The 72089-nt window shown below is 31.5% G+C and overlaps 3 protein-coding genes across 3 annotated transcripts; 2 read left to right on the top strand and 1 right to left on the bottom strand.

The window, feature by feature from the left end:
- Window positions 1–652: 652 nt before the first annotated feature.
- Window positions 653–19888, top strand: LOC134711117 (amiloride-sensitive sodium channel subunit alpha-like). Its single transcript, XM_063571561.1, has 5 exons — window positions 653–819; window positions 1196–1423; window positions 1721–1745; window positions 1963–2035; window positions 19716–19888. The coding sequence occupies exons 1-5, from the start codon at window positions 653–655 to the stop codon at window positions 19886–19888; spliced, it is 666 nt and encodes a 221-aa protein (XP_063427631.1).
- A 10100-nt stretch (window positions 19889–29988) lies between these two features.
- LOC134711116 (acid-sensing ion channel 5-like) lies at window positions 29989–47241 on the top strand. The gene is made up of 6 exons (XM_063571560.1): window positions 29989–30131; window positions 30708–31257; window positions 31493–31595; window positions 38573–38729; window positions 42732–42826; window positions 46970–47241. Exons 1-6 carry the CDS (start codon window positions 29989–29991, stop codon window positions 47140–47142), a joined length of 1221 nt encoding a protein of 406 aa, XP_063427630.1. The 3' UTR covers window positions 47143–47241.
- Window positions 47242–61431: 14190 nt separating this feature from the next.
- Window positions 61432–68092, bottom strand: LOC134711114 (monocarboxylate transporter 12-like). Its single transcript, XM_063571559.1, has 5 exons — window positions 67957–68092; window positions 65705–65848; window positions 63982–64764; window positions 62847–62972; window positions 61432–61577 (listed from the first exon to the last, which is right to left on the bottom strand). The coding sequence occupies exons 1-5, from the start codon at window positions 68090–68092 to the stop codon at window positions 61432–61434; spliced, it is 1335 nt and encodes a 444-aa protein (XP_063427629.1).
- Window positions 68093–72089: the final 3997 nt, after the last annotated feature.

Genomic DNA, 72089 nt, shown 5'->3' with positions numbered 1-72089 from the left:
TTATAACACTTAATCTGTAACAAATTATTCAACCTATGCCAACATTTTTTCACACAATATTACACCTAAATTTTAAAATGTTGGCATAGGTTGAATGAACCCATAGTTTATAGACAAACAAATTGAAATAGGTTGGTGCAGTATTTTGTATCATTGTCCCAAAATAGATAGAACTATTTACATGAAGAGTATCAACTATTGCTAAAGAGAGGGTTTAAAGTTCTGAGAAAAGATATTTCAAGTGTAAGATATATATGATAAATTAATTAAATATGTTATACTTATTATGATGAAGACGTATTTCATTTTGGGAAACACATTTATTTTATTTTTGAGTATTTACATTATCGATTAGGTAAATTACTTATTGTATCACTATACAGATAGAAGCTTTTGTTAGAACAATTATGTCATCTTATAGTGTTAATTCTTTTCTTCGAAATCGTCTCAATTAATGAATAAAACGTAAAATTTCTATTATAATCAATTGTTTTTCTAAATGGTATTTACCCATTTCGACACCTTTCGATTTCGTCATTAGTCGGAATACTATAAATTAGTTTGTCATTAAGGGAAACTTTAAATTTTAAAATGTAAAACAATAGTGCATTTCCCTTATTATTTGATAGGTACATTTTGATTTAAAGATAGAATGAATGAAACGGGTGAAAATATGGTGGACAAAAAGGACAAAAGTCTCACTGAAGATGACTCTTATTCAGAAATAGAAATATGGACAAACTTTACACAGACAACCGGATTTCACGGATTGAATAAGATAACTTTCATGAAAAATAACCCACGACAGATGATCAGAAGGTAAAATATTGTCGTGAATAAGATTTGTTTTTGAGAAAATAACCATAAAGAGTTGAATGCAAAGTAAAATGTTATCTGAAAGGAAATACAATACAAGTATTATTTTTTTTATTTATTTCTAACGCTTTGAATCTATTGTCAAGTTAAGCATTTTAAAATTTTTGAACAGTTTTATTTTTTATAAAGTGCAAGCGAAAGGAATTCAAAACATTTTTGGAGGTTTATTTTTAAAATCTGACACATATATTCTTTTATATATAAAGACGAAATAATTCGAAATTGAAAAACATTTCAAAATTATTTTTCTGAATAGCAAGTCATTAATAAAGGCTTTCAATGCATTTGATTGCAAACTCGGTGTTGTTATTATTTACAGTATTTGTTGGATAATAGTTTGGCTCATATGCGCTGTATTCCTGATTTACACAGTTGTTGTGGAACTGAAGAATTATTACAGCTACCCAACGATATCAAATACCTTCATTCAACTTGAAGAAAAATTATCCTTCCCGGCGGTCACCATTTGCAATATGAGTCCGCGTTCAAGTCAAGGAATGAAAAAGGATGCCAAAACTAATAACCTTCATATGACTACAAGTGCTTTGTACATGTATAGCCAAAATATCAACTGGAGCGATCCATTCTATAAAGAGGAAGGATATTTAAAAGCAACAACAAAAGAAGACCTTTACAATCGCTCAAAAAATTTATGGCACTCGGTTTACTCTTCATTTTTTTACAACAATAAACTTCAAATGAAGGACTGGTTTTCTCCGGTGTACACTGACATGGGTTTATGTTTGAGATTTAACTCGAATGGTTCCCAACACACAACCATGTATGGAGCTATGTTTAACCTACAAATGAGGATTAATGTTATGTCATTCTTTGACTATTTCAGCCATTCCTTGTCATCTGGAGTGAAAGTAAGTAATTTTAAGTAATAGTGCCTAAAAATTTAAATAAAATTATACCATGAGTTTATTAAATGAAATGCAAAAAATGATTGAAAATTTACCCAATATAAGAATATCAATGATTCCAATAAGGATTTTTCGGCGTAAAAACAATTGATAAAACAATATAATTGATACTAGTTATCCAATTTTGTATCGTGTATTTAACATATTTTCATTTATTAAGGTAGCTGTTCATGACCACCTAGTAGAACCAATCATGACAAATGAAGGACTTGTTATTAAACCTGCTTCAGAAGGTTTCATAGAAATACAAAGGAAAGATGTGTGTTATATTTAAGTATAAGACGTACATACAGCAGAAATGCAATTTGAAAGTAACATAGTTTTTTTATATTTTACACCTGGAAGTTGTATATAACTGTAATAAACTGGCTGTACAATTAAGTTGCTTTACAAACGATTAGCTTGTATTTTTGAAACGGATTTTGACAGCTTAAAGTAGATATTTCAGTAGTTCTTGGCTTAATATTTTAGGATCGAAAACCAAATAATTGGTAAGCGTTTAAAAAGAATTTTGAACTAAATGGCAGTATGTTTAATTGATTGTTCTTAAATCGGTATTCTGTGTATTATATTTTTTATTTTTTTTTATATATGGTTCAATTTAAGCTTAAACCGGACCGTTTGATTATTTTTTACCTGAAACAAAATATAAGACTCTATGTTCTTTCTCAGGAAATCGGGTCCAATACGTAATATATTGTCCCTGTAGAAAAGTAAAGACTTGTCTGCTTTGAAATGTCAAAACAGTATGGCAATTTAAGTATTTTTAAAATTAGAACGAACACAATGAATATAGGCCATGGGTATTATATAATGACAGATAAGGGGCACTAGCTACGAGATATAAAAAAAATCTAAAGTTTGCTTTTTTTTGTTCAATCAATAATGAGAGTGAAATAGTGAAATAACAATTCGCTTTTTGCAGTCAAAAAGGTTCAATTTTGTCAAATTACGCTAAGAAACATTAAAAATTAGTAATTCACTTGCAAGTGAATGAGTCGACCTCTTTAAATCCGTATTCATGTGAACTTAAATTTAACCCCTAGCTAGAGATTGACAACGCATGCATTGTACGTGTAATATTTATTTAAAGAAAAAGAATGTCAATAATGAAAGTGAAACTACGGTAAATCATTTGATTACTAATTCGATGCACATAAAATCATTCTTATACGGTTAAAAACAATGAGAAACATCTTTTGTTAATCTATAAGATCAAACAGACTTATAAAAGTCCAATTGCACGTGTTGGTTTAATCCATTCATATCTTTATTTATGTTTACATCGCTTATATGGTCATCTGAGGTCAAATAGATAGTTAATTAGATGGCGTCTGGACTAAAATACACACGCAACGAACCTATATATTATCTACCCCATGCTCTGTAAACTGTTCATTTTAGACTTTTGATAGTTTAGATAAATGTTTTACATTGTTATAAATTAAATATGAGAATTTGAGTAAAATCGGTGACCATTAATTTGACATCTAGTGCCCCTTTTAGATCTAACTAGAGCGTATTAATTTGTCCTTGTTTGAATACTATGCCGACTCTGAATGAAGCTTACTTTTTATTAATTATCCTGCGTAGTGCCTCAAATAGTTTTACGTGGGAAGGGAATTAACCTATATCTAAGAAAAATCTAACAAAGCGCTGATTTCATTGTTTATAATCTTATCTGAATCCACGAAGAAAAATATTTCATGTGCTTGTTTGTCATGCGTGAACATTCACGACTAATTTTTTTTCATCGTTTTTTTAACGAAACATACCATATTTACCTGACTTGCGACTTGCTAATTCAGATCAAGCTATAAAATGCACAGATATGACAAAAGTAAAACAATTCAAACGATAAACCAAAGTAAGACAAACCAAACAACCAACAAAACTGCCACTACTTTGGTAATTATAATGAAAGTTTGCACTTTTAGGTGATTATTTTGAATAATATTCAAGATGAAGGTAAGCTGTAAAATGCATAAATGTCCAACAAAGTAAGCTCTACAAAAAATGTTTAATGAAACAAATTCTCAATTGACTCTTAATGTGTTTTTGAACAGCGACATACTACTGTTGTCTTTATTTATACATTGGACTTTATAGACAATTTTCGCATTTGATCCATCTAGTGTGCTTGCATTACTTCTGCTATGATTCTGCTGACGTGTTGAGCCAAAGATGGGCTGAATAAATCTCGGAGTATCTAGTTTAAATTCATATTTCATTTCCTTGCATCCCACATATAGATCAGGGTCTGCTTACCTTTCCGGAGCACCTGAGATCACTGCTAGTTTTTGGCGGGGTTCGTGTTGTTTATTCTTTAGTTTGCTATGTTGTGTCATGTGTACTAATGTTTGTCTGTTTGTCCTTTTCATTTTAAGCCATGGCTAAAGAAGAAACATAGCCACTATCACTATAAATGAACATGTATGGGAGTAAAATGATTTTTTTGGTTTTGAAGAAAATATGAAAGATACAAAGAATATTTAAATTGCATTTTTATGTCACTCATTTATTTATATTGAAAAGCAAAATTATTTATTGAAGAAAATTTGTCAGCAAGAAGTTAAAGTTGAGCGATTCAGGCTTTAAATGGAACGTATGTGTTTCATACGTTTGACAACTACGTTACATACTATATCCATTTTTTGGCATTCAGGTTTGAAGCGTTACGCTCATTTCTTTGATTCCAAATATTATATATTTAAAATTGATTTATAATTAATATTTCTAAAACCGATATAACACAGTTTTCAATTTCAAAATAGTATTTACAGTTGATCTGTTTATTTTCAATTTGAAAAAAATATTTTGATTAATATCTTGATACATATTTTATCATGAACAAACACAAACGATGCAAATATCTAAGCGCGCACATGTTTTGATCATTTGTTTCTAACATGCGTTTGCACTATGCACTCGCTAACAATGCGTCTACATCACCCTTGTTAAACGATGTATTTGTTTCTACGTTTGTAAAAAGTATGTTTACAAACAACATGTGCATGCGTTATTGAAAGTTCAAACAGGGTCAGTAAACACTGATTAAACGATGTATTTGTTTCTACTTATGTAGCGGTTAGAAAACAACAACAAACGCCACACAACGTTAAAAACAAAATTTTGGTCAGAAGGAAATGCACTCTTTGTATGCAATTTTTTAATAAATTCTAAGAAAAAGACGGTAAAGTATTTGTTTTGTGGAAAACAGGGACCGACAGTCTTGAACACGATATTAGTTTTCCAGTAACAGCTCAGATCAACCACTTTGAACCTTTCACATCATATCAATTATATATACAAATCATTTGAGAATTATCAAAATTTGGTTTACACACCTGCGATTTCCTTAGAAACAGTGTTATGACGGAATAAAGAAATTGAATAGTTAAAGCATATTGAATGAAAATTTGATCTCATGAATTCATGTAAAAAGATGTGAGGCAAATTATCTAACATACATTGGGGAATCGCATGAACTACAATAAAAACATAATCGGATATCAATGGAGGTATGCATACGTCATTATAAAGGGGAAGAGAGCAGACAGTTGACAATTTGAAATCATTACGTTTATATAGTTGGCAATCGATCTTTCAGATGTGTCAATATTTAAAAGAGGATCAAGAAATAGTCCTGGTGTCTTCTGTGATGATGAGCAAATACACTTTGACAATACCAATTGTATTTTTTGTTCTAAATTTAACGTGTTCCCGAAAATAATACATGAAGTGATTTTAAATAATTTTCTTTATTTCAAGTATAAGTTTTTACCTGCCCCATATACGGCTTTTGGAAACAAGACCTGCGTGAACAAACCCGATTACAGCTCCTCTAGATGTTATCAGGCGTGTTGGAATGAAATAATTCAGCATAAATGTGACTGCACAGATTTTCTTTCAAAAGGTATGAATAACCCTCCATAAGTTTATTGTAAATTACCGAATTGAAGTTGTAATATATTTATTTCTTAAGAATGTAAGCTGTCAGTTTCAAAATAAATCACTTTTCTCATAAATAGTATATATTGATCGGGAATAAATTGAGGAATCAAAAAAGCAAAAATCAAATGGGGGTCAAAGTGCTTGTTTTCGAGATATTAGCCAATGGAATTTTGGCGGGAAAATGTTCTCTTTGATTTTTCATAGCTTTATCATTGGCAATTATGTTTAAAGCATTCATTTCGGTCTTTTGTGGATAGTTGTCTCATTGGCAATCATAACACATCTTCTTTTTTATAAAACAAAGGGTTTCCAAAAATATGACAAAATTTCAAAACATGACAAACAGACATCCTTAAAACATATTTTTTAGAACGTACCTTGTGTTTTTTTTTCTTCTGCAGTATTGTTTGTCTGTTTGTAAGTTGTTTTTCTATCTATGAGTTTGACTGTCCCGCTTGTATCTTTTGTCTCTCTTTTACAGATTAAATGAACGAAAATTCGTCTGTTTTTGAAAGATTGGTCTTATAAAACTAGCTATAGTTTATCAACATATTTTAAAACAGAATATGTAGGTCGACAATTAGGCATCACTAACATTTAATTCGACGAAAAGACAGCAAGAATTCTACTCAAATAGTGATTCTTTTTCCAAGCTTAAAGTATGTCCTATTCTAGTATTTAAATATTTTTTATATGAAAAACGAATTCATGTTACATTAGTCCACGGACCCAGCATGGATGTTTCACACCAGCTGCTTGGATTTTCACTATCCAACCTTTGGAAAACAACATTGAGTAAATCAAGAATTTATGAGTTCAGCTTTTTTCGAAGAATTAAACACATTCGACTATTTAATTTCAAAGATCCCTGAATCTACACTTTGATAGTAGGAATATTGAAAATAAAGAATGCATATATAGCTTACATGTACTTACATTTATTAGATTTTATTTCGAACTTTACAAAGCAACTTAGGATGCATGAACTAAATGAATGTCAATATTTCAAATCCACAAAGTTTCATCAAGTTATCTTAAAATAACTTTTTTTTTGTTGTTGTTTTCATTTTAAGATTTGTAGTTGTATATTGATTTATAAAATATAGACTCATCTTTCGGTTCATTTTTATATAGTACATTATTTCTTTGTTCGTTCATGGCGTATCTTCGAATAATTAAATTCAAGTACCGTTTAATCATGTTTAAAAAGGTATTATTTTGGAATCAAATAGTTTATTTCTTAAAGAAAACTGTAGCAAAGTAGTACACGAAAGTGGTATTCTATTTTTTTTCTTTTCCACTTTCAATTTTGGTCATTCAAATACTGTCTGTTTTTTGGTTTATTTTCAGTTGTATCTTTTCATTTGAAATTCAAACTCGTCCTCTGATTCACCTTTATATCGATTAGTATTTCCTTGTTAATTGTGGGGTAGCTACATGTACGATAAATTAGATTAGAGTCTCATTAAATATCTCTCAAAAAACTATTACTGTAGCAAAACAGTAAAAAAAAAGTGGTACTCATGTTCTTAATCGAAATGATTTAAATACTGTTTGTACAATCTAACGACTTTTTGTAGCTTTTGTGTCATTTTTAATAGATTTTTTAGAATGTTTTTACCGTGTTTGTCAAGAAATCTTTTTTAAACTTTAATTTCTATTTTTTACAATAAAAATGAATGCTTGGATAGTGTATAAGATTTCATTTTTCTATATTCTGTACACAAGTATATATATTTGTTTAGGGGCCAGATGAAGGACGCCCCAAGGTGCGGGAATTTTTCGCTGCATTGAAGACCTGTCGTAGACCTTGTGCTGTTGTCTGCTCAATGGTCCGTTTGTTGTCTCTTTGACACATTCCCTATTTCCATTCTCAATTTTATACATGTAATAACCACACAAAACAGTCTTTCAGAAAAACAAAACATGTGATTTTACTTTACAGGAGATGGCCCATATTGTTCTTACTATGATTACCAGACTTGCTCTAATCCACTATTTTGTAAGTAAATACTTTGCTCTGTTTAATCCCAAATTGTATCGTGTTTTGTCGAGATTTTATGTATGTCATTTTAAATTCAATTACTTTTGATGAACATGTATCTTTAAATTTCTATGAATACTATTTTATACAGGCAATAAATCCCATTTATATTTAAAGCTCATCTGACCCTTCTATCTGCACCCAAAGTATCAAGACGTCATGTCTGATCACTTTACATCCGTTCTCGTCGGCAAATTATTTTTTGACATCACATTCTTTTCTGAAACTTCTGCTTGAATTGTAACCAAACAATAATAAAGGTGGTACATAACACTACAGGGAGATAACTCTGTAAAATCAGCTAAACGTTTTAATTATGTTGTGTTGTAAAGAAAATCTTAAGCTTCTGGATGATCAAATTTAGTGTTCGTCAAACTGCTATATACCCAAACAATCATTATAGGGTATTCAGATGTTTGATTTATTTGGCCGAAAGTCCTGCATGCAAACTAACACGGCGTAAATACAGATCATAGCGGTGAATTGTAAGTCTTGTATGATATTACGAAATTTATAAATGTTCAGAATTCTGATATCTACCTATTTGTTTATACATCAAAAATTTAAAAAAAAAGACTACTTTAGGTTGTTTTGAAAACTAAAAGAGGAAAACATAATATATCAAAGATAAGCATCGAAGAAATGGTCAGTTGACTCTAAATACAGACTACCCTCTTAAAATGACTGTTTTTATTAAAAGAAATATGTTATTGCAATTTATTTGTAAAAAATTATACTGAAAACTTTAAAAAAAAAAAAAAAACGAAAGATAAATTTTACAAACAAGCCCATATTGACTTAAGTGGCTCTTCAGATGAGTAAATTATTCTATAAAAATAGTACGACTATCAATTCCGCGAACTGTTGTTTATCACGTTTACTATAATTTAATAAACACTTTTTTCCAGGGCACTTGCTGCTTACGTACCATAAGAAGACATGCAATTGTCCCCAAGTATGCAAGTATACGACATATGACTTCTCATTCTCAACTGGAACATACCCATCCGAATTCTTTGTATCACACATAAACGCTATAACTGGTTACCCAAAATGGTATATCAGGTATATATTTACATGCTAATTTGTATCAAAGCTGTCAAATACCACATTTTTTTTTTTAATTAACCATGCAGTAATTTCTCGTTTCTCGTTTTTTCGAATATATTAAACCGTTGATTTTTGATTTTCCCGTTTAAATGGTTTTATACTAGTAATTTTTGGGCCCTTTAAAACTTGTTGTTCTGTGTGAGCTAATGCTCTGTGTTGAAGGCCGTACATTGACCTATAACGGTTTAAATTTTAATTTTTTTATTTGGATGGAGAGTTGTCTGATTGGTACTTACACCATATCTGCCTATATCTAGTAAACTGTTGACCGTAAAGTAATTCTAATCTATATAATGCTATCTAATAGGAAAGTTAATTAAGTGTTTCAATTGTTAGTTTGCCACCATGACTATATTTGCACTTTTTAGTTTTAAAATTTGGAGAAATATTTATTGTGTCTCTTAAATTCTTTCCAAATTATAGTTATTCTTTTGAATGACATCTTTTCTGATACATAAAGCTTTGTATAGTTACTCTCCTTTTTGCGTTGAATCATCATTTACACTGGTATTTCACTAAATACCAACAGTATCCTTGATACATTTGCACATGTAAATATACGTAAATTACACAAATTTACATTATCAAGAGCACATAGTTCTACATGAAAGGGACGTTGAAAAACGTAAAATAAATCTGTAATTCAAAATATGTTTCACTTTACGTATATCAAATATATTTCATACTGCAGCAAGTACACTTCTGGTAATTTTTGTCCTTATCAAATGTAAAGGCAAAGGGATATTTCATGCAGTGCGGATTTCATGTCGCGTCACTTTTTCTAAACAATCTGGAGTTCGTTTACTTTTATAAAACTTTAACCTGCAATATGAAATAGAACCCGGTAAGTAAGAAAAAAACATCATTATCTTGTAATCAGCTCGAAACTGTTGAAGGGTTTATACTATGCTTAAAAAATTATATTTTTTTCTGATATTGACTCACTAGGGTGGATAATTCTAATACTTTGTCATCTTGTATGAGGCAATAGTAAACCTTTCAAAAATATGTCTTCAGTTGTCTAAAGGATGACATGGTGTTTAGTTAATGATAAGAACAATTCACTTCATAATCTATATAGGTTACAGTATAGTGACCTTAAACTAACTTTTTAGTAGATTCCTCCTCCTTTATGTATGTAAAGTAAGTATAATCAAATCTGATTTGTTCTATATTGATCATGATGGTCTTTCAGGACAAATTATGCATTCATTCGGATTTATTTCAAAGATTTGTCTATCACAATGACTGAGCAGGTTGCGAAATATGAAAATGCTGGAGACATATTTGGTAAGGTCCATGACATTTTTATAGACCATTTCGGTTAAAACAAAACTTATAATGACCTTGATTTTCATGCCTGCATTACATTGGAATAAAATAGAAATAATCAACACGAAACATTATAAACTAAGATATGAGTTAGGCAGGACATCCTAATAGTAAGATGTCATAGGCAAAAGAATTTGTGATGAAGCATTGACATCTTTTTTCCCGACATTTAACAGTGGAAAAAAACAAAATTGGGTCCATAACAACTTCAAAAAAGGCTAAAGTAATAATCAAGTGACACGAAAACAACCATATGTTTGAGTTCAATTTGGATGTTCCTCTGCATTGCGAAATGCGGGTTGTACTTCCGTTTTGCTGTACTTGTTTGTCATTCAGAGACGAATTTGTCAGTACAAAAAGACACATCATTTTATCGGTAGGTATACAGCATGGCTGATTTGCAACGTTAAAACATTTAAACTTATATTATTTCAAATTATAAAATCTGAATATTCAAACCAATTTTTTGAATCTTTATCGAAGTCAACTATTTAGAGTCGAGGCAGACGAAACCCCCAATAACTCAGAGTCTACCGAATAAACTTAAACATTGATCAATCACTATGTTTTGATCCAATATATATAGTTCTATCACTTCAAATTGATTTGTTGTTTTGCAGTATATTTTTCTCTTTTTGTAGCAAACCTAGGAGGACAACTAGGATTGTTCTTAGGTGCCAGTATTTTGACCATTACAGAACTTTTGGAGTTTATCATATTTCTTATTTGGTCTTTCATACTTCGGGTTAAGAAACAAAGAAAAAACGATCTTAGCAAGACAACTATGGAAATATTTAAACCGACCAAATATTGAACTAAGTTAGGAATTTTCAATTGATAATATATTATTCCTTTTGTTGTTGAAATACCCATCTGTACGCAATTTGTCAATAATTATGCAATGTCGTAGCTTTTCTTCCTGAACAAATATGCATTAGTGAATAGTCGTTTTTATCATATAAATAGTTTACATCAATACTATTTCTAATTTTGAAATAAAAATAAGGACTATCAATTTTTAACTAATAGATATAAGAAGATGTGGTATGAGTGTCAATGCTGATTTCAGCACCACGACTGTTTTGAACATGTTTAAAGTTCTTCCACGCTCATCATGATCGTATAGATTTTTATTTATTTTCAAATATCGCAGTAAAGTCGTTGCTTAACCTTTTCCTTAATAAGCAAAACACAATTATATATGGAAATACATATCCTCTGGGAACGTTCGGAAAGTTGGTTGTTTATTGCTATTAAATTCCGTACTTAATATTGTCATTCATCTATATTAATTTGAGCGTCACTGATGCTTCGTGTAGTGAATCCCCGTCTTGAAAAGGAATGGTAGCATTTACTGGCATGCCAATCCCAGACCTAAATCAAAATGAATAAAATATTACGGTTTCATCAGATAAAACTCAAGCACAATCCGCTACGTAATGGTTCTAGCATCATACCATTAAAAAATATACGAGCAGAACATAAACAAAGCATGCCAATAACTGGTTATATTATTTAAAATGTTGACTTACAATGCAAAGATCCTATGCGTGAATCAATATCATTTTTAAAAAATGACTTGACAACAATACCATTATTATATCCTTTGTGAAAAATAAAATCCCCAAAATACTGAAAATACTGAAAAATTCAAAGCGGAATCCCTTATCAAATAACAAAATCAAAAGCTCAAACACATCACACGAATTTTCCTGGTAGTTCAGTATATTTGTGATTTTACTTTTTATGCAGAGAATGATGAATTGAAATTTTAGTATCGGTTTATCATTAGAAAGTTCAACAAGATAAATCAATGTAGGGTTCATACTGAGGTGGTCATTCTTAAGAGCCAAAATATCATTCAAATATCAAGTTGTGTCAAGAAGTCTAAGTTTAGCCATACAAAGAAATTGATAACAGTACAGAAATAGTTATCAAAGGTACCAGGATTATAAACATTTCACAATAAACGCTGCTCATTAGGATATCGATAATTTGGTGATATATAGGATCTATATAGAAATCAAAAACGTTATCAAAAAATTCTAGAGCATTTTCATTGTCGGAACAGATCCTTTTCGCATTGTTCTTAATTACTTGTTGTCACTTAAAGTTATATAAAGAAGAAGGATACGAAAAGGACATTCAAACTCATAAGTCGAAAAGGAAGTAACAACGCCATGTCTGAAGCAAAAACGAGTAACATACAATCAACAGTACATTAATCCCAATAAAGAAAACAAAGCTTATGACCGAGCAACACAAACCCTTCCAAAATTGAGAGTGATCTCAGGTTCTCCGCAAGGATCAATATGTACTTCTCCCCATGGGGCACCCGTTGTGTTGATCATGATATTACAAACAGGTGATCAGTCTAAATCGGAAGGTCCCATCAATGAAAGACTGGACAGGATTGAAATTACGACATTTGGAAAACGTTTGTTGTCATCTTTAAAGAGTTGATCATATATATTCACATTTTGACTTTTTTTAATGCCCATATAGAAAGGTAATTATGTTGAATATATGAGGCAAAGTTGTATCTTGTAGAGAAAAATCATTAATTTCAACATATTCAAAGTCACCAATATTACAACTTATAAAGTACTTCCAACGAATGTTTTACACTCCAAAAGTATTTGCGACATCTACTGTCGTGGATTATAATTTTAAAATGTATCAAGAGGTTTTTTATTGTACTAACTTTACAAGAAAGTAGAATAGACCGATTAATAATAAAGTGAGATGTGCCGCTTCGAAACTTAAATGTTATTTGGTTATAGTAGCTAAATATTTATGTGTTTGTTTACTATGTCATTTCTGAAAATTGAGTGAAACGTCATTGAATGAGTAACTTCATTTTGAAGAATCTCGATATAAAATTTAAGTGTACGTCAAACAATATCGATATTACCGACAGCTTCATCAGCCGGTACACACATCAAATCCCTTTTGAGTTCTTTTAGCTTATTTTTGATACAGAAAATATTGTTATTAAAGTTGTTTTAGGAGAAATGTGTGCTTGTAATATATTTTATCGGTAATTCGTATATTTTCCCTTTGATCTTACTGCCTAATATATTCCTTGCATGCCACATATAGAGCAGGGTCTGCTTACCCTTTCGGAGCACCTGAGATCACTGCTAGTTTTTGGCGGGGTTCGTGTTGTTTATTCTTTAGTTTGCTATGTTGTGTCATGTGTACTAATGTTTGTCTGTTTGTTCTTTTCATTTTTAGCCATGGCTAAAGAAGAAACATAGCCACTATCACTATAAAGGAACATGTTTGGGAGTAAAATGATTTTTTTTTGTTTTGAAGAAAATATGAAAGATAAAAAGAATATTTAAATTGCATTTTTATGTCACTCATTTATTTATATTGAAAAGCAAAAATATTTACTGATGAAAATTGTTCAGCAAGAAGTTAAAGTTGAGCGATTCAGGCTTTAAATGGAACGTATGTGTTTCATACGTTTGACAACTACGTTACATACTATATCCATTTTTTGGCATTCAGGTTTGAAGCGTTACGCTCATTTTTTTGATTCCAAATATTATATATTTAAAATTAATTTATAATTAATAGTTCTAAAACCGATATAACACAGTTTTCAATTTCAAAATAGTGTTTACAGTTGATCTGTTTATTTTCAAGTTGAAAAAAATATTTTGATTAATATCTTGATACATATTTTATCATGAACAAACACAAACGATGCAAATATCTAAGCGCGCACATGTTTTGATCATTTGTTTCTAACATGCGTTTGCACTATGCACTCGCTAACAATGCGTCTACATCACCCTTGTTAAACGATGTATTTGTTTCTACGTTTGTAAAAAGTATGTTTACAAACAACATGTGCATGCGTTATTGAAAGTTCAAACAGGGTCAGTAAACACTGATTAAACGATGTATTTGTTTCTACTTATGTAGCGGTTAGAAAACAACAACAAACGCCACACAACGTTAAAAAAAAATTTGGTCAGAAGGAAATGCACTCTTTGTATGCAATGTTTTAATAAATTCTAAGAAAAAGAAAAAAAGTATTTGTTTTGTGGAAAACAGGGACCGACAGTCTTGAACACGATATTAGTTTTCCAGTAACAGCTCAGATCAACCACTTTGAACCTTTCACATCATATCAATTATATATACAAATCATTTGAGAATTATCAAAATTTGGTTTACACACCTGCGATTTCCTTAGAAACAGTGTTATGACGGAATAAAGAAATTGAATAGTTAAAGCATATTGAATGAAAATTGTAAAATGTAAAAAGATGTGAGGCAAATTATCTAACATACACTGGGGAATCGCATGAACTACAATAAAAACATAATCGGATATCAATGGAGGTATGCATACGTCATTATAAAGGGGAAGAGAGCAGACAGTTGACAATTTGAAATCATTACGTTTATATAGTTGGCAATCGATCTTTCAGATGTGTCAATATTTAAAAGAGGATCAAGAAATAGTCCTGGTATCTTCTGTGATGATGAGCAAATACACTTTGACAATACCAATTGTATTTTTTGTTCTAAATTCAACGTGTTCCCGAAAATAATACATGAAGTGATTTTAAATAATTTTCTTTATTTCAAGTATAAGTTTTTACCTGCCCCATATACGGCTTTTGGAAACAAGACCTGCGTGAACAAACCCGATTACAGCTCCTCTAGATGTTATAAGGCGTGTTGGAATGAAATAATTCAGCATAAATGTGACTGCACAGATTTTCTTTCAAAAGGTATGAATAACCCTCCATAAGTTTATTGTAAATTACCGAATTGAAGTTGTAATATATTTATTTCTTAAGGATGTAAGCTGTCAGTTTCAAAATAAATCACTTTTCTCATAAATAGTATATATTGATCGGGAATAAATTGAGGAATCAAAAAAGCAAAAATCAAATGGGGGTCAAAGTGCTTGTTTTCGAGATATTAGCCAATGGAATTTTGGCGGGAAAATGTTCTCTTTGATTTTTCATAGCTTTATCATTGGCAATTAGGTTTAAAGCATTCATTTTGGTCTTTTGTGGATAGTTGTCTCATTGGCAATCATAACACATCTTCTTTTTTATAAAACAAAGGGTTTCCAAAAATATGACAAAATTTCAAAACATGACAAACAGACATCCTTAAAACATATTTTTTAGAACGTACCTTGTGTTTTTTTTTCTTCTGCAGTATTGTTTGTCTGTTTGTAAGTTGTTTTTCTATCTATGAGTTTGACTGTCCCGCTTGTATCGTTTGTCTCTCTTTTACAGATTAAATGAACGAAAATTCGTCTGTTTTTGAAAGATTGGTCTTATAAAACTAGCTATAGTTTATCAACATATTTTAAAACAGAATATGTAGGTCGACAATTAGGCATCACTAACATTTAATTCGACGAAAAGACAGCAAGAATTCTATTCAAATAGTGATTCTTTTTCCAAGCTTAAAGTATGTCCTATTCTAGTATTTAAATATTATTTATATGAAAAACGAATTCATGTTACATTAGTCCACGGACCCAGCATGGATGTTTCACACCAGCTGCTTGGATTTTCACTATCCAACCTTTGGAAAACAACATTGAGTAAATTAAGAATTTATGAGTTCAGCTTTTTTCGAAGAATTAAACACATTCGACTATTTAATTTCAAAGATCCCTGAATCTTAACTTTGATAGTAGGAATATTGAAAATAAAGAATGCATATATAGCTTACTTGTACTTACATGTACTAGATTTTATTTCGAACTTTACAAAGCAACTTAGGATGCATGAACTAAATGAATGTCAATATTTCAAATCCATAAAGTTTTATCAAGTTATCTTAAAATAACTTTTTTTTTGTTGTTGTTTTCATTTTAAGATTTGTAGTTGTATATTGATTTATAAAATATAGACTCATCTTTCGGTTCATTTTTATATAGTACATTATTTCTTTGTTCGTTCATGGCGTATCTTCGAATAATTAAATTCAAGTACCGTTTAATCATGTTTAAAAAGGTATTATTTTGGAATCAAATAGTTTATTTCTTAAAGAAAACTGTAGCAAAGTAGTACACGAAAGTGGTATTCTATTTTTTTTCTTTTCCACTTTCAATTTTGGTCATTCAAATACTGTCTGTTTTTTGGTTTATTTTCAGTTGTATCTTTTCATTTGAAATTCAAACTCGTCCTCTAATTCACCTTTATATCGATCAGTATTTCCTTGTTAATTGTGGGGTAGCTACATGTACGATAAATTAGATTAGAGTCTCATTAAATATCTCTCAAAAAACTATTACTGTAGCAAAACAGTAAAAAAAAAGTGGTACTCATGTTCTTAATCGAAATGATTTAAATACTGTTTGTACAATCTAACGACTTTTTGTAGCTTTTGTTTCATTTTTAATAGATTTTTTAGAATGTTTTTACCGTGTTTGTCAAGAAATCTTTTTTAAACTTTAATTTCTATTTTTTACAATAAAAATGAATGCTTGGATAGTGTATCAGATTTCATTTTTCTATATTCTGTACACAAGTATATATATTTGTTTAGGGGCCAGATGAAGGACGCCCCAAGGTGCGGGAATTTTTCGCTGCATTGAAGACCTGTCGTAGACCTTGTGCTGTTGTCTGCTCTATGGTCCGTTTGTTGTCCATTTGACACATTCCCTATTTCCATTCTCAATTTTATACATGTAATAACCACACAAAACAGTCTTTCAGAAAAACAAAACATGTGATTTTACTTTACAGGAGATGGCCCATATTGTTCTTTCTATGATTACCAGACTTGCTCAAATCCACTATTTTGTAAGTAAATACTTTGCTCTGTTTAATCCCAAATTGTATCGTGTTTTGTCGAGATTTTATGTATGTCATTTTAAATTCAATTACTTTTGATGAACATGTATCTTTAAATTTCTATGAATACTATTTTATACAGGCAATAAATCCCATTTATATTTAAAGCTCATCTGACCCTTCTATCTGCACCCAAAGTATCAAGACGTCATGTCTGATCACTTTACATCCGTTCTCGTCGGCAAATTACTTTTTGACATCACATTCTTTTCTGAAACTTCTGCTTGAATTGTAACCAAACAATAATAAAGGTGGTACATAACACTACAGGGAGATAACTCTGTAAAATCAGCTAAACGTTTTAATTATGTTGTGTTGTAAAGAAAATCTTAAGCTTCTGGATGATCAAATTTAGTGTTCGTCAAACTGCTATATACCCAAACAATCATTATAGGGTATTCAGATGTTTGATTTATTTGGCCGAAAGTCCTGCATGAAAACTAACACGGCGTAAATACAGATCATAGCGGTGAATTGTAAGTCTTGTATGATATTACGAAATTTATAAATGTTCAGAATTCTGATATCTACCTATTTGTTTATACATCAAAAATTTAAAAAAAAGACTACTTTAGGTTGTTTTGAAAACTAAAAGAGGAAAACAAATATATCAAAGATAAGCATCGAAGAAATGGTCAGTTGACTCTAAATACAGACCACCCTCTTAAAATGACTGTTTTTTGTAAAAGAAATATGTTATTGCAATTTATTTTTAAAAAATTATATTGAAAAAAAAAAAAAAAAAAAAAAAAAAAAAAAAAAAAAACGAAAGATAAATTTTACAAACAAGCCCATATTGACTTAAGTGGCTCTTCAGATGAGTAAATTATTATATAAAAATAGTACGACTATCAATTCCGCGAACTGTTGTTTATCACGTTTACTATAATTTAATAAACACTTTTTTCCAGGGCACTTGCTGCTTACGTACCATAAGAAGACATGCAATTGTCCCCAAGTCTGCAAGTATACGACATATGACTTCTCATTCTCAACTGGAACATACCCATCCGAATTCTTTGTATCACAAATAAACGCTATAACTGGTTACCCAAAATGGTATATCAGGTATATATTTACATGCTAATTTGTATCAAAACTGTCAAATACCACATTTTTTTTTTAATTAACCATGCAGTAATTTCTCGTTTCTCGTTTTTTCGAATATATTAAACCGTTGATTTTCCCGTTTAAATGGTTTTATACTAGTAATTTTTGGGCCCTTTAAAGCTTGTTGTTCTGTGTGAGCTAATGCTCTGTGTTGAAGGCCGTACATTGACCTATAACGGTTTAAATTTTAATTTTTTTATTTGGATGGAGAGTTGTCTGATTGGGACTTACACCATATCTGCCTATATCTAGTAAACTGTTGACCGTTGAAAAACGTAAAATAAATCTGTAATTCAAAATATGTTTCACTTTACGTATATCAAATATATTTCATACTGCAGCTAGTACACTTCTGGTAATTTTTGTCCTTCATGCAGTGCGGATTTCATGTCGCGTCACTTTTTCTTAACAATCTGGAGTTCGTTTACTTTTATAAGACTTTAACCTGCAATATGAAATAGAACCCGGTAAGTAAGAAAAAAACATCATTTTCTTGTAATCAGCTCGAAACTGTTGAAGGGTTTATACTATGCTTAAAAAATGATATTTTTTTATGATATTGACTCACTAGTGTGGATAATTCTAATATTTTGTCATCGTGTATGAGGTAATATTCCTTTCAAAAATATGTCTTCAGTTGCTTAAAGGATGACAAGGTGTTTAGTTAATGATAAAAACAATTCACTTCATAATCTATATAGTTTACAGTATAGTGACCTAAAACTAACTTTTTGGTAGATCCCTCCTTCTTTATATATGTAAAGGAAATATAATCAAATCTTATTTGTTCTATATTGATCATGATGTTTCTTTCAGAACAATTTATGCATTCGTTCGGATTTATTTCAAAGATTTGTCTATCACAATGACTGAGCAGGTTGCGAAATATGAAAATGCTGGAGACATATTTGGTAAGGTCAAAGACAGTTTTAAAGACCATTTCGGTTAAAAAAAACCGTATAATGACCTTGCATGCATTACGTGGGAATAAAATAGAACTAATCAACACAAAACATTATAAACTAAGATATAAATTAGACATAGTAAATAAGAAGATGCCATAGACAAAAGAATATGCGATTAAGGACCGACATTTTTTTCCGACATTCAACAGTGAAAAAAAAAAGTTAGGTCCATAAAAACTTCAAAAAAGCCTAAAGTAATAATCAAGTCGCACGAAAACAACCATATAATTGGGTTTAATTTAGAGGTTCCTCTGGATTGCGAAATGCGGGTTGTACTTCTGTTTTGCTGTACTTGTTTGCCATTCAGAGACGAATTTGTAAGTACAAAAAGGCACATCAGTTTATTGGTAGGTATGGCTGCTTTGCAACGTCAAAACATTCAAACTTACTTTATTTCAAATTATAAAATCTGAATATTTTAACCAAATTTTTTAATCTTTATCGAAGTAAACTGTTTGGATTCGAGGCAGACGATACCCCAAATAACTCAGAGTCTACCGAATAAACTTAACCATTGGTTTCTTTTTTGCAGTATATTTTTCTCTTTTTGTAGCAAACCTAGGAGGACAACTAGGACTTTTCTTAGGTGCCAGTATTTTGACCATTACAGAACTTTTGGAGTTTATCATATTTCTTATTTGGTCTTTCATACATCGGGTTAAGAAAAAGAGAAAGAACGATCAACGCAAGACACTTGTGGAAATATTTAAACCGACCAAATATTGAACTAAGTTGAGAATGTTCAAATGATATACTATTCTTTTTGTTGTTGAAATACCCATCTGTACATACTTTGCCAATTATTGTAGAATTATGCAATGTCGTAGCTTTTCTTCCTGTACACATATGCATTAGTCTATAGTCGTTTTTTTATTATTTAAATATTTTACATTATTACTATTATTGATATTCAAATAATTAAAAGGATTACCATTTTTTAACTAATATAAATAGGAAGATGTGGTGTGAGTGTCAATGAGACAACTCACCATCCAAATGCACATTTCTTTTTTTTACCGATCTTAATTTGAAGCCCAACTGTTCATTGTTATCGTCATGCACTATAATTCTAGGGAAATTTATTTACCTGTTGTTACATCCATTCATGTTTAAGCCATATTTTTGAAAAAAATCATTTATTTCATTTAACTTAAAAAAGGGTAATGTTTTCCCTTCATTCTAATATTCTTTTGGGTTCATGACTGTTTAGATTGGTGGTATCGTTATATTGATTTGATTTCGTGCCACTATATTATTACTTCACAATCAATGTGTCTCAAATCATTGTGTTAGACTTGCTTTAAACTTTCAACTCTAATGGGTTCTTTATTTTCCGTTTGTTTATGTAATATATACGTGTTTCTCAATTCTCGTTTTGTTTATATAGATTATACCGTTGGTTTACCCGTTTGAATGGTTTTATACTAGTAATTTTGGGGCCCCCTTATAGCTTGTTGTTCGGTGTGAGCCAAGGCTCCGTGTTGAAGGCCGTACTTAAACCTATAATGGTTTTCTTTTTAAATTGTTATTTGGATGGAGAGTTGTCTCATTGGCACTCACACCACATCTTCCTATATCTATTTTTACCTAATTTCAACAAATTACGATTCAAAAGATTGAAACAGGATCTTACAACGCTTTTTTTGCGATTTCATAGCACGCTCATACAACAATTATAAGTTTAAAACCAGGTGACAGGGTTCTCTTAAATAGAGTATGTGTGTTCTTGGTTTTAGGACCAACTCTGTTATGAAGTTCATCGAGCATATTTGGTGGCAATCTCAAAAAGTAAGAGAAGGAAAGTTCATCCTCGATTCGTTACTCGTTCATCAACTTATTATAATGACCAAAATTAAGTCATCTTTTGGCTGATAACCAATGAAAAACCTATGCCGTCAAATGTTCTTCTTATTCTTCTTCTTTGCTCTCTCAGAAAATAAGCGTTAAGATTGTGTATATGTGTAAATGATTGTAGAGGTATTATTACATGTACAAGGTCTTGTGTTTCCATACTTCTATTGAAAAAAATGTTTCAATTAAAGCCTCAAGATCTTTTATTCATTTTATGTGAAAATGACAATGAACATGACTATAATTTCAAAAATGGTGGTAGTATGAACGCTGCAAGGTTGTAAGAAGAGCGTGCTGATGACGGCATGAGCGTGTTAGAATCGTAATATGGTTTTGAACGACGTAGTATAGTCGAATAAGAAGCGTGTTTGGATCGCTGTGAAAACAAGATGGTATTAGTGAGGTCGTAGTGGCGTTGCTGTGAGATCGTATCGCAGTTTTTTTCTGACTAGAAATATCGCTTTCGCTACGTTCTCGATACGATGGTACAGCAACTTTTTCTACCTTACCACTACCTTACTGCAATCTTATTACGCTTTTATTATCACCTGATTTCGCCATGAGCACCACGACTCTTTAGAACATGTTTAAAGTTCTTCCACGCTCGTCACGATCTGTAGGATCTCATCACGACCGTGGCATGACCTCGATCGTCTAGATTTTCATTTCTTTTCAAATATTGCAGTAAGTCGTTGACATAACCTTGTCCTTATTCAGCAAAACACAATGATTAATGGAATACATATCCTAGAGGGAACTTTCGGAAAGTTGGTTGCGTTTTGCTATTCAATTCCATACTTAATATTGTCATTCATCTATATTGATTTGAGCGTCACTGATGCTTCGTGTAGTGAATCCCCCGCTTTAAAAAGAATGGTAGCATTTACTGGCATGCCAATCCCAGACCTAAATTAAAATGAATAAAAGATTACGTTTTCATCATATCAAACTCAAGCACAATCCGTTACGTAATGGTTCTAGCATCATACCATTAAAAACTATACGAGCGCAGAACATAACCGAAGCATGCCAATAACTGGTTATATAATTTAAAATGTTAACCTACAATGCAAAGATCCTATGCGTGAATCAATATCTTTTTTAAAAAAATGACTTGACAACAATACCATTATTATATCTTTTGTGAATAATAAATTCCCCAAAATACTGAAAAATTCAAAACGGAAATCCCTTATCAAATAACAAAATCAAAACTCAAACACATCAAACGAATGGATAACAATTGTCTTATTGATTCTGCCATTTGATTATGAACTTACCGTTTTGAATTTTCCTGGTAGTTTAGTATATTTGTGATTTCACTTTTTATGTAGAGAATGATGAATTGAAATTTTAGTATCGGTTTATCATTAGAAAGTTCAACAAGATAAGTCAACGTAGGGTTCATACTGAGGTGGTCATTGTTGAGAGCCAAAATATCATTCAAATATCAAGTGTGTGTCAAGAAGTCTAATTTTAGACATACAAGAAATTGTTAACAGAACAGAAACATTTTCGCAATAAACGCTGCTCATTAGGATATCGATAATTTGGTGATATATATAGGATCTCTATAGAAAACAAAAACGTAATCCAAACAAAATTCTAGAGCATTTTCATTGTCGAAACAGATCCTTTTTGCATTGTGCTTTACTTGTTTACTTTACTTTACGAAAAGGACATTCAAATTCATAAGTCGAAAATGAATTAACAACGCCAAGTCTGAAGAGAAAACGAGTAACATACAATCAACAGTACATTAATCCCAATAAAGAAAACAAAGCTAATGACCGAGCAACACAAACCCTACCAAAATTGAGAGTGATCTCAGGTTCTCAGGAAGGATCAACATTTTCTACCCCCCATGGGGAAACCGTTGTGTTGATCATGATATTACAAAGAGGTGATCAGTCTAAATCGGAAGGTCCCATTATTGAAAGACTGGACAGGATTGAAGCTACGACATTTGAAAAACGTTCGTTGTTATCTTTAAAGAGTTTGATCATATATATTCACATTTTGACATTTTAAATGCCCATATAGCAAAGGTAATTATGTTGAATATATGAGGCAAAGTTGTATCTTGTAGAGAAAAATCATTCATTTCAACATATTCAAAGTCACCAATATTAAAACTTATTAAGTACTTCCAACGAATGTTTGACACTCCAAACGTCCTGTCGTGGATTATAATTTAAAAATGTATCGAGAGGTTTTTTATTGTACTAAATTTACAAGAAAGTAGAATAGACCGATTAATAATAAATTGATTTGTGCAGCTTCGAATCTTATTTGTTATTTGGTTATAGTAGCTTAATATTTATGTGTCATTGAATGAGTAACTTCATTTTGAAGACTCTCGATATGAAATTTAAATGTACGTCAAACAATATCGATATTACCGACAGCTTCATCAGCCGGTACAAACATCAAATCCCTTTTGAGTTCTTTTAGCTTATTTTTGATACAGAAAATATGGTTATTAAAGTTGTTTTAGGAGTAATGTGTGCTTGTAATATATTTTATCGGTAATTCGTATATTTTCCCTTTGATCTTACTGCCTAGTATTTTCGAGTATCAACGTACTGGCTGTATCACTGAAAATATTAGGCAATACATTGCGTGACGTCATAACATTGCGTGACGTCATAATTACAGATAAACAGAATAATAGGTAGTTGAGTTTTTGATACTGACTTTATCATGTTGAATATCTTAACTCGACCTAACGGGCTCGTCTAGATATTCCACATGATATAGTCAGTATCAAAAACTCAACTACCTAATATTCTATATGTAATGGGCAATGGAACATTCAGTTCATGTACAAATGAGATAAACTTATTTATATCGTTTTCAGTTGCATTTACAAATACATAATATGACAACCTTATAGGTCTTGTGTTTAAGTGCACCGTGAATAATGATGAATTTCAAGTCGTCTTCAAAAGAAATTAAAAAAACAAACAATAACAATACACTTTAAAATGTAACAAATCATGTTTTCACCATTATCATTTGGTAGAGTAAAGCAATAATAAGTCATAACACACAGTAACATGATAATAATTAATATTTAATCACATTTAAAAGTAAAATTATATACACAAATACTGAACGTCGAGGAAAATTATAAGCGAAGAGTCCCTATTCTAATGGCTAAACCAAAAGCTAAAAATTCTTTCATAGATACACAGATTATGACTGCAAGTTTGACTTTGCCTTTGGATCACATATTTAAAACGAAATAGGAAATCCTACATTTAACGGTGATGTAACGCAAACCTTGACATTTAGATACGAGCCGGTTCAACAAATCCATCCTTCAAATAAACTTTTTCTAATAACATTAACGGTACCAATTTTCCTGCACCAGATGCGCATTTCAACAATACTTATCTCTTCAGTGATGCTCGTGGCCAAAACATTTGAAATCCAAAGCATATATAAAAGATGAAGAGCAATAATCAAAAGGTCCAAAAAGTAATTCCTTCAACTAAATTCATTAAATGTTGGTTGTTAGATAACGGAAAATGTGGTATGAATGCCATGAGACAACTTTTCATCCAGATCACAATTTATAAGTCAGAGTAAACCATTATAGGTCATGTTACTGTCTTCGAAACGGAGCCGTGACAAACACCGAATAAAAGATCGAAAGTGAAGAAAATTACAAAGTTGTTTAGCACTGAAGATCAAATTTTAAAAAGGTTGTGTCAAAGACGGCTATGTTTTTCTGCTTGGGATAAGAACATCCTCATTATTTAGAACAATTTATGCTATTGCAAACAGTAAATTTTATCAAATGAATATAAAAGATATACATAATGAAACTGAAGTAATAACTAATTACAGAAAACAAAACCCGAATACATATTAATATTAAGACCAACACAGAAAAATAGACAAATCCGACTTAGTCCAGGCCTCAATGCAAAAAATCAAAAAAATGACGTTACATACGAAGTGGTGAAAAGGCACAAAAATTACGTCACATTTGAATTTCTACAACAGCACAAAAATGACGTCACATTTGGAAAACTATATATCAAAAGTAAGATATAATTAGGATTCATTTGAATTACAATAGAACTAAATACTGATATTATAATTAAACACAATGCACATTGCACATTGCAATACTTATTAATAGCAGTTTACTTTATAATAAATGTCCAGTTTGTTTTGAATCTAACTTCAAACGTAAAACATCGTACAGATTACGTTGAACAAAATCAAATATAATAAATGAAGGCGGCGATTTTTTTCTTTATCATAACACATGAATATAATACAAAAGACGTTAACAAATTTAACAAAATCCGATGATAATTACAAATATAACATCAAACTAAATACATGAATTTGAGATAGAGAAGTACCGTAACACGTCTAGTAATGCGAATTCAGACTGTCACAATTGAGAATAAGTCACGTTCGATAATTAAAAGACTAGACGACGTAATGACAAACCCCAATCTACCATGTGGTAAAAATGTTCTTAGCTAGTTTGGTCAAAGACACATCATATGGATCAACTAGTGCGTGATGGTGTCCATAACATTTACAGAGTGTTAATTTACATCTGTCCTCCTCATAACTTTGTTGAAGCAGTTTTTGTGTAAGGAGCACACTCATGTATATGAAGTCCGTATAGTGTGAACAAGCACGAGAATAACATATCAATTGTAATATGTAAACACCATACGATAGGGCAGATGGTATTTTACTGCTGAGAAATGTGAAATTGATAATTGAGAAGTTGAAATCGTCCTCTTTTTCATAGATTCTCGTGTGAAGTCGTCTATCTGCGTCTATATTGAGATAAACCTTCGTGTTCTTCATGTACAGGTACCGAAAGTGTAAAGTATATATAGTATTAACGAAAGTCCATTATTCAAATGTTTATAATACGAAAAAGGGAAAAATTTATAGTATTCCCAAACAATCAAGGATAGTTGGGATTTAGGATTTATCTCCTTATAGATAAAAATGAACCTGTGTGTGTCTCTATACATTTCGTTTGAAAAGAATACAATTTTAGTAATGTTTTAATTTGCTGATGTCAAAATGGATGTTAGTGCCAATGCTAACTATATTCAATAGATTTAATTACAACATTAGTAAGTTAACCTTTAAGGTGGTATGGGTGTCTTTCGCCATCTTGGATTTTATAAAACAGAGAATCTAAGGTCCATATCTTCTATCAAGTTAGCAAAATTTGATGCAGGAATGCAGATTTTTAATGTGAATTTTCATTTAAAAGAACCAATTTATAAGAATATAACTTATAAATATTAATATTTTTACAAGTGTAGATTATTTTTGGTTGTTTTTTTAATATTTTCAAATTTGCAATTTAAGGGGAGGTAACTCTAAAATAGTGCATTTTCTGAAGGGCTCTTCATAAAAATTTTCTATTTTGTCTTTTAGCCGGTAAAAACGTACTGTGACCCTATCTTTTCTTTTGATATTCTCAAAGCATTGTATGAAAGCAATTTTTTCCTAATTTATTTTACAATTCTATCATTTTGTTTAGTTTCTATTCACAAAATGTTGTTTTTTCCTGTATAATCCATACAAAATTTGTCATTTTGTCACCACCTGTAGCTTGAGAAAATGCACGGTGACCTATCATTTTTATAATATTTTTGAACATGTATCAATAGATACTATATTTTGACAAAGTATGAACAAATTCTATCATTTTTATTTTAGACTCCCATACCACCTTAATGATAAGTTTTTAAAGGTTCGATGAGTTAACCAAGGTCACTTATTGGTTTCCGCGCTTTTAATACAATATTACTGTAAAATAAAGGATTTAGGATGTGAAATACCGTTTCTATTGTAGTCCTAGATACCTGATTTCCATCATTAATTGTAATTGGCTTTCAACGAGCTGTCAGTACCTGTAAGTACACTTAGATCTGTATTTAGTGTTGTTTTGGTTTTGGGATGTAGAAGTACCCGACTTCATTCACTCTGTACTTTTATTTTCTATATGTATCTATCTGCTGAGGTACATTTGTAAGCCTCTTTCCAATGTTTTTTTGCAGTGCATACAAAGTAAAATCACAAAAATACTGAACTTAAAGAAAATCAATTCGGAAATAAAATTGACAATGGAAATGGGGAATGTGTCAAAGAGACAACAACCCAGGTCACCAACAGGTCTTCAATGTAGCGAGAAATTCCCGCACCCGGAGGCGTCCTTCAGCTGGCCCCTAAACAAATATATACTAGTTCAGTGATAATGAACGCCATACTAATTTCCAAATTGTACACAAGAAACTAAAATTTAAATAATACAAGACTAACAAAGGCCAGAGGCTCCTGACTTGGGACAGGCGCAAAAATGCGGCGGGGTTAAACATGTTTGTGAGATCTCAACCCTCCCCCTATACCTCTAACCAGTGTAGAAAAGTAAAAGCATAACAATACGCACATTAAAATTCAGTTCAAGAGAAGTCCGAGTCTGATGTCAGAAGATGTAACCAAAGAAAATAAACAAAATGACAATAATACATAAATAACAACAGACTACTAGCAGTAAACTGACATGCCAGCTCCAGACTTCAATTAAACTGACTGAAAGATTATGATTTCATCATATGAACATCAGGCACAATCCCATAATCACATGGCAAAGTCAAATAACAAAATGCATCAAAAACGAATGCACAAGTACTGTCATATTCCTGACTTGGTACATACATTTTCAAATGTAGAAAATGGTGGATTAAACCTTGTAATATAGCGCTAATCCTCTCACTTTGATGAGGGTCTAATCAAATTCCGTTTTATGTACAATGATGCGTTAACTCAACAGACACAATAAATAAAATAGTCAAAATATGGGTATAGCAGTCATCATCGTGTAACAATTTTATAAGGAACAATTTAACAGAACACAAAACCATCTATCTACAAACACATTCGTTGATTTGCGTGTCTGATGTCAGAAAATTGTATACGTCTCATATATGTGTTGTTCAATGTACATACAAACAATTTTAAAATTTCACATAGGCAATGTTAGCATACATAGTTAAAAAATCAAAAGTATGTAAGATTAGTGTCAGAAATAGACCGAGATTTGAAATAGTCCAAAAGTTATACAGAATTTATAATTCGAGTTTGATAACAGTTTGATAACAGACTTCGTGATTGAAATGTTCTCCGAGATAGGTCTTTTTTCCGTTTTATTTTTATTTTTACCTTTTCCCAAGTTAGTAGCCTGCATTTTAATGGTTGTCGTTATTTCATTTTTGTTCTTTGTAAATTGTGTTGTTATATATTTTGCCGTCAGTTGTCTCAAATGAATTGTTTCATATGTTCATATTGGGACCTTTTATAGCCGACGGTTACCTAAAATTGATTACATTCACTTTATGAACTCTGGCAGATACTGTAATTTCAGAAATTATTGCCTGTCGCATGTTTCTCAATGATTTCTGAATTAACAAAATTATTTGCAGTGTTGCAATAATTTAAAGAGCTTTGTAAACTAGATTTAAGGTACATTGATTTTTTTTGTATGCGTTGATGTTTTATTGCCATTTATATAATAGAACCATGTAATGATATTGTATAAATGTGTGAGCTAACATTGCTGTTTATAGATATATAGCTCAGGTGGTCGTGTGTTCTAGCGGGACGGCTAAGGTGCAGGCGGTTTGATGTCACGATATCTCAGTTGCATAGGTTCGAATTCCGGCGAGGAAAGAACAAGGAAATTGAGAAACCAACTTTACAGATCTAACTTTGTTGGGTAGATGTTTAAACGAATTATGTATATTTATATACACACAGATGTAAACTTATGCATGGGAGAGTGCATATGTAGATGCTTTTTTTGTATCTAAACATTTTCAGGACGTTAGATGTACAAAAACAAATAGCCTTTAACATGTTATATTTAAAAACAGTTTTTACCATTACCGCAATAAAAATCACTGATTTCGTGCATAATGGATCAAGATGTATATATTGTCCAACATAATAAGCAAGGGACACAAAGCGGTTTTGAACTATCTATTTTCGTTTCATAAAACGTAATTTGGTAAAATACACACACAAACAGATGAACATTATATATTAAGTCATCTTTTAAATCATACTGACGCACTATTTATATATTTGAAACTAACCATGATGAAATATGATCAACAAACTTTTAAATCAAATGAAGTAATATGTATTGTAGGGTTTATACACACAAGACGTGGCAGGCTATTAAAAGAGGGTCTAAAGATACCAGAGGGACAGTCAAATTTACTCATAAATCGAAAATAAACTGACAACGCCATGGCTAAAAATTTAAAAGACAAACAGACAAACAATAGTACACATGACACAACATAGAAAACTAACGAATAAGGTACACGAACCCCACCAATAATAGGGGGTGATCTCATGTGATCCGGAAGGGTAAGCAGATCCTGCTCCACATGCGGCACCCGTCGTGTTAGTCATGTTACAAAAAATCCGGACAATACACTATTAACATATAATTAAAACAAAAGTAACAAAGTACCGATCTGAGAATAATCGTGATTACTGACTGCTAGATCAAAACAAATAACATAGTATGTATGTTAGACTTAATGTCAGTATTAAGTTTACGATAAATAGAAGTGTTTGATTGAATGTGTTATCCATTTGGAAAAGGTGTTGTTTAATATTTTATTATATCCATATCTACATCATCGATTTAGTAAATTATTATTTGTTATCACTATGGAAATTGTACGTTTTATTAGAATCGTTCAATTTAATACTGATTCAAAATAGTCTGAATGACTAGAAAAAGGTTTCTTCATTGGTGGCCATACTTTGGGTTAGTATGTCATTACGGTTGATTTCAATTGCCAGCACTGACAAAATGTGAAACCAAACTGAAGCGTTGACGTGTTTTAGGTAGAACTCTGAATATTAGATTAAATATAATGAACGAAACGGATGAACAAACGATGGAAACAGAAGTCAAAAATCAAAACACTGATGACTCGTTTTCAAAAAAAGATATCTGGACAAATTTTTCACAGACAACAGGATTTCATGGACTAAATAAGATCACTTTTGAGAGAAATAACCCAAGACAGATCATTAGAAGGTAAACTGTTATCATAAATAAGTTAACTTACGTAAAAAAAATATCCCATGAAATTTTATCGAATTAAACAAGATTAAATTGGTGACCAATAACTGTAGACATTTGATCTTTTTTAACAAGATTACTTATGAGAGACGTTACCGCAAAATGATTATCAGAGTTTCAAATTATGATTTAACAAGATTTCTTCTGAGAGAAATAACCATAGGCAGTTGATCAGATGGTGCATGGTGTGTGGTCTTAAATTAAAAACAATATTTTACCCAGTTCCATTGGAAAAAAAACTAATGCGTCCATTCTTCTTAAATCTAATCAAAGTTTATCTTTAAATGAAATATATATATTTGTGTTTTTCTTAAGTTTCCTGTCTATTCAGCATTGTCTTTCATTTTATGTTTTGTTTCTATCTCAAAGGAGAGAGACAGCTAAATATGTGTTTTGAAGATTTTTTTAATTCAATTTTATATATGCTTTTATACATTAAACGAAATATAAGTTAAATAAATTGTATAACAATGTATTAATCAACACTTAAAATGTATTTCTTTTCAACCTCGATATTGTTGTTTTTTACAGTATTTGTTGGATAACAGTTTGGCTCATATGCGCAATATTCCTGGTTTATACAGTTGTTGTGGAACTGGAGAATTACTACAGCTACCCAACAATTTCAAATACCTATATTCAACTTCAAGAAAAATTACCATTTCCTGCCATAACCATATGCAACTTGAGTCCGCGTTCAAATCAAGTTCCTAAAACGGATGACAAAACTAATAACCTTTATATGACTACAAGTGCGTTACATATGTATAGCAATGATATTAGCTGGGACGACCCATTCTATGCAAAGGAGGGATATTTTGAAGCAACTACAAAAGAAGACCTTATTACTCGCTCCAAAGATGTATGGCAATTAGTTTTTGCTTCAGTATTTGACAACAAAGGACTTCAAATGAAGGATAGTTTTGTATCGGTGTACACTGATATGGGTCTATGTTTGAGATTTAATGCGAATGGTTCCCAATACACAACTATGTATGGAGCAATGTTTAACCTTCACTTGTACGTTGATGTCATGACATTATTCGACTATTTCAGTTATTCCTTTTCTTCTGGAGTAAAAGTAAGTAATTTTCTGGTGGTTTTGTTATCACCAAAGAATTTAGATACAACTTTTCATGAATACTTTTGTATGAAAATATGAATAATACGTTGAAAAAGCGAAACAAATGAAAATGACAATTAATTTAACATTTTCTACATTTTCTACGATAAATTGCTCTTGCAATTATATAAATCAATATTTGTCAGCAATTTATATTTTACTTGTTCTACATAAGAAACACTTATTTGTACAGGTAGCTGTCCATGACCATCAAGAAGAACCGATCATGACAAATGAAGGACTTGTTATTAAACCTGGCTTAGAAGCTTTCATAGAAATACGCAGGAAAGATGTGTGTAGCAAATAAGTATTAGACAGAATGGCTTAATATTACATTTGTTTCATATTATCTAAGAATGCACACTTTAAATCGTAAATAGCACATAGTCAATCGATTTAAGTGAATTTGGGATCGCAAATGTTCGACTCACCTTAATAATAGAATTTATGACGTCTAAAAACGTAATCCATTTTCTGTGTTTTGTTTACTTTCTAAGTACGTGAAAGTGCCAACCTTGTAAAAAAAATAAGGCTTTGAAATAGTTTTACTTATCTGTAAGTTTAATTTGTCTACTATCGAAAGTTTGTGTCTCTGTTATTTTTAGAGTTTATTTTTAAGAAAGTTAGATTGCAGATTTATTTTCTGAATCTCAAATAATATCTTCTTTTGTAATGGGAATGCAAACAACCTAGATAAACTTATGAATAGTTTTTCATGTAACTTTCTGAAATTAAGTGTATAGACCAATTATGACCCTTTTGTAGCAGAAGTATTATAAGGCATCACAGTTTATGGCAGCGCTAATTAAAGGATATTATTGCGGAAATTTTAATAAAGAAACATATATTAAACAATTATAACATATACAGAAATTATTGTTCTTTTCGAGATTACGATTTGAATAGTTTTCGTTTTACACGACAAAATATTTACAAAAATGTACGACAAAAAAACTTGTTTTTCGTTCGCGAATTTCAATGTTTTTACTTGTTATTGTGATGTTCTTGTGTTACCTTCATACGATGTGTTTAATCCACCACCTGTTCACTAAAGCTGCGTTTTGGCGTCCGCATTTGGTACGGAAGTTTGTACCATATCCTATTTTTTATGATGCAGCTGTTTATAAAGCTCGTACATTGTAATACGACCCATGTTAACAAATAGATCCTTGAAAATAACTTATTCTTCAAGGTTTCAAATTCAACACAAGTGTATTTTTTTGGGGTACTTACTGTGAAATAGTTTTGGAAAAATTAAACACAACTTAATGTATATTGCTATATATGTGCAACTATGAGGAATCCGTTTTGTCGATAGTGTTTTATATAAAGTCTTGACACTCACCAGCTGGATGTGTACTTATTAAACCTTTTAGCGATGCAAAATTCTGTTATTTCGATGTTTTGTGTCCATTGTTATGTTGCATGAATTGTATTTTGTCAGTATTTTCCTATGTTTGGCTTTTCATCACTGCCATCAGGTAGGGGCGTATTGCGCTCTCACAAACATGCTGAACAGACTGTACGTGAATGTCAATGTAAGAGACTGTGGTTCAGTAGTTGTCAGTGGTTCATGTCCGACATATTTGTTTCGCGGAATATTTTATTAATTGGGTAGTTTATTTTCTTATTGATTTGATCCACACTTTTAATGTCGGGGCCTTTGATAGTCGACTCTATGGTAAGTGTTTTCATTATTGTTCATAGCGGAGCGATTGCTAATAAATGCGAATGTATGTGCCTGTCCCAAGTCAGGAGTCTGTTATTTAGGGGTTGTTGTTTAATTATGCGGTTGAATAATTTTACATTGTCATTTCTGGGCCTATTAAAGCTGACTATTCTGTGTTGGTTTTCTCCTTGAACTATAGTTGTTAATTTCTGTGTCATTCTTGTGGAGAGTTGTCTCATTGGCAATTATACCAAGTCTTTTTTTTTCTAAATTTACATCAGTTTACTTCATTTAAATTATGGTGGAAAATTGTCTCGTCGACTATCATATACCACATTTGAACGGTATTCAATCTCTTAAATGCATCAAGAAGATACAAAGCAAGGTAAAAACCAAAAATAGATCGATTCTCATGACTCTCTAAAGGAACAGATGCTATGATAGATTAAGCATCTCCTGCTGTTTTTCTTCCCGCCATGCGAGTCTTCATTTAGACAATTCAACAAATCAGAATATGACAGGATTGGTATATTAACAGAACAGACGAATTGTGGTATCTTAAGACCAGATTTAATCTATTAATGCGTGATGGTGACCATAACAATTATGTACTTTAAATCTACTGAAACTGTTTTGGTGTCAGGAGCACATCCCAAATAATGTAGTCCAAATAGTGTGAACTTGAGCGAGGAGAGTAGCGTATTAAATGAAATATCAATATGACATACGAAGCGACAGAATGCATTTTTTAATAACTGTTGAGAAATGAGAATGTTACAATTAGAAATTTGTAATCGTCACCTTTGCAAAATGCGTTCAATATATATGAGTCAACTTTATAGGGAAAGCAATAATTATATCTGAATGGTAGAATGACTTTCTGAAAGGAGGAGCCTTCGACAATATAGCATGTTCTTATTTCTATATTAAAAATTAGTTTAAATTGTTATATGAACTTTTTTTAACATTTTTAATTTCAAGTTCAAGTTTTTACCTGCCCCTTATACTGCTTTTGGAAACAAGACATGCGTGAACAAACCCGATTACAGCTCTTCTAGATGTTATCAGGCATGTTGGAATGAAGTAATTCGGCAAACATGCGGATGCACAGACTTTTTGTCAAAAGGTAAGAATAACCTAATAATCCGGAAAATGGCCATTGTTACATTATAGTTCGTTTCACGTGTGATACAATTTAATCTTGTGTTTCTGTTGTGTCGTTTTTCTCCTTTTATATTTGATGCATTTCCCTCAGTTTTAGTTTGTATCCCGTATTTGGTTTTTTTCTCGTCCGATTTATGAATTTCGAACAGCGGTATACTACTGTTGCCTTTATCTAGCATAGCAAAACTACTACACGCTATAAATAACATACATTGTACGTTCGAAGCGCTCTTCGTCTAAATATAAGAATAAGAAGATGAAGTATGATGACAGCCCTCCTACGGACATTATTTCTAGAAGATTCATCTTAAAAAAAAACAGTTGGCATATGGATGTTATTTTGGTGTTCTGTTGATGTTCCATGATTTTGATAAAACAAATGTCTATTCAAGTGATAATAAAATTTTCTCATTCATGCAGAACCTTATAGTATGTCCTATTCTATTTTTTCAATATCCATGATCTGTACAAGGATTCATTTTAGAACCAGATAATAAACTAATGACGGTTGCATCATGTGATGGTGGTACAAGGCTGACAATGCATTATTTATATATGATTCGTCTTAACATCAACCCAACAAAGTTAGATCTTCACTCACCGGGATTCGAACACATGCAATTGAGAGTTTGAATCCCGGCCAGGTTAGAACAAAAAAATGGCTTCTTGAAAATTAACAGATCTAACATTTTTGGGCTGATATTTAGACGAATATTATACATATATTTTGTTTTCAGTCTTTTATCACAATCACTGGTGATCCTATGTATGACAACTGTCTGAGAGTTGTCACGGGTTCAGACGTACTTATGTATCTTTAAATATTTATATAGAACGTCTGAATATTAGTAAACGGTCTTTCCCACGAGGGTGCTGGATCTTTACGAGTATCGATACATGTACACGACAAAATAGATTATATAAACGCCAAAAATGTGTACAAAACAACACTAATTACAACGAAAGGAAACATGAAATGTAATTATTCATAAACATTCCTTTCATATAACAGATATATTTCATCAGTATAGGATGCATGAAGATGTACAATGAATCATATAAATCTATTCTGATTAAACTATTAAGTATGATAATCTTGAAAATCAATACCGTTATCTCCTTCACGAGCAAATAGCGCATCAATAATGCAGACGATCAAATCACCACAATTTTATAACCAACTAGAATAAAGTACAACGTTTTAAAATGTTATGAATCTAGATGTGGTCTTTGTGGATATATGAAAACTTGGGAGCAAATAACATTAATAAACAAAATAGTTGTTCCAAATATACATTAATTGCAAAACAGTTAATCTAATTTACTGTATTATATGCCGCACTTGAAAGGAATGGTACATCGGACAGACTGATAATATAATACGTCAAAGAGCCTGTATTCACAGACAACATATAAGGGATCCAACTATGCAAGATGCGAGCGAATATTCAGAAACGTGAAGTAGTGGAAAATTTACTGTATTTCCGTTCTATAAAATAAACGAATCTAATACATGTAAATATAAAAAGTTGGCAAAGAAAACAAACTTTTTAAATATATTTAAGCCGAAATCAAACAAATCTACGTTAATGTATCTTCCTTTTTCCACTATTATAACGTAATGAACGTTACAAACGGTAGTGTCAACAAAAACAGTGTTCAAGCGTCGCCTGGTGATTGCCAGAAATCACGTAAGCGCTAGAGACATTAAATCAACGAACTGTCATTTTCCTTTAGATCAACAATGTTATGATTTAATTTTACAGGAAATGGCCCTTATTGTTCTTACTACGAATACCAGACATGCTCAAATCCATTATTTTGTAAGTACATACTTTACTTTGAATTATCAACCATGTGATGTATATCATCTTGGTTCTATAAACAAATATGCTTTTCTTTAAAACATTTCTTGCACTTTTATTATAGTCCTGGTAATATTTCTCACCTGACTGTTTCACTTCTCCGAAACAACTGAGCGGACTGAAATCAAGAAATAATCATTGGTTAATTTCGTTCAACTTTTTAGTCCGATGATGAAGCATTCCAAACAACAAAGCCGACATACCTATATAAAGATAGATCATAGCGATGAAAGCAACGTTGTGTGTACTTATTACAAATCAGTATCAAGAGTAAATTAACAAAAATGCCGAACAAAATAATAAGCCATACAAGATCGACATGACCAAGGTCGTCAATTTATATAATTACGCTTAATATTGGTTATTTTGTTTCTAAATGACGGTTTCCAATCAGAAAAAAATATTTTATTGGTTTTTTTGTATTTTGAAAAGTATAAATGCAATAATTAACAGAAAAAAGTTGCTCTAAAGACCCTGTGTCGCCCATCTTGGTCTATGTACATATTAAACAAAGGTCGCAGATGAATTCATGACAAAATTGTGTTTTGGTGATGGTAATGTGTTTATAGATTTTACTTTACTAAACATGCTTGTTGTTAATTATTATCCCTATCTAAAATGGACTTGGCCCAGAAGTCATGGAGGTAAATACTTTGTAAAAATTAACAAAAATTGACAAAATTTATGAATGTTGTTGAACATTGACTATGAAGGCCAAAAACTTTTAAAGGGATCAATTGACCAATATGGTTATGTTGACTTATTTGTTAGTCTTACTTTGTATATTATTGATGTTTACAGTTTGTCTCTATCTATAATTATAACAATGAAGATGATAACCAAAAACTGCAAAATTTTCTCAAAATAACCAATCTTGAGGTACATGTAACAACGGGTTGCCTGATTCATCTAAACATTTTTAGGGCAGATAGATCTTGATTTGTTTTTACCAATGTTAGATTTTCTCTTATCGCTTTAGTTTCAGAGATTTAAGCCAAACTCTACATGTTTCCCCTTTGCTCTATTTTTAGCCATGGTGACTATCTTTGTGGGTTGGCAAGGTCATCGGACATTTTTTTTTAACTAGATACTCCAATGATGATAGTTGCAAAGTTTGGTTAAATTTTTGTAAAAGATAAAAAAAAATACGAAAAAATGTAAATAATTTACTAAAAAGGGCCATAACTCCTTAAGGGGTCAACTGACCATTTTGATAATGTTGACTTTTTTGTAGATCTTACTTTGCTTAAAATAATTGCTGTTTACAGTTTATCTCTATCTATAGAAATATATTCAAGATATTAAGCAAAAACGGCAAAATTTCCTTAAAATTACAAACACAGGGGCAGCAACCCATCAACGGATTGTCCGATTCATCTGAAAATTTCAGGACAAATAGATCTTGACCTGATAAACAATTTACCCTGAGGGTAAGATTTACCCTAAATGCTTTGGTGTCAGAGTTATAAGCCTAAATCTACATTTTGCACATTTATTCTATTTTTGTCCATCTTAATTGGTTGGCCGGGTCACCGGGCACATTTTTTCAAACTAGATACCCTAATGAAGATTGTGGCTGAGTAAGGATAAAGGAGTAGGTTCAGTAAGACCTCTTTTTGGCACCATAATATAGCAGTTTAAGAAAATTGTGAAAATGTAATCTTTAAGCTATATTTAGGAAAGGAAAATGCTTTTGCTACATAAATATGAGCTGGTTTTGACAATACAATGGACACATATCGCGTTCTAGCATCATTACATCATTAAGTCATACTAAATAACTGAAATCATCAAAATTTTATCATTTTGGTTAATTTTTAGACATAAAGTGCCCGCATTCGTGTTCGTTCAAAATATTGAAATTTTAGTTTGATGATAATACAAAACATATATAAAGATTATGAACACGGACGCGGCCACTTTTATTTTTGACAAAAAAAAACATCTGAAAAGTGATGTTTTTTGGTATATTTGATAGATTATTCATATTTAAGCTTGAATCAGAGCGTTTTTAATGACTAAATCAGTTAAAATCTTTCACAGAAACTAATCGAATCAATTGAAATAGACACGTAAGTGTCCAAAAGCTTTCGTTAGATGAACCTTAAATTTGAGGCCACAATCGGCCCTTACCGGACCTACTCCTTAGCCCAGTGGTTTCAGAGGAGACGATTTTGTAAAAGTTAACGACAAACAACGACGACGGACGAGGACGGATGACGGACGAAGACGGACAATGGACATCAAGTGATGAGAAAAGCTCACTTGTCAGTTTGGGCTATGTGAGCTAAAAAAAAAGACTGGAAAGACATATTTTTATAGACAAGTCCTAATTTACATTTCAAGGGAGTTATTAATAATAAATAACAAATGCAACGGAATAAAATGACATTTTTAAAGCACGCCAGGATTACACAATGTAATCTAAAAAATAAACTTTATAATTTATAAATGATACCAGATAGGACAAATACTAAATTTTAAAGGATAATTAATTATTGTTAGTGTGTTATGTGCATTATTTTGAAGCTTTTTGTTGTCTTTTGTATTATTAAAAACAACACACTTTTTTCAGGGCACCTAATGACCACATACTATAAGGATACATGTGATTGTCCCCAAGGATGCCAGCATACAACATATAACTTCTCATTCTCAACTGGAACATATCCATCCGAATTCTTTGCGCATCAAATTTCTGCAATAACAGGTGTACCTGAATGGTATATAAGGTATATATTTACATATTAACCTGTAGCAAAACTTTGAACAATAGTTATCACTAACTTCATAACTAAATAAGGACCTTAAAGTTATTGTAGTATGTAATACCATCAATAGGAGAGTTGATTGACAAGTAAATCGTTGTTTGCGTATCTAATGAGTTAATGGTCGAACCATGTCATTAATACAAACACTGACATAAAGATGTAAAGAAGGACTTTATCCTTAACATTTACTGCCGTAATTTATTACGATCTTGTTTCCTGGATTCCTGACTGACAAGTAATATTGGAATTTGATGCGACTGCAATACAAGTAAGAGGTTTAGCTAGCTTAAAACCAGGTTTGATCTAACATTTTATACATACGAAAATGCATACATAAAGTGAGGAGTATGCCAGTTGTTATTGATGTATTTCAGCTTTTGGTATTGCCATTTGATAAGGAACTGTCCTTTTTAAGTTTTCATTGAAATATTAGTATTTTATTAATGTTATTTTTAACTGTTTGTGATTATATTTAATTTATCTTAAGCAGGCTATTCGTCTGTAGACTCTTGCAAGGGTTGCGGAAACAAACGTTGTCTGACTTGCAAACAAATACTGAATACGCAGACTTTTAACAATTACTACACTGATATGCAATACACCATATTTTGCAATGTGAATTACAAGAATTCAAATGCTATAGATCTTCTACAGTGTAAATGTGGTAAACAGTATGTTGGGGAGTCAAACATGTCATTAACAATTATCGTAGCGACAATTAATGCAAGCATTATCTTCCTCGAAGTCAACATTTGAGATCCCCTTAACATGCTAAGAATAAAATCAATCGACTGACCATTGCAATCATTGTCCACAAAACTACTTGTTCTAAGGAGGATAAACAGGATCAGGAAAGATTCTGAATAAATAAATTAAAAACTTTGTTACCAAATATGATAAATGAAAAGATGTAGATCGAATTCGCGTTGTGATTTTCATTACGGTTATATTACATATCACTGTGGAAAGACCTCTTTATTTTGTTCTGATTTTTATATTTTTTCTTACGCCTAATTTTTTTCTTGCTCTGTGTTGATGTTTTACAAGATGTCGCTTATACATTTGGAAAATGCTTTCATACAGTTTATACGCTTTTGAAAAATACACTGCTAACCATACACTTTACATTTTAAGAGTTATCTCCCAAAACACGTTTTTTCATGTTGTCACTACTCCTTCGCAACCGTAATTTTTTTTTTTTTAACAAATTGCTCGTTATATCATAAAGATTAGGTTGGTCATTTGGACCGGAGCTATTCGGAGACTTCATATGAGAGTTTTCCCCTAATGTTATTGACATAATTGACTTTCAAACTAGTAAACCATTAGTGATAGATACCTAGGGCTTTTAGATTAAGGTCCTTGCTCCAAAAAATGAAAATGAGGTCAAGGTCAAAGGTCAAAGTCATATTCTAAATTTTTGGTTTTAGATTATTTTCACTTTTGTCCAAAAAAAACGTATAAGATATCGACAAATTATTTTACTACATTGTTATTTGGGACATGTCGTAACACGTACATTTTGATTGCAAGGTTACGTTGACCGTAAAGGAGAGTTTTCTCCCTTTTTATATTTAAAATTACAGGTATGGTTGTATTATTGTATAACTAATTTACTTAGTATAATAAAGTCCTAGGGTAATTTGATAAAGGTTTATGACCTTAAAATGGAGCTTAAGACCAAAGTTAAAATTGACATTCTAGATTTTGACATTTGCTTTAACTTCATATTTAGACACGATGAAGCCATGTAACTCTTTCCATAAGGTTGCAATCAAATCAGAAAGGACAATGTGTAAACCTGAAGTAGCTTTGTTTTGAACTTATTTGATGTAAAAGTATATATAACCATATATTTTTGGAATCAATGTCAAGTTAACTATCAAACAATACCGGAAGTGACATATTTCAGACCAGAAAGATCAAATTATCTCCATTATTTCAATAAAATTGTTAAGAAACCATACATTTTTAGAATTAGCGAACATTAAGGTAGGTATCATTTGAAATGTATATTATACTTTAAACTATATTTTGATATTTTCATATAAAAATGAAAAATAAAAGTGGAAAGACCTTAAATAGTTTGCTTAACAATTGGTTTTTAGGAAAGGGCAGTGGTCATTATTAGTTTTAGCTTTAATTAAAGTAAGTTCAACAGCCAAAATATCATCCAAATATCTAAAAGTATTATCTAATTTGTGTATCAGATGTTGTTTCGATGGATCTTTGCTGATTTTGTCATACATTGTAACTTATAGCAATACAAAAACAGGTCCGCATAGTTAGTTTCCATTGGAATTCCGATAACCTGACGATATACGGAATCTCCAAAGCGAATAAAAATATTATCTTGTAAAAATTCAAGGGCAGATATAGTTTCAAAGCATGTCCAATTGACCTGGTTTATTTCGTAGGTTTTGTTTCTAGCAATGTACTTGACACTTTCGAAAATACATTCTGATCAAATATTGTTAATGAGATATGTTCCTTAAAAATATAAAATAAAATGGAATTCACATTGCATTATATCTGAAGCCTCCATTTCTGTAAAGATAGAATTAATAAAAGATTTAAGAACAGAACGGACTTTTGTTTAATTTTCCTTGTACCTAGGCTAACAAATATTTGTGAAACCGGGAGGTTATTAATTACAACTCTCTTCTTTTGGTTTTTTTTTCATGTGTGTTCCTAACATATAAATATAATATATGTAATCACAGCTTTGATAATTGGCATTCGATATAAAAAAAAATACAAAATGAGAGAGCGTTACTTCTGTTTCACCTAGAATCTTTCCTCTTTATGTGCATGATGGACTCTATCGTGGATAATTATCTTGAAAAAATGATTAGTGACGTCTTCTTAAAGTTTCAAAACGTATCAGTTAATAAAAACATAATCTTTGCTTCACATATTATCTACCGAAATATTACATCGATTGTTTAATTTTAAAAATAGATTTTTGTCTATGATGAGTAAAAGATGATTGGAAAGCTGGGTATCCATCCATGATACAGTAACCCTTTTATAAAATTAAACAAAGGATATAGAGAGGACACCATATATTTATCAAACCTCCACGAAACAAAATGTAACGTTGTCCATTGTTTTCAATCTATGAGTTTGAATGTCCATCTGGTATCTTTCGTCCCTCTTTTTTTTAACAAGGACAAGAGTTTAGTGACATCAATATGAAAATAACTTTTGAAGTGTCGAATTTCATTATATGAAAGATCGCAATTTCGAATTAGAAATAGGTCCATAATGTCCATAATGTCTATCTTTACGAATCAGCGGAGTAAGATTTATTATGTTTTTGTCAGATTGTATACGTGTACTTAATCACTTAACACGTTTTACCATTTTTCCTGTATGCCATAAAGTTCCGATAATAACAGAAAAGTATGAAAAAATGTACATTATTAAATACACACCTCTTTTTTGATCCGACAAGACGAGAAATCAAAGATAATAAGATGAATATTGGTAACAGTATTCCAGATTAGATTTATGATTTTTTTATTAGTTGTTATTGGCTTGGAATTCACTCACAGCTCAGTTATTGTCTTTTGTGTTTTTGTTACTTGAATACTTTGCTTTGTATCGTTCTGATTTTAATAGTTTGGTTTGCTATGACATGTATATCCAGGTTATGAAAGGGGCGGTTCAGAGCCCGCAAACATGTAAACCACGCCATATTCTGTATGATTTTGTACAAAGTACAGTCTGTAATGCACTGGCTGTCGTTTTTTTCTGTATATTATATTCGGGGTTTTTTTGCATATTGTTTTGAATATAAGTCAGGTCTACAGGTAAATTTTGGTCTATTGATGTTACTAGTACCTGAATTTCGTTTTATAACATTGCGTTGTGCGTTTAAACTGCCCGCTAGTCTATACATAAAATATATAGGACGATAAAATCATATTGTTTCTATATTGATCATGATGTTTCTTTCAGGGCAAATTATGCATTCATTCGGATTTATTTCAAAGATTTGTCTATCACAATGACTGAGCAGGTTGCGAAATATGAAAATGCTGGAGACATATTTGGTAAGGTCCAAGACAGTTTTTAAAAACCATTACGGTAAAATAAAACTTGCTATCACATTGATTTTAGTGAAATAAAACAACGGAATCAGTTATAACAAAAGATAACGTGAAAAAAAACAATAATTTCACGGTAAATAATATGTTGTCATGGATAAAATAAGAAAGAAAGCTGAAGAACCGACTGTTTCATAGCCAAAAGTTAAAAGTCTAAAAGACAAAAATAGGTCAATTAAACACGTCACAAAAAAATTAAATCATGTGACATTAACACAACCGCACTCGGTGTTTAAAACGAAAACTCCTCTGGTTGGCAAAGTGTGATTTGTACTTCAGTTGTTTGCTCTGCTTCATAGACATGAACACTCTAAGTCAAATGTGTGAGTATATGAAATACGTATAATGTGTTTATTGGTAGTGATCAAAGATGACCAAAGTGCATCATAAAACACGCGTATATCGAAGTTGCAAGTTTACTTGGTTTTAAATTTACAAAAGCTAAATATTAACAAAAAATAGGTAAATGGTTATTGAACAGGTCGAGAACTCTAGATTTTCTGACGTCAGAATATATTTGCATATTAATTTCCAAAACACAAGGCCAATATGGCCTTGAAAAACTGACCAATCGACTTGATGAACTACAATGCATTGTGGGCTACTACGAGTAAACTACTACGTAAAACACGTGGAATTAGTGGGAAAACAGTCAACTAATATATTGTCTGGGACTCTCATTTCCAAATTTTTTATTCTGCAAATATATTTAATGTAAAATATATAACGTAATCTTCAATTTGCATGCTCAGATTAAAAAAATATTGTTTATTGGCTTCACAATTCGACTTTCTTTTTCGCCTTGCAAAAGTAGTTGAATCGGTTTTGTGCAGTGTTATGAATTGAACCTGCATTAATTTCACGACATGACACAGTGAAATATCCAATGAAGTGACCACTGTACAGTAAGAAAATCCTTTGAGCTCTTTTAAACCTGTATAATGTCATTCCAAAATCATTTCTGCCTAGAAAAACACGAACACTTTCATTGAAACACTTCTTTCTGTACTGAATAAGTATTCTATTTTATCAGGACCTGAACTAATAGTAAGAACATGTTTATTGGCTTCACAATTCGACTTTCTTTTTCGCCTTGCAAAAGTACATGTAGTTGAGCCGGTTTTGTGCAGTGTTATGAATTGAACCTGCATTAATTTCACGACATGACACAGTGAAATATCTAATGAAGTGACCACTGTCCAGTAAGCTCTTTTAAACCTGTATAATGTCATTCCAATATCATTTCTGCCTAGAAAAACACGAAAACTTTCATTGAAACACTTCTTTCTGTACTGAATGTGTATTTTTTTTTATTAGGACCTGAACTAATAGTAAGAACATCATAATATTCAGTATGCTAAAAATAAGTGTTAATAAAGCGGCAGGGGCGGATCCAGCCATTTTAAAAAGGGGGTCCTTACCCTGGACAAAAGGGAGGGGGTTCCAACTACATGTCCTTAACCAAATGAACTAATCATCCAAAAAAAGGGGGTCCATCCCCTGGAACCCCGCCCCCTGGATCCGCCACTGAGCGGGTACGGTATATAGCTCAATACATTTTTTATAGTTTCATCCATCGATAATACCCGTTATAGCTAATTTTATCACAAAATATACCTAAGAGGTTTCTTATCGTTCGGCTGCAGTCCTTTTGACATATGTAAAATATCTCCAATATTAAAAGTCTCTGGATCATAGTGAGTGCCATATTACCTATTATTTTTTTTCTTCTTAAACGTGCTTTGTATATAGAAAAAAGAAGATGAGGCATGAGTGCCAAATGAGACATCTTTCCAACAAAGACATAATTTAGTTAAGTAAGCAGTCATAGGTTCAATGCTGAAAAGTAAGCTATTAATGCATGACCCTAAAATGACTTGTGTAAAATAATCCAAACAAGAACGGCACAATTAAATATATAAAAGGAGAAGAAATCTATCCCATAAAAAGATAAAATTGTATAGGAGCCTGTATTTCAGTGGTTGTCGTTTGTTTATGTGTTACATATTTGTTTTTTGTTCATTTTTTTTATATAATTAAGGCCGTTAGTTTTCTCGTTTGAAATGTTTTACATTGTCATATCGGGGCCTTTTATAGCAGACTATGCTTTATGGGCTTTGCTCATTGTTGAATGCCGTACGGTGGTCTATAAATGTTAATTTCTGTGTCATTTTGGTCTCTTGTGGACAGCTGTCTCATTGGCAATCATACCACATCTTCTTTTTTACTATAGATCCAACGCTGCAATTTTCACCTTTTCCACCTTGTCGCACATACATATGGATAAAATCATTACAGCTTATTTCCTAATGCATGTAGAGCAAATCTTTGGTTAGCTTGCTTGTTTTATTTGTATATTGTACAAAAAATAAAATATACAAGTTAAACTATGCCTATATATTGTTTAAAGATGTCAATCTTATTTTCAAAGCTTGTATATAAACAACTATACAAACAAAACAAGCAAGCCAACCAAAGTTTTACTTTGCAGGTAAAAGAAATCAGCTGTAATGATTTTATTCAGTTTGGCAAATGTCCGAGCCTGTTAAAAAACGAACAAACTGAAACTACAGTTGCTTACTTTACTACCTTCAAAACAGTTTGGAAGTCCCATATACGAATATGACCCCAAAAAAATACTTATAGATTTTGTTAACACTGCCATGTATGTAAATATTTCTTTGCCTTTTTTACGAACACAAAATTCAAGGATCCCACATTTGCCTTTAATTATCTATGCGAACTTTGCTGTACTCGTGAATATCAGCACCGGCGTTTATCGACGGATTACCTAGTAAGTTTGTCTCATGGGTAATTGTGTTTCTGCTATTGTTTCGTTGCTGTCTGATGGACAAATACATGAAATATCTGTGCCATCATCAAACATGTTAATGGCTATATATCGGGTAATTCAAACCCTTTTTTCTTCGCATGGAAACAACTTTTCGTTAATCTGAGCATGGAAGTAATACTTTATATCACGAACTATAAATGAGGATACACAAAATGAAGAACTAAGCAAAATTGTGAATCCCGCATTGCAAGAAAAAATGTGTTGTATTTCAGTAAATAACACGTGTTCTTGGTTGATTGTAAACACGTAGTAGTCCATAATGCATTGTGACTCATTTAGTGGATTGATCAAAAACCTAGGTAAAAATAAATTACGTCACATGTAAATAAACAATTACATATGCGAGAACATAAGAATGCTAATTTATGCATTTCCATATACGGTAGTGGTCCCGACCTGTTGAAGTCAAATTTCAATTCGTTATTGTACGTTAAAAGATCCCGTCAGTATGATATTGTTCTATTATATGTCATTGTGATATATTTCTATTATGAATTACTATATACGTTGAACCACAAACGTCAAAATCATTCAATCGCGTAGTGGAATCAACTATTTTTGGATTCTTATAAATTCTGTATATAACTTTTGGACTAGTTTAAATTTCGGTCTAATTCTGAAATTTATTCTTAGTACATACTTTTGATTTTTTAACCCTGTATGCTAACATTGGCTATGTAAATTTTAAAATTGTTTGTATGCACATTGAACGACAAATGTATGTGACGTATAAAAATATTCTGACGTCAGACACGCAAATCAATCAATGTATTATTAGATATTAGATGTTTGTGTGTTCTGTTAGATTGTTCCTTTTAAAATTGTTATACGATGATGACTGATGTACCCATATTTTGACTATTTAATGTTTATTTAAACGCATCAATGTAAATATAACGTTCATTAAAGTGAGAGGGTTAGCGCTATAGAACCAGATTTAATCCACCATTTTCTACATTTGAAAATGCCTGTACCAAGTCAGGAATATGACAGCTTTTGTCCATTCGTTTTTGATGCGTTTTGTTATTTGATTTTGCCATGTAATTATAGACTTTCCGAATTGATTTTACTCTTAAGTTCAGTTTTTTTGTGATTTTACTTTTTTAATATACCCTCGATAACTAACCGACTTCTGACGCAACATAGCTATTGAAAATTCAGCAATTTTGATTCAAAATAAGATTTAGTAATACCACTCCAAATCTATTTATTAACAGTAAATTTTGTTTTTGCAGCAAACCTAGGAGGACAACTAGGACTTTTTCTAGGAGCCAGTATTTTGACCATTACAGAACTTTTGGAGTTGATCATATTTCTTATTTGGTCTTTCATACATTGGGTTCAGAAAAAAAGAAGAGATGATCAAAGTAAAACACCTGTTGAAAAATTTAAACCGACCAAATATTGAACTCAGTTAACATCATTCAAATCATAAATTGTCTTTTTACATTGGTTAAAAATGCCCATTTTTGCGCAGTTTGCCAATAATTGCAAAATAATCCATGTCGTGGCTTTTCTCCCTGCACAAATATGCATACCGAGATTTCACTTAATGTAGATTACAAATATCTGCCATATATCTAAGAAAGTATTTTTGTGAAAGTATGTATGTGTTCCTTCTGCATAATAAAGTTGATATTCTTTTAGTTTTATAAACGAAAATACACAATTGCCACTTGGGTCACTGTTTAGCTATCTCAAATCTGTAATCGATCTGTTTGGTTTTATTATATTTATTTTTTTCCAATGTTTTGTCGCTAATTTGATTATAAACAACTTTGATGTGACTGTCAGTTTAATTCTCTATCCTAGTCTGTGAAATATAATTGTATGTCTTATTAATATATTGTTTTGTAATAAGATTAAGTAACTTTGATTCTTTTGTGCGAACTCTGAAAATTTTACGTTTGACAAACGTTAAAAAAATCAAGTGTTATCTTTTTTTACATACACAACACCAAATAAGATAGATAAAATTAAAAAAACACGCATTTTATTTTCTGAAAAACAAAACTGAATATGACTCTTGTTAGACCAAAGAGCGTGGTTGGTAAAGTTAATGATAGGGAAAGGTAACTACTAAGTAATACAATTACGCCTTCATTGCTTCGATTAATGCTTAAATACAAAATATAATTATCATTTTAAGAATAAGAGTATAAGTCATGTTCTCTTTTTCTTCGCCTATTTTAATTTTCAGCCCAACTGTGTTCGTGGTCATTGACTACACATGTAGTACTTATGGTAATGTAATATTTGTCTGTCCATACGTATCACGGCTTTATATGCTTCAATGAATAATACATTTATGCCTTGTAACGAAAACAGGGTCTTGTTTTCCCTTGTTGCTATTGTTGTAATGGTTATTACCGTTGAGATTGGTGGTATATTTATATTAATAAATTTCTTGCCATCGAATTGGTTATTACTTCACAATCTAGTTGTCTTAAAATATTTTAGCTATAATCTATGGAGGAGGTGTAGTAATATAAAATAATTTCCTGGTGTTATTTGTTTTTAAAACAATTACAGCTGTATACATTGCTTATGTAAATTCACAAACCGTCAAAATATTCAGTGTGTAATGATGTTATTATTAAGATGTTTGTGCATTATTGGGTTCACATAAAACAAAACTAGTATTTTTCTGTTTCAGAAAGTAAAACCATTGAATGGAAAACAATTTAATTGTTATATGTGGGATTTTCGTCAAAACATAAACAAAAACTTTAAACAGATACTCATAAATGGGTGGGTTTGTTTTTTTTTAACTTATACTTTATATACTTTTATTCCTAAAAATAAAAAAAATGCCATTTTTCAAAACGGAGTGTATACAATGGAACAATGATATATTTTAAAGCATTAATCTAAAAACAAGGTGTTAAGTCACTGATGAAAATTATAAAGTAACATAAGAAAAACATCTGATTTGAATTAATATCTTTAAGTCTGCATCTATCGAAACATCGGTTTCAATGACTTTATAGTTTACATCGATAGGATTATATATCAACTGAAAGTAATTGAGGAATCCGAGTTTTCCTCATCAGAACCTACACCTGTATTTTTCATCGTATATTTCGTATCTGGTTTTTTTCAAGAAAAAAAATCTCTCACTCTGAAGCAGTTTTGTGTCCTCAGCTTAAAGGGAAACTTTTAGGCGAGTGACATTTCCAGAAAAGACGCTTAGTTAGTGACTTTAATGTACCCACCTAACACACAGCTGAATTTTTTATATGTTATAGTATAATATCTGAACTTCCTTTTTTGGTTGGTCGTAAAAAAATCGTACGGTGCAATTTTTGTTAAAATTGAATTAAAATCGAGAAATAATTCCAAATTGAAAAATGACCAACAGTGTTGAAGCGTGAAAAAATTAACATGTAGCTTTATTTTCTGTTGTCACAATGAAAAAAATATGTACGTTTAACATGTCAATGTATAAAAAAATACTTTTCAAAAATAAAAGAAGTAATCTTTGCGAAAAAAAAAAAGAGTTTTGTAACAATTTTGGATTTTTTTATAAAAATGGTGCCAATTTTCATATTTTTTTTTCATTTCTTACACATTTTCGGCTCGAAACCAAAATTAATGATGTTCGTATTATTCAAGAATTCATTACTTGTTTAAAACATATCATTATCACTGTATTATTCTGGATTTTATACATTTTTTACACACTCCCCCTTTTCAATCAAATTTCAGAAATCGCTTTCTCTGTTAATTTCCCTCAAGTTAATGGACCTAAACGCTTCGAAAAAGAGTATGAATAACCACGAAGGCAATGTTTTTGGTACTTACATTACGCAAAGTATAAAAAAATAGATTAAAAGGACCATAGAAGCTGAAATGTCAACGTTTTTTTCTTGGTAGAAACCCAATATCTTACTGTTCTTAGTCAATTTGCACTTACAAAACGCAGAGATTATGAATAACTATAATTGAAAAATACTTCTTTCTCAATTGGATCAATGCACATTTAAGTTTTGCAACTAAAAGTACGCAAAAATGTGTCAAATCTGATATTTTTACCATGAACTTGAACGTGAGATATGTCCACCTTTTAAATTTCCTACCGTTTTAACTATCGCATACGGTAGACTTATCGATGGTGCAAATTTGGTCAGTATTTTAGAGGAAGCATAGCGTATGTGCTAGGGCCAAGTCAAGAACCTGTATGTTGACATGCTATAAATGCTTTAATATATGGGGATATCTATTCATTCAGTTGACAATTTTGAATTCTTCGTAGATATTTGAAATACAATAAATATTCTACCTCAGGGGGTATATATTACTTAAGCTGTATTTTAAATAGGACTAGAACACACCCGCGAAATCGCGGGCATTCAGAGCGTATTTGAGAGGATGTAAAGTGTTGTAGGCAGAATTTTGTAAAAGATTTATAATGACTTCAGAATTTCAGGAAAAATTTTCAAAATTCATAGGTACTTTGGGACAGGAAAATGTTTTTTTATTAACCCTCCTCCTTTATTTCCAAAATTCCTATTTTTGTTTTCTATTAATGTCATTATTAACATACATTTAGTGTACATGTATTGTGAACATTCCAGTCAGGAGCCTGTAATTCAGTGGTTCAGTGATATTTGTTTTTCGTTCATTTTTTGTACATAAATGAGGCTGTTAATTTTCTCATTTGAATTGTTTTACATTGTCATTTCGGGGCCTTTTATATCAGACTATGCAGTATCGGCTTTCTTATTGTTGAAGGCCGTAAGGTGACCGTTAAATGTTAATTTGTGTCATTTTGGTCTTTTATGGGGAGCTGTCTCATTGGCATTCATAATACCACATCTTCTTTTTTTGTAAAACATTTAGCGACTTGAGAATTTCAGAAAAAAATGTCACAAGTCATAGGTAATTTGGGACAGGATAATTGTTTTTCTAGCCCGGCTCCTCCTTTTTCCACAATTTTTTTTTATTTTTTGTTAATTTTAATGACACATGAATAATTTTAGCGCTTATCTGTATATTATCAACATTCATTAAAGGGGGGATCGGGGCAGAGGCGAATTGAGGGAGCCCGCCCCCCCCCCCCCTTTCTGAAAAATAATTGGTTGCTTATATAGGGAATCACTGAAGCATGCCCGGAGTGGACCCCTTCTTAGACAGTCAACGGGCCCCTGCGTATGAACATTTCTGGATCCGCCACTTCGGAGGGGCCCTGATCCCAATATCCCGGACTTAAAAACATGAAATCCCGGGGTTCTGAATTTATTATACAAATTAAATATCTCGACATCCCGAAATTCGAAAAAAGAAATCCCGGATCCCGAAATGGTCAATCCTGAAATTTCGATCTTAAAAACCCCCGCTCCAGACGTCCTGAAAGTGTATTTTCTTTTTACAGTCAATTCTCAGTTTAATAATTAATCCACAGTGGTCATTGATATATTATTCAGACCCTCCCTATTAAATAAACCCTGTGACTGCCGTGGATAGTAAACTTGAAAATGATATCAGACAGAAAATACACTTTATTCGTAGTATATATATTTGTTTCAAAGTAAAAAGAAAAACGCAAACCGGAGGTCTAATCTTACTTAAATTTCGTCCAATGACGGATATAAGACAGAATTAACACTGTATTCGTAGTATTAATGTATGTTCAAAGTATACAGAAAAACGCAAACAGGAAGTCTAATCTGACTTAAAATTTCGCCCAATGACGGAGACATATCCGGACGTCTTTTTTCTCGTTTTTCACCCAAAATAACTCAATCTGAATAATCATATGAATGGATGACAAATGCGATTATGCACTGAACCCATAGGACACAGAGGCATGATGATTAATTTATTGTGGAAAGAAGAGAAGCGACACCCAAAATGAGGTCTTCTCGTTTAATAGTATAGATTACGTGTTTTTAAATATTCTTCGAAGTTTTACTTGGTTCGAGCGTCACCGATGAGTCATATGTCGACGAAACACGTGTCTAACGTAAACAAGCGATCATATGCCTTATATCTTTCAAATTGATTTGTTATTCATTACGGTTGTCGTTAGTTGCTTTTTATGATTTTTGCTCTTGTTTGTAGTTTTGAGCATGAATGAAGCTTTTGGGTATCTAAATAAAATTGTTTTAAAACCTTTATAGCTTATACGGTGTTGGCTATTGCTTCTTGTTTTAGGCCATACAATAAGCTATAGGCTTTTACCTCAACGCATTTAGTCTCTGGTATACAGAGATCATAGTGTCCTTTTAATCATACTTATCAAAGGTACCGGGCTTATAATATGATATCATCAGGCTTCTTATTCTAAATACGGATTAACAATCTAAGAGGATTTATGTCAGAGGGTCGACGATGATCTGACACTTCGTTGTATTGTAGACATGGAAGAATTGTGTGCTGTTTACGAGTTCTATAACCAGTATGAATTATGGTTGGCGATGCACCATGTTTATTGTGCATGTATAGTTTCTTTTATTAAATATATGTACCTTTACCAGAAGTTCGTGCTCTTACACGTTATATACATGTAGCTCATCATATATCTGTGTTTCTAAGAAAACTCTCTTTTAACGCTTTCGAAATCATCAATAGATAGCGGGTCTATCACAGGTTAAACAAAATTCATATTGACATGTAGATCGGTGCTGAAAGAAAACTCTAAAGTGTCCGAAACCAAAAATACGTATGTATAAGTCTAATCAAGACGATTTTAGCAAGCTACATAATATCAGACTTCAAACCAAAAAGATTGCCATCGTGTCACGCCTACCACCAAGTGCATCATCATTCAAACTACATGTTCTGAAAGCTGACAAACAAAGACATGGCGTCATAACAACATAATACGGCAGTAGGTTAACCTAAGTATGAGTACGGATGACAAAAGTGGTCATTAATGAATACGTCATACTTTCTTCAGGATTTAATAAATTTGTTCTTGTGAAGGAAAAAACTATGCATTAGGGAACTTGTACATGTACTGAAATCATTGTAAACATCTGTTACACAGAATTATGTCAGTAACCGCGAAGTATCAAAAATTGTTCCAGTAAAGCAAAAGCTTCACAGGCTCAGTTTTAAAATATGAATTTCGACTGTCTTATATTGTTAAAAATCACAAAATAGAAAAATGCATTATTTGTAATAAATTAGATTTATTTCGTTTCTTTCAAAGAAATAGATTATTCACAGAAAATCCTCCAGAATGACAAAAAAACTATATATATATATAGGTTTAGCCGAACTATATCCCGCAAATTCATATTAGTAGATAAAAATCTATATATATATCTAAGTTTTGAATACTGGTAAGACATTAATGCTTGCATTTTTAATTGCAAAACTTTTTACTGCACAAACGTGAGTAAAAATAAATGCAGTCGTAATAAAAAAAAAAACACGTTTAGAAATTAAAGTGTTTGTAAAGTATATAATCCCAAGTGTCAAAACAAGGGTCACTGTGCGACCGAAGTTTAGTTTGTAAATCACCGCTTTCTTCTTTTGCATCTTGGGTCAGTTTCTCAACAAATCTTACGTATTAAGCTGGTCGCAAGTCATGAATAGTTCAGTTTATTTGCGATAAATCTTGTCTTCAGTTTTTTTGTAAAACCGACTTCTGTATCTGAAGTTTGGTAAATATAAAAAAGAAGATGTGGTATGATTGCCAATGAGACAGCTGTCCATAAGAGACCAAAATGACACAGACATTAACAACTGTAGGTCACCGTAAGGCCTTCAACAATGAGCAAAGCCCATACCGCATAGTCGGCTATAAAAGGCCCTTGACAATGTAAAAACCTTAGTTTTGCAGCTACATATGTCGCGGACAGGACTCCATTATGATTGGATCCATATCATAGTGACCTGATTTTAGTTTATGAACATCCCCTATTATATGATGTATATGCATACTTAGTTTGGAAAACCCTGGTTCAAAGATCAAAATATATGGACCGGACACAAACCAGACAAGAACGAATCATACAATGTTTGAAAACTTGGCGGCTCAAATGTCAATGCCACTGTTAAAATGAACTGATTTAATTTATGAAGAACCACATGCCATCCCATAATACATCTCTGAACTAAGTGTGTTTAACATCAGTTATATAGTTCAAGGCAATGCGTTTTATATTTGAAATCATTGGTTTTTGGATCAACTGTATATCTGTATACATGTTTAAGTTACCTGATTTAATTCGACACGGGCCGCAAACAAGTGGGGACTGACAGACGGACAGACTTAAAATGTGATTCATATATCATTTTAAACTTTGCTTGTGGTTGTATTAAACGTGTAAGATAGTGATTTCCGATCTTGACACGGTTTGTAGGCTGTTAACAAACAAGAGACTATTGTCACTATTGATGTGAAAAAGACGTATACTTTTTACTCTCTTTATTGCGTTGTTTTCTCTCCCTTTTACTCGTCCAACTTACAAATATTTCATCATATTTTTTTGTTTTGCATGGCACACCATTAAGTATAGCAAATATTAACACATTTTAGGTCGAATATTTGTTATAATACGTCGGTTTTGTAGAAAGTACCGTTGTACCTATAGCAGAGTGAAAACGTCAAAATGACGTCAATTATCGCCAAACCATGAACGATGCAGCTAAGAATCAGAGAGACGTTATCATAGTATCGTGTAAAGTACAATTTGAATTAGCTATATTACCAGCTGCTTCAAATAAAACAACAATACTACAAAAGTGTTTTTCTTTCAATTTTTATGAATGACCTTTGACCCCAATTTAAAAAAATTTGCACCATATTTCATATTTACGACCGGGAAAAATGGAATCTACACATATTTTCCTTTCGAATGATATATAATATAGCTGTGTAGCCTAGTCAATCTAGCTATAAAATCACTCAACCTCCAACTAATTGCAACACAAGCTTTTTTTAGTGAAAATTATAATATAGACTTGTACTAACAACATACTAAAACTATACATTGATATGATTTGCGGAAAAGGTTATTTTGGGTGAAATATGTGGTTTTTAGAGAAAAAATGCTGAAAACTGGAAAAGAAGAAGAATTATTATTTGTTGTTGCATTTTTAGACCTAAAGCATGTAGAAGACAGGAAACTTTATCTTAATATACTATAAAGTAGTCCATTAGCTATTATTATTCATATTGAAGTAAATTTGAGGTGAAATGAGTGATTTTTAGTGAAAAAACGTCGAAAACTGGAAACTCAGAAAATCGCCGTTGTTTATGGTTAATATTTTGGAAATTGATCTATATAGAAAAAGAACATACTATTTTATGATTATTTTTTTAAGTCCTTTAGCTGTTTAATTATAAGTATTAATATTTGGGTAATTTAGTTGAATACATGTTTTGAGACAGAAAACCCAATAACTGGAATTGAAAAAAAATCTTGGTTATTGGTGGTTAAAACTTTTGAATTGGGATATAAATAGTAAATACTTTCTGATGTTTATTTTAAGAAGTCCTATAGAAATTAGTATTAAAAAAAGTAATTCTTGTGTAAAATATGATGTGTACAGAAAAATTGTGAAAATGGAAATAAAAAGCTCGGTTATTCATGGTTATTCATGGTCAAAACTTTTAACATAGGATCTTTACCATGTTTACAGGCAGACTTTATTATCTTATGATTATATGCATATGTATTCCTCTTGTTATCGATATCAATAATGACCAATTTGTTGTGTGAAATGTTTTGTTTTACAAACTAGTCACAAAATAAGAATGAGTCCATAGTACATGGATGCCCCGGCGCACTATCATTTTTTATGTCCAGTGGACCGTGAAATTGGGGTCAAAACTGTAATTTGGCAAAATTAGAAGGATTATATCACAGGGAGTTTGTGCACTAATTTTCAGGTTGATTGGACTTCAACTTCATCAAAAACTACCTTGACCAAAAACTTTAATAGAAGCAGGGCAGACAAATGAATGTATGAACGGACTCTCAGACTGAAAGACATATTACCCCTAAGTGAGGGGCATAAAAAATGAAAATTTTTAAAAATTTTTTTGGTCACTTCTAGCTTGATTTTTAAAAACGTAAAGTTGAGAATGGAAACAGGAAATGTGGTTAGAGAATACAAGAGCTTAAATTTAAATTGCAATTGTACCAAAGTTGTTAAATTCTAGATGTTGAAAATGAGATAAGCCGACTGTTGATTGAATTGATGGGATCACTTCCTGGAGTGTTAATAGTAACAGCGCATTGGCGGATCCATTCCTTTTTTTAGCCGATCAATGCATGTAAATGGGGACATATAGTTGGAACCCCCTTTTTGACCTGGGTTGGAAACCCCCTTTTTTTAAATTGCTGGATCCGCCCCTGCAGCGCCTTTTGTGTGTACTCTGTAAACCTGTATGGTGTGGTCTGAAACATTAATCAAAGGATAATGACATAGAACTCACATGGATTGTCTGCTGTATGAAATATTATGGTCAAAGATGTATATGTACATAAAAAAAAGCATTACCAAGTTCCTTCTTTAAGATATCTCATTGAATTAATTTAATAAAAGGAAATCAGCTTTAGCATAAGAACTGTAAAAATATGGGCGACTTATGGCCAAAGATATTCCTGTCTAATCTGAATTTTTTGTTAGTTGTTTAAGGTTGCTTTCTAATTGACTTTAAAAACCTCAAATCTCGCCTTATTCATAGTTATACTATATTACTCATTCGAACGAAACTAAAAAAATATTTAAATAACATACACCTAATGCCTATAGAATATAAATGTTTAGCTTCTAAGGTCCACTAAACTTTATCAGTGATCTTTTGGTAGTATGTTTGAAACCATGATTTATTGTGAAACCTCCCCATTCTAAAAACATAAGATGTTGTATGATTGGCAATGACAAAAAAATCAACAAGAGATAACAATGATGAGGGTGTGAATGTTAACGACTAAAATAGCTCATCGTTAAAATATTAAGACAATTAATGGAAAAATAAATATGAAAGACAGCAAACAATATATACCACCATGGTTTCAAGGGCCACTTACTTGTAATAATCATATTCATAGTGTGCAGGGTTAACCATGTTCGAGCATGAACTCAGCCCTCCCATAATAAGGAACAGATGTGAAATAGCAAACAACCTAAGTGCAAATTGTAATACTTAGTTTGAAAGGGCTCAACTCAAAAAGGTCAGCACAGAGTGTATACTAAAACAATTAACAAAATGACACTGAGTTTCAATAGCTAGTTCAAAGCTAGTTGATGAATCAATACTCTTGACACCGACTAAAGTATAAATCTGAACACATATAAGCGATGAGAAACCAGTGAAAAGTGGGTTCAGTGTTATTATTATATATTATATTAATGTTTTGGGAGGCGACTTTCCTGGTATGGAACGTGCATCCTTGTGGGTTTAGTGTTACAGCCAAAGCTTTATGCATATGGTGTTTAAGTATTGAGATCAGCTAATTACATGAGTAGTTTATTATTTGCTTCAAGAGCCTGGTATTTTCATTCTAAACAGTGGCGGATCCAGAACTTTTCATAAAGGGGGGGAGGGGGGCTCTGACTGACCTAAGGGGGCCCCGCTCCAGTCATGCTTCAGTGATTCTCTATATAATCAACCAAATTTTTCCAACGTAAGGAGGGGTGCCTGGATCCGCCTATGCGATACAACCATTTAACACTCGTCATTCTTTTTTTTTCTTCTGAAAAACATTGTTCGATTCTAAATCTTAACATGTTTGTTCAAGAAGAAAAATAAAAAAAAATTGTTTTCTTTTAAAATATGTTAAAGTTGTGGTAAAAAAACAATTAAAAACTTTTGAATTTCCAAAAATTAGTCTTGCAAAAAAAATCAATTTTTAATGGCCAAACACATGTGTTTGAGAACACCTCTCCCAACTAAAATTAACTTTAACGAAAGGGTAGATTTCTTTCAAAAACCTAGTTAGATTATGACTATGTTGGTTAATCTAAATCAGAATAGTCTTCTGTTATAGGTTACATACCATCACTATTGTGGAGTATTAGATCTTCGAATTGTAAAATACCAGAACACAATCTCGGTCTATATCTTTATCTAATTATACAAACTTTGAGACAGGAAAGTGATTCACTTGTAATATTATTCTATTGGATTGAAATAATTATGCATTGTATTGTATTACTTGAACTGTTTAAAAAATAAAGATCATTTTTTGGATGAATTTTTTTTTTTCAATTTTGGCAAATAAGGGGCAGTAACTCATATTACCTTACTTTTACTACAAAATATTTTCGTGAATTAAACCACTTTCCGCAAAATAAATGTTTGTATAGTTTTAGTATGTTGTTCATAGATAGTAACAGACTTGTTTTTCAGAGAAAAACCTTGTGTTGCAATTAGTTGCAGGTTGTTCACTAAATTGACTAGACTAGTGTGTTAGATAGGTGCATTAAAAATATTTTTAAGGTCTGAATGTCACTCGCCTATTTGCAAAACAAATGAAAAACTTATATTTTGCACATTGTGAATAAAAAATTGTAGATTCAGTAATATTGAAGTTTTATTTCCCTTAATAAAAAAGTCATACTTACATTACGACATTTTTTCTATCATCATGAACGAAGAGTTTATTATACATTTATATTCTAAAAATATCAAAATAAAGGCATGACATTAAAACAGAAATCAATAATTAACAAACATTGTTTGTCAAAATTACGAAATAAAAACTATTTGTATAATACTAAAAGGCTTGATTGCGCTTGTCATATTATCAGCCAAAAGAAATTCTTATCATTATATAATCAAACAAGAAAACTGATTCTCGTTTCATCCTCCACTTTTGTAAATCCTTTTTCTTATAGGAAAATATGGTATCGTCAAAATAAGATAACGTTTGTCTATTGCAGATCCTTAACTGTTTATATTTAATTTATTCAAAACTTAAACAGAAATTTCGGCACATCAATTTTTCCCTAATAATATAACTGTATTATACTATAAAACCAAATAAAGGCAACAGTAGTATACCGCTGTTCAAACTCATATATCCATGGACAAAAAACAAAATCGGGGTAACAAACTAAAACCGAGGGAAACGCATTGAATATAAGAGGAGAACAACGACACAACACTAAAATGTAACACACACAGAAACGGACCAAGCATCAGACAAAATCCCACGAGAATAACAAATATAACATCAAAACCAAATACATGAATTTGGAATAGACAAGTACCGTGACACGTCTTATCGCAATATGAATGTACACTCATAAATAAGAGAAAACAAACGACGCAACGTTAAAATGTAACACACACAGAAACAAACAATAATATAACAATGGCCATATTCCTGACTTGGTACAGGACATTTTTAAAGGATAAAATGGTGGGTTGAACCTGGTTTTGTGGCATGTCAAACCTCGCACTTTAATGGAAATGTTAAATATAACATTGAAATGACAACATAATATTACAGGACTACAATACAAATAAAAAGGAGAACGTATTAGACAAAGAAACACATGATAAATAGATAATAAAAAGCATCAGGTTTAAAATTTAATACGCCAAAAACGCGCCTTGTTCAAACAAGACTCACCAGTGACGTCCAGATATAAAAGACCGAAAGTGAAAAAAATTACAAAGTTGTACAGCACTGAAGATCAAAAGCTGAAAAGGGTTGTGTCAAATACGGCTATGTTTTTAATGGGATAAGAACATCCTTACAATTAATGCTATTGCAAACAGTAAAATGTTTCTTAAATCAAATTGAAAGAATTTGAATATCATTGTATGTCTATTGATTTTAAAAACGCATCAAATATTGAAAGTGTGGTCCTTATTACTGATGTGTCTTTAACTTGCTAATGGTAGTCTCGTGTGTACACCAATGTGGACAAATTCATATTTACTCATTAGTGTTATTCTTAATTTATTTCGACAAAAAGAAGACCCCAAATAGACATAATAAATATGACACTAATTGGGAATCAGTAGACAAAACTGTGTAAACGTACATCACATACACACAACATAACTGAATAAAGAAATCAAACAAACGTACTATTAAGTTTGACAAGGACTCTTATTAAAAACATTGTTGTTGTAAATAATTTTGACAAGGACGACACTTTTATCTCACTTTTTTTTTACAAAATTTTAATGTTTGTCTAACAAATCTAAATGACTAACGTTGACAATTTGATGATGGTATACAACGGCATATTATCATTGGTAAATTTATCTCTGTACAGGAGACCGACAAAACCATTACCTTTCTTAAGAAAATTACAAAACAGGGATCTATAAAATCGGGTGTAATCAACCATTTCTACATATTTTTAAGTCAATGTCTTTACGAAGTCAGGAATATATCAGGTTTTTTTAAATCGTCTCATGTATTTGAAATTTTGAATACAATTCATTTTATAAAGGATATTTCCTTTGATATTTCGTTAGATTTTGGTATTTTTCAAAGTAAAAACTTCCTAGCACTCAAACTGCAAGAGGAGTTATGTGGAAAAACTTCATGCACCTTTTTATCTCTCGAAATTGATAAGGAGGGTCAGTTGAAAACAAAACTTTACAACAAAAGAGATGTTTTCAGCTTTCCAATTGTGAACTTCCATAAGTAGCAACATTTCAACATCACCTACATACGGGTATATATCTCCCAATTGAAACGATATACCCGTGCTTGTATTCCATATCATGATTTTTTTATAGAGGTTTGCTGCTTGCTCACAAGAAAGCTATTAAAACAAGAGTCCCAAATAGTGAAGTTGAAATCATCCCTACGTTAATTTAACGGACGCCACCACGAGTTGGATGACCGTTATTGAATAATAGTTATCAAAGGTACCAGGATTATAATTTAATACGCCAGATGCAAGTTTCGTCTACATAAGACTCATCAGTGACGCTTTAATCAAAACATTTAAAAAGTCAAACGAATACAAAGTTGAACAAAGTTTCACAGATGATATCGGATATGTTTCTTACGTAGTAACTATAATCCCCTTCCCTTTCATAAATGTGACTACCGAATTAGACTATTTACCGGATTTGTTTTCTCATAAGCAACAGGATGGGTGTTCCATGTGGATCTGGATCCGCTTGCCCTTCCGAAGCTCCTGAGATCACCTCCATTTTTGACGAGGTTCGTGTTGCATAGTCTTTAGTTTTCTTTGTTGTGTCAAGTACTATTGTTTGTCTGTTTGTCTTTTCATTTTTGGTCATGCATAAGTTGTTACTTGGATGGAGAGTTGTCCCATTTGCACTCATACCACTTCTGCCGATATCTATATAAGTTCAACTTCCCAAAAGAACAAATATTGAAAAAAAGTCAAAACATGCACATAGAAAATTTGTACAATCAGTCAGCAAAGTGAAAACTTCCTTGTATTTAAACTGAAGGAGGAGATATGAGGAATAATTATGAACCCATAATTGAACGGATGGATGACAAAATGGAAAGACGGAGGAAAGAGGTAAAATTATACCCTCCACACTTTTAGATGCGGGGTCATCAACATCGCTATCTGTCTTGTCTGAATTACTATTCTAGCAGTTTGATTGTGCAGTGCATTTTCTTCCACCTGTTTTTTTTTACTATTATTTATTCTTTAACACATACGTGTTGGTTGTCAAAACTGAGATTGATAACAGATGAACCAAACATTTTGCAAATCATATGTCTTTGAGAGACAATGCCTAACCATGCATTTCACTTCAATGACATCCAATGTGTCCTTATTCTCCGCTTATTCCAGATAGTTTATTTGTTTTACTTCTTCTGTAAAGAGGTATAAAACATAGCACGACTCCACTAAATATAACCAGACCACCAACAAAAAAGAAAGGAAGGCTGTAACTACCGGTGCCATCATATAGCCAACCTGAAAGTAAAATGTACATGTCGGTTAATTGATTAATAGAGCTTATGTTAAGTCCTTATTTGTATACTATGCCGACTATAAATATAATAGCTTAGTGACAATATCTAATTTTATATTTTCATTGTTTCAGGAATTTAGGTTTTTGTGCAATGTTTATCGATATCATTTCTCTTGAATGTTTTTGATTGACATCTTACGTTCTGTCAATTCTCTTGAACGTCGTCAATTGACCCTTAAGTTCTGTCAATTCTCTTAAACGTCTTCCATTGAACCTTAGGTGCTATCAATTCTCTTGAACGTCGTCAATTGACCCTTAAATTCTGTCAATTATCTTAAACGATGTGGATTGACCCTTAAATTCAATCAATTCTCTTGAACTTTGTGGATTGACCCATAAATTCATTCAATTCTAATGAAATGCGTTTATTGACCCTTAAGTTCTATCAATTCTCTTGAACATCGTGAATTGACCCTTAAGTTCTATCAATTCTCTTGAACATCGTGAATTGACCCTTAAGTTCTATCAATTCTCTTGAACATCGTGAATTGACCCTTAAGTTCTATCAATTCTCCTGAACGTTGTGGATTGATTTTTTACGTTCTATCAGTTCTCTTGAACGTCTTTAATTGACCTTTAAGTTCTATCAATTCTCTTGTACGTCGTCAATTGACCGCTTAAGCTCTGTCAATTCTCCTGAATTTCTAGGGGTAAAGTCATACGTTCTATAAATTTTCTTGAACGTCGTGGATTGACATCTTCAGATCTATCAATTCTCTTGAACGGCGTGGATTGACCGTAAAATTCTATCAATTTATCTTCAACGTCGTTGATTGACGTCTTAAATCCTCTCAATTCTCCTGAATGTGGTTGATTGACTTTATAAGTTCTGTCAATTCTCTTCAACGTCGTTGATTGACGTCTTAAATCCTCTCAATTCTCCTGAATGTCGTTGATTGACTTTATAAGTTCTGTCAATTCTCTTGAACGTCGTTGATTGACGTTTTAAATAAAAGTTCTATCAATCCTCCTGAATATCGTTGGTTGACCTTATTAGTTCTGTCAATTATCTTGAACGTCGTTGCTTTTTGTAATCGAGACGTTCCAGCAATAGTCGTTTAAACCTATTTATTAAAACAATTGGTTTTTACAGATATTTTGTCGTCGAATTTTGAGTTTGTCATGGAGTTTTCAGTTTCTCGCCAGCTTATGAGTCTTGTGTTTGGCCCTTATGATCTTCAGCCTCTAATTTGATATCTTATAAAACTAACCACATATAGGTGGACCTATGAGTGTACCACATCCCTGGAACATCATAAGTAGTCCCAATGCTTTGTCTAAACGTTTTGGCCCCAGGAGGTCAACCAGTATCACAGAATTCAAACTTACAAATACACCTTCATTAACATAAAAAACAAATATCAAATGTCTTTGAGAACAACATATAACATTATTGATAATTTTCAGTGTAACCTTTATTTTAATGATCGATTATAATAAAGAGTGTATTGGAATATTGAGGCATATGTGATATCTCATCGTTTGATGTCTCATCGTTTGATATCTCATCGTTTGATGTCTCATGGTTTGATATCTCATGGTTTGATATTTCATCGTTTGATATGTCATCGTTTGATATTTCATCGTTTGATATGTCATCGTTTGATATCTCATTGTTTGATATCTCATCGTTTGATAACTCATGGTTTGATATCTCATGGTTTGATATCTCATCGTTTGATATTTCATGGTTTGATATCTCATGGTTTGATATTTCATGGTTTGAAATCTCATTCTTTGATATCTCATTCTTTGATATCTCATTCTTTGATATATCATGGTTTGATTTCTAATTGTTTGATATCTCATAGTTTGATATGTCATTGTTTGATATCTCATAGTTTGATATGTCATTGTTTGATATCTCACGGTTTTTATTTCATTGTTTGATATCTCATCGTTTGATATCTCATGATTTTATATTTTATTGTTTGATATATCATCGTTTAGTATCTCATGGTTCGATATCTCATTGTTTGATATCTCATGGTTTGATATCTCGATGTTTCATATTTCACGGTTTGATATCTCATTGTATTGTTTTCCAATAATACGAGAATTCCGCTGTGGAAAATGATTAAGAACAAAAACATTAAATGATATGAGAAAAAGAAAATTAAAATTACCTGACAAGATTTCTGTAAAAAGATCCGATTAATCAGTTTTAAAAAAATGTTAAATATATATTACATGGTTATTGCCATTCAGCAGGCTTTAAACGAAATTACAATATAACAGTCTATACATAACAGTATATTTCATCTAAAATTCGTACAATTTTCAACAATTATAGACAGTTTAAGAATTTGTACCATCGGTTTTAATAATAAAATATTTTTTAATTACCATTAAACATTCCATAAACAGCTGAGTACATCATTAGATATACTTTACTATCATTGAATGGATTCAACACGTTAGCAGTTCCACAAATAACCAGCGACATGCTGTAAAGCAAAAGCCGATTTACACACTTTTGATCTGCTATCCATCCAAAAATAATACGTCCAAATGTATTTGAAATGCCAATAATTGAAAGTAGAAATGCACTGTCAACCTGGTTCATACCTTTTTCCTCAGCCCTGTCCGGTAAATACACATATGGAGTATTAAATCCAAAGGCTGTGAAGTAATTCGACACAACAAATATGGTAAATATCGGGTTTGTTAATAAACCAAAGTCAAAATGTCGAGAGAAGCAGCTGGACCATGTACTGTCAGTAGAGTCAAATGGTGTAGCTGCTTCTTCCTGTAATGCTTGTAACCCTTCATACTCATTTTTCTCAATCGTAAATATTTGCTTATCTTTTATGTCGAATTTATCTTTTAAACTTGATCGATGATTTGCTTCGTTCCTGATTGCTGACACATCAATCGTATTATTCATCTTAATTCTAACCGGTCGAAAGAAAGCTCCACACAAAACTATGTTTAGTATGAACCCTGATTCCATTAGAATAGCACCTCTCCAACCATATTCGTCTATCAGAATACGCACAACTGGAGCAAATACAAAAGTCCCTACCCCTGAACCACTAACAGCTATACCAAGTGCAAAAAATCGTCTCTTTTCAAAATGTTGTCCAACACATACTAATGTGGATAAGATTATACCACTAAATCCAATACCTTAAAGTTAAATTATGTATTGCTTAATTCTTTCAACGAGGAATTTTAAAAAAACATGGGTTTGTTTGAACTATTTGATAAGGAGAATGCTTTCGTCAGTTACATATTTGTCTTTATAATTATTACTTTTACTGTTTATTCTGTGTTTAGTGGCATCCATTTGACGTTTTATTTATACTAAGCTTTTGACTTTATACCTTTTTGTGTTTCTTTGTTATATATTGTGTTGGTTTGTACTTATTCTTCTCTTCATTCTGTTATTTTTCCATGAAAATGTTTGAATTCTCATGTTTCATTTTAGCTAACATGCTTTATGTATATGCCTTTTTGTGTTTCTTTGTTAATATGACGTTGCTCTGTACTGTATTGTGTTTTCATGTTTGTTAGGAACTTGTAATAAGTCGTTTTTTGGGAAGATCTTTAAGAGGTTATGTGTACCCATAAAGAATCACACTTATTAAAACAAAAAAAGATTCAAATAAAATTCAATGTCATGATCATGGTACAAAATTTAAAACGTTATTGATATACGATCGGGTTTCCCATCTTCCTCTTCTGGCCTTAATCTAACATAAACAGAAAGATTTATAGAAATATACTGGAACAGTTGGACTAAGCTGTATTTGGATATAGTGGGTCATTGGTGCTCTTAAACTTTGTAATTTTTTGAGCTATTAATTTCTTTGATTCAAGCATCACTGATGAGCCTTTTAGATAAGTCGTACGTGACGTACATAATTATAACTTGAACCTGATAGCTTTGGTTTGTTTTACCTCTTTTCATTGCAAGCTTTTGTTTCTAAAATTTGAAACACATTACAATTTCAGTTGTATGGTCTGAACCAACTGATTTATTCATGCCTATTTTCAAATCATTATTTTTTTTAAATTTAATAAGATATTTCTCATATTGATAAAATGTCTTTTTTTACTCAAATACCTGTTAGAATTCCAAATGAACAGTACAAAAAATACACACTTGTAGCAAAACTGCTGGTGATAAATCCTGTGGTAACAACAATAGCACCTAATATACACACTAATCGACATCCAAATCGATTAGTCAGAGCTCCGGTAATTGGACCTATAAATAGACAAAAAAACATTTAAAATTAGTAAATTATCACATTTGCTAAATTTGCCCTACATATATGAGAAAATAATTGTGTTACAATTAAAAGAGATCATTCACTACTTCTGATATAAAAAAGACACGTCCGGTGTCATATGATAGCTTGTTTCATTATTCCAACTATTAATTGTGTTCATCTACTTTTGTTTTGAATAATTTCTTATACATTTCATCGAATTGATTTACACTTAATGTATCAAACCTTCGCCCTATTGGTCTAAGTGTAATAAACAGGTTTAAACAAAGTCAAAGTAATGGTTATCTTTCAACTTTAGATTTTGTGAAACTTAACTTTCAGTATAATGTTAAACTTAAAAACAATAATATGAAAAATATCGTTTGGGTGTGAAAACTCGGACCTGCACGGAAAGTTCCGAGTTTTGACAACCCAACGATATTTTTCAAATATTTTCTTTATATTACCATTATATTGAACTTTTTGTTTCACAATATCCAAAGTTGAAAATATCCACTGAATTTGAAAAAAAAGAAAGTTAGAATTAGTCCGACCATAGATTTTCAGTTTCCTTCAGGTCTTTTCATTTCTTAGTCCAGGTCCAACTTTTAGCATCAAATTTTTTTTTTCTAATTTAAAACTTTTTAAATTTAATGAAAAATTGATATTTGAACTCAATGAAATTCTATCTGGAAGAAATTCCATCAAATAATAAAAAAAAGTTATGGCAATTTGAATAATTTTAGTCTTTTCAGGTCTACTTTGAGGTCTTTAGTATTACCCAAAAATTTGTTGTAATTTCAAATCAATCAAAGCTGGTATGTAGAGAAGATCCGTATTACCCTAAAATAACAACAAAGCATAACAAATAGTATCAACAAGAAAATAGGATTTGAGAGTACTAGCAGTTACTGGCAACTAGTTAAAAGCCAAAACAATTAACAATAAAATAAATTATGCATCGGAGAGGTAGAAGGATGGTTAGGATTGACTACTATATAGATAAAAATGAACGTGTGTGTGTGTCTATTCATCCCGTTTGAAAAGAAAATGTAATTTAGTTATGCTGCAATTTGCTAATGACAAATTCTATATTAGTGCTAATGTAAACTTTATTCAGATATCTTATTACCATATTGGTACGATAACCCTTACTCGCAAGTTTGTTTGAAGGTTCGATGAATTACACGGATCACATAGTGATTTTCGCGCTTTAAATACAATATAACCGTTACATTTAGGATGTGACATACCATTTTTAGTAAGTTTTCTACAGGTTCAGCCACAAATACTATTCAAATCGTTATATCTACGAAGAATTTAGCAAACGTTTTAAGTAATTTGTGTATTACAAGGATGACTTAAGGTTTTTGTCCCTAAAATTTGATATGCGTCTTTCTTTATGTCAAACATCCGTTGATTCCACTTTATACAACTACTAAAAGGTAAAATAACAAAAACACCGCAACCCAAGGATAATTGACAATGAACAGTGCCTAATCAAATGGCAAAGTCAAAAGCTCAAACACATGAAACGAATGGATATCATAATTCATATTGCTGACTTGATACCGGCATTTTTTTATGTAGAAAATGGTGGATTAAATCTGGTACTATAGCTAGCTAAACCTCTAAATGTAAGACAGTTGTGTGTAATTCCAATATATTGCCAACGATGTTTGAACGAAAACTTCCATTAACAGTAGTCCGGGAGTCAATATTGTGTTATAATCTTTTAATTGCTATAAAATTTTAAAAAAATTCATGCTATAATTTAGATATTTATTATAAACATGTTACCATAAGAAAGCAACACAAAAAGTTAAATAGACAAAACACATCAACTGTGACATGAGAAAACACGAAAGACAAGTATACAATTATTAACCGCGTTAACTATTGCGAATATGTATACTTCGCAAATGCACCACATGCATAAAACACTGTATAATCGTATTTGTATTATTATATTTAAATATACTTACATTTGCAAATTTGTAAATGGGTACATTTACGTACAAGTATACATTTTCATTTTGATAATAGTTTATAAAGCTTGACTCAGTATGTATTGGAATGATACACACAGTCTTTTTAAACGTACCTACTGTAAGCAAGGTTCCTGGAATAAGGGAGTTAATCCAAGCAGTTTTGTCTTTTCCTTCCATAAATTCATCAAGAAATTCTATATATAATACTCCCAGTGTAAAAAACACTCCGTCAGCTAGCACATGCGCCATGAAAGCAGAAGCAACGATAACCCATCCCCAACTCTGATCTTTAATCTTATCTTTGGTTATCTTATTTGTTTTAGCAACACTGTTTTCTTCCTTTTGTTTTTCCTTTTTTCAAAACATGATGATACAAACCGTTTTATAAATAAACAAAACTAAATAAAGTTTGACTCCTAATTCACTGTGCATGTTCATTGGATGGTAATTCGAGGAAGAAACTGATCTGAACCTAAATGATATACTAGTGGTATAGTTAAACGATTCAAACACCAATGATAAAGATCAAGTTTTGTCACACCGCACTGTATGCTATCAAGTACGTATGATATTAACACAGCACACAGCTGTTTAATGCAGAAATTTTGTTAATTCATTTTGTCAATTTTGTTGAAGTCGCAAAGTACTTTAACGTGAAAAACAACTCATCACATCTTTAGACAACACAATATATAAGCGTGTTTTTGCATACACATTTCTTTTAACAAAAGGATTTTATGCATTTACACATACATTTGAAAAGCAAATCAAAACTAAAATTTACGTACATATTATGTAAGTAACGAATTGTTGATCACCACGGGTTCAAATACAAATAATATCATCTTAGTTTATTATGATAAATTATATTCACCAGACCAGCAATTATATTGTTATACAATACTAAAGTATAACGTCACTGTTCGTATTCAGGAAAAAAAACATTTCTAACTTAAGTTCGTGCAATAATAGGTGAAAGTATTTTTGAATATAACATCAACTTTTACCCACTTAGTAAAGATCACCTAAACATCGACGTTTCATTCAAGAAACTTAAGGTCGATATTACGTTGTATAATCTTTTTGTAATTATAAGCTTTCTGCTATAAAATATAGAAACAGTTAATTTCTTACTTTAAATTTTTATCAGTTTTATTTTTTGGATACTATGTTGTGTCATGTGTAGTATTGTTTGTTTGTTTGTCTTTTTCTTTTTTAACCATGGGGTTGTCAGCTTATTTTCGATTTATAAGTTTTACTGTTCCTCTGGTGTCTTTCGTCCGTCTTTTAGAAATATCCTTTAACTTTACTTTTCGCTATATATAGATGATGGTATCTTGTGTCCCTCTTAGAAATATGACATAGTTGTGTTATCTTTATCGCGACTTTCGTGGCACCTAGATTACGCTTCAAAATATTTCCTAAACGTATAGCCTCTTTGACTGACAAATCTTGATATGTCATACTGTCAATTTAATGATGACATACGCATTAATAGAAATGATTGTGAACTTCGATCTGGAATTTAGAGTGTCACATCGAGTTTTCTACCAAGCATGCTAGTTGTTTTTTTCATTCAGACAATATATAGTGCTAGATTGTTTATGTTTTTTAGTAAAATTATAAATTCAATAATCAAACAAAACAATGAGTTGATACATAATTAGAGCTCAAAAGCGGATTTATAAATGGATTGCACCAAAAACATTAAACTTTAAATTCAACTTCAAATAAAACATCTGCCAGTATATTTTGAATAGTACATGGTATACCTCCTTTCCTTTATGCCAATTTTCAACAAATCTAGTGAACACGACCGTTCATAAGTAAAAGAGGGACGAAAGATACCAAAGGGACAGTCAAACTCATAAATCTAAAACAAACTGACAACGCCATGGCTAAAAATGAAAAAGACAAACAGAAAAACAATATATATAGTACACATGACACAACCTAAAAAACTAAAGAATAAAAGACACGAACTCCACCAAAAACTAGGGGAGATCTCAGGTGCTCCGGAAGGGTAAGCAAATCCTGCTCCACATGTGGCACCCGTCGAGTTACTTATGTGATTACAAATCCGGTAAATAGGGTAATTCGGTAGGTCACATTCATGAAAGGGAAGTGGATTGCAGTTACGACGTAAGGAACATATCCGATATCATTGGTGAAACGGTTATTCCATAACGGTCAACCAACTCGTGATGGCGTCCGTAAAATTTACAAAGGGATGATTTCAACTTCACCATTTAGAACTCTTGGTTTAATAGCTTCCTTGTGAGCATCAAACCTCTATCAAGAAAATCATGATTGGAAATTCAAGCACGGGAATATCGTATCAATTGGGAGATATATAACCCGTATGCAGATGCTGCTAGAAAGTTGCTACTTAGAAATGGAAAGTTCACAATTGGAAAGCTGAAATCATCTCTTTTGTCGTAAAGAAAACTGCTCAAAATGTTAACTCCTTGTTTGCCTAATTTAAGTTCATTTATCCTTCATTTGTCAAGTAAATTTTCAACAGGAGATTTATTTCTGCAATTTTTTTTGTTAGTTTAAGTAGACTTTAATATCGATACCATAGATTATTTAAAACTTTTACTAAATTCTTTCATTTATACAAAGATTTGATAAATAAATTTGGCTAAACCTGTAGAAAACTTCTTTAAAATAGTATTTCACATCCTAAATGTTTTGATAGTATTGCACTGAAAGCGACGAAATCACTATGTGATCCGTGTACACTCGTCGAACCTTTAAAAAATCTTATAAGTAAGGGTTATCGTACCAAATATTGTAATTTGATCTCTGAATATAGTTTACATTGGCACTAATATCGATTTGATCATTAGCAAATTATGCATAACTAAATTGTATCTTCTTTTGAGGCGGGGTGTATAGAGACACAGACACGTTTAATTTTTTTTTTCTATAGAAGTCGCTCCTCACTATCCTGCAACCTGTCGATACATTTATTTTTGGCATTGCACAAGTCATGTCTTCTCTGACTGTTCATGACGTTAAATTACTAAATACCTGAGATGTGTTTTAGTTGATTTTAGTCTCTGATGCATGATTGTTTTATTATTAATTGTTTTGGCTTTTAACTAGCTGTCAGTAACTGCGAGTACTCTCAAATCGTATTTTCTTGTTAATTCGACCAGTTGATACTGTTTATAATGCTTTGTTGTTATAGTATATTTATATGCATCTTGTCTATATACCAGCTTTGATTATTTGGAATATCTTCTAATCTGCTTTCTTCATTTGTATAAACTTCAGTTTTTACCTGTATTATTAAAACCGTTTTTTGGTTTTTTTTGCTAAAGTAAATATTTTCGAAGGGTTAAATAATTCGTAGTGGTATCTTGCTTGGCTTTGTTTTGACTTGTTTCTTTGCTTTTTGGCCTTCAATTTTGTCCCTAATATTTTATTGACTGTGCATTTGCATTCAGATATCGCAGATCAAATTTATTCTTTTATAGTGTATTAATATACGTTTTTTTGATTGAGTTAAGTCTGTCAATTGATACTTTATCGTGTGTTTTTGTGTGACGTATATATTTTTCTGACGTCAGACACTCAAATCAATCCATGTGTTCGTAGATAGTAGATGTTTTGGTGTCCTGTTAAATTGTTCCTTTGAAAATTTTTGGATTCTCATGAATTCTATGTATAACTTTTGGACTAGTTTGAATCTCGGTCTATTTCTGTAATTTATTCTTACATACTTTTGATTTTTTAACCCTGTATGCGTACATTGCCTCTGTAAATTTTTAAATTGTTTGTATGCACATTGAACGACAAATTTATGTGACGTATATAATTTTTCTGACGTCAGACACTCAAATCAATCCATGTGTTTGTAGATAGTAGATGTTTTTGTGTCCTGTTAAATTGTTCCTTTTAAAATTGTTATACGATGATGACTGATGTACCCATATTTTGACTATTTTATTAATTGTGACTGTTTATTTAACGCATCATGTAAATGTAGCGGAATTTGATGAGACTGTAATTAAAGTGAGAGGGTTAGCGCTATAGAACCAGGTTTAATCCACCATTTTCTACATTTGAAAATGTCTGTACCAAGTCAGGAATATGACAGTTCTTGTCCATTTGTTTTTGATGCGTTTTGTTATTTGATTTTGCCATGTGATTATGGACTTTCCAAATTGATTTTCCTCTGAGTTCAGTATTTTTGTGATTTTACTTTTTACTACAACCAAGTCGATGTCAAGTTTCT

This window comes from Mytilus trossulus, chromosome 3 (genome assembly GCF_036588685.1).
Source record: "Mytilus trossulus isolate FHL-02 chromosome 3, PNRI_Mtr1.1.1.hap1, whole genome shotgun sequence".
Classification (NCBI taxonomy): domain Eukaryota; kingdom Metazoa; phylum Mollusca; class Bivalvia; order Mytilida; family Mytilidae; genus Mytilus; species Mytilus trossulus.
Note: the sequence above shows the minus strand (reverse complement) of the source record. Positions and strands in the feature narration are given on the sequence as shown.

Excerpts from the sequence above, each read along its gene's own strand:
- LOC134711117 (XM_063571561.1), top strand. The coding sequence starts at position 653 with ATGAATGAAACGGGTGAAAATATGGTGGACAAAAAGGACAAAAGTCTC. Across the intron at positions 820-1,195 it reads CCACGACAGATGATCAGAAG|TATTTGTTGGATAATAGTTT; the intron begins GTAAAATATTGT and ends TATTATTTACAG. Across the intron at positions 1,746-1,962 it reads CCTTGTCATCTGGAGTGAAA|GTAGCTGTTCATGACCACCT; the intron begins GTAAGTAATTTT and ends TCATTTATTAAG.
- LOC134711116 (XM_063571560.1), top strand. The coding sequence starts at position 29,989 with ATGGAAACAGAAGTCAAAAATCAAAACACTGATGACTCGTTTTCAAAA. Across the intron at positions 38,730-42,731 it reads GTACCTGAATGGTATATAAG|GGCAAATTATGCATTCATTC; the intron begins GTATATATTTAC and ends TGTTTCTTTCAG. Across the intron at positions 42,827-46,969 it reads AAATGCTGGAGACATATTTG|CAAACCTAGGAGGACAACTA; the intron begins GTAAGGTCCAAG and ends TTGTTTTTGCAG.
- LOC134711114 (XM_063571559.1), bottom strand. The coding sequence starts at position 68,092 with ATGGCGCATGTGCTAGCTGACGGAGTGTTTTTTACACTGGGAGTATTA. Across the intron at positions 65,849-67,956 it reads AGGAACCTTGCTTACAGTAG|GTCCAATTACCGGAGCTCTG; the intron begins GTACGTTTAAAA and ends GTCTATTTATAG. Across the intron at positions 61,578-62,846 it reads CATAGGTCCACCTATATGTG|GTTGGCTATATGATGGCACC; the intron begins GTTAGTTTTATA and ends TTTTACTTTCAG.